The sequence below is a fragment of the Pyrus communis genome, chromosome 15 (genome assembly GCF_041283825.1).
Source record: "Pyrus communis isolate YQ-2024b chromosome 15, ASM4128382v1, whole genome shotgun sequence".
NCBI classification, from domain to species: domain Eukaryota; kingdom Viridiplantae; phylum Streptophyta; class Magnoliopsida; order Rosales; family Rosaceae; genus Pyrus; species Pyrus communis.
In genome coordinates, this window is record NC_142579.1 from 23,097,174 (window position 1) to 23,169,262 (window position 72,089).

Below are 72,089 nucleotides of genomic sequence, written 5' to 3' on the forward strand. Positions count from 1 at the left end.
GATTAAAAATATTAAAATAATAGAAAACAATTTTTATTTTAATATAATTAAAAACGCGAAAGAATCAATCATCCAGAAGGGAATCAAGGGACACAACGCGAAACGATTGATCAGAGGAACACGAAGTGGAAGAGCTCGCAGAAGCTTTTCGACTTGAAGGACGCGGAAGTGAACTGCATGGCGGTGAGGAGCTGACCGAGATTCCAGGTCTATGAGGTGGATTTTGGATGGGAAAAACCAGAGGGGATGAGAAACGGGTCGAACAATCAGCTCGACGGGATGGTTTATTTGTAGCAGGGGAAGAGCGGCGGGAGGAGCATTGATGTGGAGAATAGATTGCAGGCTCCAACAATGGTGAAGCTGGAGCAGGATAAGGGTTTTTCGTAGTGGTAACTATGGGATTAAAATTAATTAATTGGTTTATGTGTTGTTTTTTTATTTATTTATTTATTTTTTTTAATTTTCTGGTCAAAGTTCTTATGTGGGTTTTGTTACCGCACTCTGTTCAGCTTCTTGTTTTTTCGTTTTTAATTATATTAAAATAAAAATTGTTTTTTATTATCTAAGCATTTTTAAAATCTAAGGAAAACTAATGAAAATAACTTAAAAACTTTGAGTTTTAACGATAAGGACAAAATAAAAGGTAAAATGAATAGTACCAAGATTGACCTTTTAGTTTAAAATTGTGGTTTTTCGTTAAAGTGAACAGTACCGGAAGTTTTTCGTTAAAGTTCCCTTTAATCTATATGGTGCCGCATCAGCATATAACAGATTTTTTGATAGAATAGTAATGGAATGACGACATTGATTTGCGGCACCCATTTTTAGGAACTATATTGGTTGATTTTTAATTTCAAGGACTATCTTGATGGGGGTGTGTGAATTTCAAGGATCATTTATGATAAAAACCTTTCGAAAAATGAAGTACAAGTTTGTTATGCAACCTAAAGTTAAAAATGCAAAATGTAATTTATCCTATGTTTGATCATGATTTACCCTAAGCCCATATCACATCAGGCCTAACGTAATGAGTAAAGCCCAAGTGAGAATAGTAGACTTGGATTTTGAGTCTTCAATTAGCAATCACATCTGTTGAATTCGGACTGACTTAATGATCCAATTAATTACTGGGCCAGGTTAAAGACCCAAAAGAATGGTAAGACCCAAAAGTTGAAGTATTGTCTCACTCATGCACCTGTTTTGGCATTCCCGGACGATAATGGTGATTTCGAGGTCTATAGTGATGCTTCCTTAAATGGTCTGGGATGTGTGTTGATGCAACATGGTAGGGTGATTGCTTATGTTTCACGACAATTAAAGCCTCATGAATTGAATTACCCTACGCATGATTTGGAATTAGCAGCCATTATCTTTGCGTTGAAGCTGTGGAGACATTATCTTTATAGAGAGAAATGCAAGATCTTTACGGATCATAAGAGTCTTCAATATCTTTTCATGCAGAGGGATCTTAATCTTCGTTAGCGGAGGTGGTTGGAACTGCTTAGTGATTATGATTGCACGATTAATTACCACCCTGGTCGTGCGAATGTGGTAGTCGATGCACTTAGCAGGAAATCTCAGGGCCGTATTAATGCGTTGTATGCTAGTCGTATTCCTCTTATGGCAGACTTAAGATCATCTGGAGTGGGGTTAGAGGCAGAAGATCAAGAGGTGGCCTTATTTGCTAATTTTCAAGTTAGGCCAATTTTAATTGATCGTGTGCTTGAAGCCCAGATGGCTGATGAAGAAACTCAAGAAATAATTCAAGCTAGGAATCAGGGGAAAAGGAAGGACCTCAGAGTTCGTGAATCGGATGACATGTTTATGTAGGAGAGTAGGATGTTTGTGCCTAATAATTTGGATTTAAATAAAGCAATTCTTAATGAAGAACATATCTCAGCTTATGCTATGCATCCAGGAGCTACTAAAATGTATCATACCATTCGACCATTTTATTATTGACCGGGTATGAAGAGGGAGATAGCTCAGTATGTGTGTAAGTGTGCCGTTTGCCAACAAGTTAAAGCTGAGAGGAAGAAGCCGTTTGGGTTGTTGTAGCCGCTTTCCGTTCCAGAGTGGAAATGGGAAAATATTACTATAGATTTTGTGTACAAGCTCCCGCGTACACATAATGGTTTTGACGGCATTTGGGTGATTGTTGATCGTCTTACTAAGTCAGCGCATTTTATTCCAGTGAGGGAAAAGCATTATTTGGGTCGATTAGCTGAGTTGTTCATCTCGAAGATTGTGAAGTACCATGGTGTTCTAGTGAGTATTGTCTCGGATCATGACCCAAGATTTACTTCTAAATTTTGGGTGGTTTTTCAGGAAGCTTTGGGTACGAGATTACTTTATAGTACGGCATATCATCCTTAGACAGACGAACAGTCAGAGAGAACTATTCAGACGTTGGAGGACATGTTGAGATCTTCGGTGTTGCAGTTTGGTGATGCTTAGCATAAGCGGTTGGATTTAATGGAATTTGCCTACAACAACAGCTTTCATTCGAGTATCAGCATGGCACCATTTAAGGCACTTTATGGTAAATCTTGTCGTACACCCTTATGTTGGTTAAAGGTCGGAGAAAGAGTTTTGGTGGGTCCAGAAATTGTTGAGGAGACTACTCAAAATGTTCAGGTAATCAAGTCTAACCTGAAGGCGACCTAGGATTGACAAAAGAGCTTAGCAGACTGGCATGCTACGGACAGAGTGTATGAGGTTAACGATTGGGTGTTTCTGAAGCTGTCACCGTGGAGAGGTGTTGTGCGGTTTGGAAAGAAAGGTAAACTGAGTCCTAGGTATATCGGACCGTAAATGATCACCGAACGAGTCAGTGAAGTGGCTTACAGGCTTGAGTTGCCTTCTGAGCTAGCTAAAGTGCATAATGTTTTTCATGTATCCATGCTTTGTCATTATCTTGCGGATCCGTCACATGTGATACTTCTTCAACCCTTAGAAATTAATCCGGATTTGACTTATGATGAGGAACCAATTACGATTCTGGATAGGAAGGAAAATGTTCTAAGGAACAAGACTGTGAATTTAGTGAAAGTTTTGTGGAGGAATCATTCAGCAAAGGAGGCTACTTAGGAGACTAAAGATCGGATGAGAGATTTGTATCCTTGGTTGTTCTTTGATCGCTAGTGGTTGGTGTGAGTGGTTGTTATGAATTTCGGGACAAAATTTTTTAAGGTGGGTAGGTTGTGATAACCCGTCCTGGATTATTCGTACCGTAGGGGTAAAATGACGATTTTACCCCTGGTGTGTTTGTTTCGTTGTGTAGTTGTTTTGGGGTTTTGGTTGGCTGCTTTTGGACTACACACATACACCCACACTCATTCTCATCCTCTGCCTTGTCCTGTATCTCATCCTCTGCCTTGACAAGAACCAAATCATTTGAAAACGTTATGGATCGAGGAAGAAAACCATACCTTTGTGTTCGTGAGGTTCATACGAGTTCAACCATACCCATTTTAGGTAAGGAAACCCTTGTTTTCACATCAAACTCGTGATCCCCGATTTGATCATTGTTCATGCACACATAAAATCTTGTGTTTTTGGGAATATCAGGGTTGTAAGAAGTTTGGTAAGGTCTTTAGGAAGCTCGGGGTGGTTCGTTTGAAGGTTTTGGACGTCGGGATCGTGAGTTGCAGGTTTGGCCGAATTTGGTGAAGTTTTTCGGGCTAGATTCTGTTGGTTTTAGTGCTTGAAAGTGGTAAGGTTTTGTTCCTCTAGTTGTAAGCTTCATTTTGGTACCAATTTCATGAAATTTAGGTGAAAAACGAGTGAGAAACGAAGGTTTGAAGTTTTTCCAGTTTTCAGGCGACGGCGACAGCGCCGAAGGTTGGCCAGAGAAGACGACAGAATATTCCGTCAGTTTGGACGGAATATTCCTAACGGCGTTAGGTTAACTTTAACGGAATCTGTTAGTTTTAACAGAATATTCCTGATGACGTTAACTGACGTCGTCAGTGTGCCAGGCACATGCCTGCGTGTGGGCGGCGCGTGTGGCCTTGCCTTGGCAGGTGCGTGGGGGCGCGTGTGACGTCAGAAAATTATTTTAAAAATATGGAGATGTTCGTGATGTTGAATAGATCACGTTGGTGTATTCATGCACCCCATTTCAGCATTGTATAAGAAGTTATTACCTAGTTTTGGTTATGTGCGTTAAATTAACGTTTTTATAGTTGTTTCGCATATAGGTGAGACTTATCTCGAGGATGAACGCAGTCACTCGAGGCAAGGGGGTTACGACCCTTCTACATACCAGTGAGTGGGCTTTTGGTTTTCCGTATATACCTATATACTTGTGAATTTCCCAGAAAATGAAATGAAACGTTTATATGTTTTAAATGCCATGCATTGCGTTTGCCTTTTTAATGATGCATTAGTAGTTACATATATGTATGTTTGGTGCTGCGAACGCACAGGTAAGTGCTAGGTAATTTATGTTTTATGTTTGTGATTAGTAGTGATATGAGATGCATAAAGAGCTCATAACATGCACCCCCGGTGTTAGTGCTCCCGCCCAGAGTAGGGCACAATCCTTAACGTGATGTTCACCTCCCACACCACACGCTCATCTTGGATCCAAGTTAGGTGCACAGTCCTGTCATAAAGACCACTATAGGTGGTTCCGACTCGTAAGTGACCCGCGATTATTCGCCCAGTCATTATGTGATCGTAGCACTTGAGCGTACTTATTTACACCTAGTCCTGTCGTACAGACCACTTACATATATGTATGTTTGGTGCTGCGAACGCACAGGTAAGTGCTAGGTAATTTATGTTTTATGTTTGTGATTAGTAGTGATATGAGATGCATAAAGAGCTCATAACATGCACCCCCGGTGTTAGTGCTCCCGCCCAGAGTAGGGCACAGTCCTTAACGTGATGTTCACCTCCCACACCACACGCTCATCTTGGATCCAAGTTAGGTGCACAGTCCTGTCATAAAGACCACTATAGGTGGTTCCGACTCGTAAGTGACCCGCGATTATTCGCCCAGTCATTATGTGATCGTAGCACTTGAGCGTACTTATTTACACCTAGTCCTGTCGTACAGACCACTTTAGGTGGTTCCGACTCTTATGTAGGTATAGTTAGTGAGTTGGAGATTTGAGCTCTAGATTCAGCCGTGCAGGTCACATTAGGTGATTCCGGCTGATAGATTACATTGCATTGATTGACATTACCTGGTTTTCTTACATTTTATGTAGAGGCATTCGACATGGCATATTTTCTGAGCATGTTTTCTATATGTGTATATTATATTTTTCTGGGAAATTATACAGGTGTTACGGTGAGGGGTTAGAACTTTTGATAATGAAATGATTTTGAAAAGCTTTGTTTTTGCCCACTCACACTTTCTGTTTTGCGCCCTTCCAAGTTCTAGTTTGGATTGCTACTTTGGTGGCTCACGAGGAATTCACGGCATATCTGACAGATTATCACCAGTGTAGGACCACCTCTGGGTGTGTTTCGTTAGTGTTTGTTCCTCTGGACTACACTAGGTCTCTTGTGCTCTGAATATTATTTTTCACATTTACGCTTGCACATGTATGTTATCTACTCAGTGTATAACTTAGTTTTTATTTATTCGTACTTTTATTATTATTCTTAGTTTCCGCATTATGCACATGGTTACGTCACTCTCACTTGACGGCCAACATGCCCTGATCTCGGTCAGGGTGTGTCAGATTTCATACAAGTTTAATTTTTTGTAAGTGTCAATATGCACTTATTTACAAGATATACACGAAATTTACCTAAATCCGCCTAGGTGCTTGCCTAGACCCCGCCAACCGACTAGCGCCTAACGTTTTTTAGAACCTTGGTTTATAGAAATTTAAAGAATTTTAGAAGAGAATTGGACTTAGGTTTTGGAGATAATGAGTGGCTATATATAGGGGTGTGGTCGGCCCTATTAGGAGAATAGGGACCGACCACATTTGGTTGATTTGTGGGATTGATTGCAAGATATTATGTGAAATAATATCTTGCAATTAATTTGGGCAATTAATTTAGGCAATTAATCAATTAAGTAGATAATTAGTCAATTAATTTTGATAATTAATCCCAATTTGAAAAGAATAATTCGAAGTTACCTTGTGGATGAAGATTTGATGAGGAGTGATGAGAAGGTTTAAAAGAATGCCATTTTCATCACATTTGACCTCGATTGAGCCGTTGTTGTACGTTGCATGCGAGTAGGAGTCACGATGTGCCTTAGCGGTAATTTTGTCTTTTTCAGCCCTAAAATCTACGTGTCGCCTTCATAATTTCTTGATTATTTTTTGCTCCACACCTCTCGTCGGCTAATTGCTTTAACAATTTATGCACTTATGTGGGATGAAGATTTAAATTTTGTAACTGCTTCATATGAACTATATCCACACTTGGGTGCTTATTTCAATATTTAGTCATGAAAAAATTATTTTCATGATCCTTTATTAGGTAGACATTTTAAAATTGCGAAGGATTGGTTGGCATGTTCTTTGCGCACGCTTTAGTTAAGTTTTTTTTGTTTTTTTTTTCTTTTGTCTTTATCATTAAATAAAGTTATAAGGTTAGTTTTTATTAAAATTCAAAGTTTTGATGCATTTTTTATTAGTTTTCATTTATTATAATTTGTCACTATTTCTTCTCATTTAGGTAATTTATAAGAAAATCATTTGAGAAAGTTAAGCCAAATTAATGAATTAAAATGTGTAAATAATAAATTTTAAATTAAACGAAGAGTTATTTGGTAAAATACTCATTAAACATTACAGCAAAAATATAATATAAATTTAAATTAAAATACACATTAAAGGACTACGCTCAATATGTAATTTGAACACTAAACTCTAATTAAATTTTAATTTTTCTCAAGAATTGAACTTTAAAAACCAATTATACCGCCCCGTAAATTAGTGATGTTTGGGTATGAAGTCAAAATTTGGGCACCGAACTTAACTCTAAGTTCCTCTTCCCTTAATATAAAGATACCGATGTTAAAAAAAGAAAAGAAAAAAAAAGTCCCAAGTCTCCAACACGTTTCGTGGAGCAAATAGTCAATTTTCTCCAGCTTTCCGGCCTTGACTTGTGTAGCAGCGTGGTCGGTTCATGAACATAATGGACAATCAGTCCCACACGTGCCCATTGCATGTGTCCAAATAGTAGTTTACACGTTTTATTTTAAGAACTATTATTAGTACATTAAAATTTTCACTTTACACTCCTTATAAATATATATATATTTTTTATAATTATAGAAAGTTTAGAATGCCAAATGAAATTTTAAAAGTGCTAATAACAATTCCCTTTATTTTATTTTGTTTTTATTCGTTTTGTTTTGGTTCCATAGGTGTTACGGTGGAATTACTGCGTTAATTAAATTACTAATACTATGGCTATGTCTTTGATTCATTACGCTGGTAAAAACAACAAAATATAGGCAAGCATTAGCCTACAACTAGAAGCAACACCTTCTTTCTGGTCAATCGGGCTTAGAAGCAGCATATTTCTCACCATTTGCTAATTCTATTCCCAATTTTCTTAAGTGCAGAACCAAATCAATGAGTCTGACACTAATTCCGATAATTTTGAAAGTAGTAGATTGCTATGATGGTTGGAGCTTTCATCTTCAACTTGCTCCAATGTGATTCAAATCCTCCCATTTATTATTAATTATTGTGAAATATCACTTGTACTGAAAGCAAAAAAAAAAAGAATCGAACAGTACTATAAAAATTAAATAAATACTTGACACGTGTTTGCAAAAAAAGTCTGATCATAAAAATATGATGGGCAACTGGCTACAAACATATTTTGACATTTTATTGCAAAAATGATCGATATTTATTTTTTATGTTATCATTATATTTTCATTGTATTATTGTTATGTCATCATTATGTCGTTGTAATTATATAATTAATAGATTGTCATTACTGAAAAATATCACTTATGCAAACTAAATGTCAAAATATGATTGTAGCTATTTTCCCAAATATAATTTGTCAAAATATGACTGTTGCTTCCTGAAATTGGTGCACATTTTTTACGTTTTATCAACAAAGCTTGTCGCATAGGGTGGTGCTCATCTCATCACGTCGGCAGCCTCCCTAAACCATTTGTATACGTCACTTTTTTTTTTTTTTTTACTTGAATGGTTACGATTAAGTCATATCAATATTTTATATATATATTTTTTTGTAGAAACAATAAGACAAAAAACAAAGCGGAGAGGAGAGAAGATGTTGGTGATCCGAGGGGAAATCAATCATAACTTTTCCACATGAACCTACTTTTTAATATTATGCATAAATTAGCAAGTAATCATTTACCACAGTGATGGAAAGATGATGAGTCCTTATATGAAGGCGTGGAATCAAATCCCGTCGGTGGTTAATCTAACATCTAATTTAACAAAATCTATCATTTGAATAAAAAAAAAAATATAAGGAAAACTAATGAAAATGACTTGAAAACTTTTAGTTTTAAAGATAAAGACAAAATAAAGGATAAAGTGAATAGTATCAGGTTTGACTTTTTAGTGTAGAAATATTGTTTTTCGTTAAAGTGAATAGTACCATGAGTTTTTCGTTAAAAACTCCAATTATATATATTATGCATAAATTAAATATCAATGGGCATATTTTCCCTTAAGGTTTCTGAGTTTTTTATTTTATCGAAACGAAAATTTCAATCATATAAAGGTCACAAAGACCGTTCAAATGTTTTTTTTTTTTTTTCTTTTTTTATACATACAAACGATTATCTTTTTTAAATTAATTTAAATTACGAAAAAGATTATTCAACCTCGAGTTTTAGAAGCAGCGAATCTTTTATGTCCAATATTACTGCTTTATTTATTATTATTATTAAGGGAAATATGAAGATTCAAAATTATTAAAATAACTTAAGTGAGAGTATTTCAAACACGGAACGCATAGGTGGTAAGCAACACTCTATCCATTATGATACAATCACATACAATCCAATATTATTGCTCACATCTACTTATATATTTATGAGTTTAAATTCTGTAAAATAAATCATTTATTTAATGGGAAATGTTATTGGCATTTTAAAATTTTCATTCTACACTCCTTATAAATGTATTTTTCTTGGGAAATGTTATTGGCACTTCAAAAATCACATTCTACACTCCTCACAAGTGTATTTTTCTTTCCAAATATAGAAAGTTTGGAGTGTAGAATGAGATTTTTAGAATGCTAATAACAATTCTTTTTTTCTTTCCAAATATAAAAAATTTAAAATGTAAAATAAAATTTTTAGAGTATCATTAACAATTCCTTATTTAATTTGCATAGACCATTTCTTTTGTGATTGTTTTGGAGTTTTGTAGTAGCCTGCAAGCCTGTACAAATGGCAGTGATTGATCAAGGGTACGCAGTCCAATGCACATGAAGTCATGAACCAAGTTACCAAACCATCTCCTTCGTCTTCTTTGGAAGCATCAAAATCAACATTTTGTCTTTCAAATTACGTAACACGCTAAGTGGTTCGAAAAATTAAAAATTAGTAGTATTTCTTTTTATTTATGATTAAAAGTTCTTTGGTGCGTTTCTTGTCAAATGAGAATTTGAATGACATTATTACTAGCTCATTGTGAGACTTAGTACATCCCCCACTCTCTTAGTGTAGATAATATTGTTTGTTAAAAACAAACAAAAACAAAAAAAAAAAAAAAAAAAAAAAAAAAAAAAAACCCCCATAGATTTTGATGGACTTGAGTGCTTTTTTAGTAGTTTTTTGTCATAGCAAATCTAATCTCTCTTGTTGAGATTTTGGTGGATTTCATTTTTCTCATTTCTTAATATACTCTACCAGTTACCATAATGCAATGATGAAATTTTGGTGGATTTCATTTTTCTCAATTCTTAATATACTCTACCGTTGAGATTTTGGTGGATTTCATTATCACCACTTCCGCCACCATGTTGCCACCCCATCACCACCATCCAGTGGAGGATCTAGGATTATATTATCAAGCGGTCCCAATATGAAAGCTCCAAAAAAATTAGACGAAAATAATAGTGAAAAATTAAATGATAAACTACAAACTTTTCACTCGTAATCTTATTACAAACAACATTGCAAGTTGCAAAGACTAAATTTGTCCACAATATCAAGTATGAATTTAATATTCTATATGATTAATTTAGACTAAAATAAAAAACTTACTTAAATTGAGAAAGTAGGGGATTAAGGGGTGGTGGAGACTGAGGTATCGTTTAGTACGCCTTGTCCCACTCTGTTCCGTCCCACGTTTGGTGCGCCTAAAACGGGTGGAACGAGTTGTTCCACTGGATGAGCTTTGGGTGAATTTTCGTTCCACCTCACCCCCCTGGAACACAAAATTATAACCTCTTCGTCTCCTTCTTCTTCCTCTTTGTTTCCATCCAAGGGCATCTTTGCTCCCGCTCCGTTCCGTTCCGTCCTGTTCCGTCCCGTCCCGTCCCATTCCCATTCTGTTCCGTCCCGTCCCGTTTGCATACCAAATGATACTTGAGTGAACTAGGTGGTGGTCGTGGAGAGGAGACAGGTAGAGCCATGAAGCAGCTAGTAGTGGCCTGGGAATCGGTTGGGTGGGGCTAGTGGGAAATTGTGTTGTAAAAATAGGGACTAGTTGTGGGGTCTGTTATACATTGAACTTCAAAGATCCCTTCTATTTTTTAAGTTTTCATTCATAGATTATACATGCAAAAATTAATTCAATCCAAAACCATTTACTCATTTGATTGTCATGATAAAATTTGAATGTTTCTTAGAACATAATGTTCGTCAAAATTTTTAACTCAATTATATTCCTCAAATATTTCTGATTTAACTACTATTTTCTAAAGATGATTTATAAAATACAACTCGAGAAATAGATGGTTATAATCGTTGAAGTTCAATGTGAAGAGGCCCTACAACTAATCCTCATTTTTACCAAAAAATAAGAATTCCTTCGGATAAAGGCCTTTGCAACTAAAAGTCTATGAAAATTTACAAAATTTATAATAGTCGGTAAAAATAACTAAATTCGGGAAAGTTTATCACTTTAAAAGCTCAACAAAAATCCATATAAATTTTAGTACACTACACTCCTTTAAATATAGAGAATTTGAACTAAACGACACCTTGAGTGACTAATAATAAATTAGTATTAAATTATTAATAAAATGCGAGATTTTTTTATTAATAATGAAGAAAATTATCACTGAACTTCAGAAACGGCTGCAAAATTTAGCTTGTTTAATAATAAAAATAGAGCTGAATTTATGACTAAGCACATTCTGAGGTTTAGTACGTCTCTTATTCTTTTAGTGTAGATAATATCATTTGTTAAAAAAATGATAAACTAGAGCTGAACTTTTGGCTTCATTTGAATGAGGATCCTCTCCGGATCCTCTTTGTGAGGATCTCGAGAATCCTTAAATCACATCTGTTCATCGTACATTGTGCGGTCAGTTTTCGTTAGATACTGTTTATATTTAGTTTTAAATAAAAAGATTTACAATAATTTTTAATCACACGTTATACAATGAATGAATGTGATTGAAGAATCCTCAGAATCCTCAGAATCCTCAGAATCCTCACAAAGAGAATCCAAAAAGAATCCTTATTCACTTCATTTATCCAAAGCCAAGTCAGCAAACCATTCTCGGATGACACAGTTGAAGAAAAATGTGGACGTTTTCCTTGACGGTTACCAAGAGACATAGTCAACTGTATCATGCTGCCACACACCAACTCCTTATCATGAGTACTCCTTTCTCCTTCTCCTTAACATAGATAATATAGTTTGTTTATAAAAATTTTAAAAAAAAACTGTATCATGCTGCCACGCACAAACTCTGTCCCTTTCCCCCTCTTTCTTAAATTATTTATGTTTCGAATTTCTATTGGTCCCACACTCACTCTCTCACACATCGCTCGATCATCCACATCAATCTCCAATCCAACGGCTCTGGCGCCACCTTTGACCAAATTTAAATTTTGATAAGACTAAAGAGGACTCAAGGGAAAGGTCAAAATTTATCCGACATCAAGCATAAAAGAAAGGAATTTTAACGAAAAGCTTTCGTATTGTTTATTTTAATGAAAAATCATGATTTTACATTAAAAAATCAATCCTGATATTATTCATTTTACCCTTTATTTTGTTCTTATCATTAAAATTCAAAGTTTTCAAGCATCTTTCATTAATTTTCCTTAAAAAAAAACTCTATTAGTTTAATTATTTAATACATAAAAGGAAGAAAACAACGTGATTGACTAAACAACCTTTGGTTTAGCACGACATTGATTTGTGCTTAAAAGTTTAACTCACATCAATAACAATATTTATAAACATTTAAGAAATGTTAAGGAAATTTTTTTTTATGGACTTTCTATAATATTAGCACGAAAATTATGTAAAAAAAAAGATGTCAAAAATTTTATAAAATGTTTTACTTTTAAAAGAATATCTTTAACATTTCTCGAAACATTTATAATGCATTCGGTTTATAGTTGTGATTATCTCATAACTTCATCAAAAAACATATAAAAATATATTTGTGATGAGTGAATATTCGGGCACCTTTTAAAAAAAGAAATAATATTCGGGCAACCCTGACAAAAGCAAAGGTGCTGTTAATTTGCAATTTGTGTGGTCTGGTTGGATCTTATTCTCACCTACATTGTGATTAGGATCGTTTCTGAGATTTTGGAAAATTTATAAAAGGGTCTTTTTTTTAAAATAATTTTTATTTTAAAAAAAGTAGGACAATATATTGGTATTAAAAAATAATAACTTAAATCAAAACAACCTTTAGGACTCACTGATTGTAAGTTTACAAATGCCATTAAATAAGTATAAAAAGTTACGGACATAACCTTCAATAAATAATAAAAAACAGTTCAATCTTAAGCAACCAAATAAAGAAAAAAAAAACCTTCAAAAACTCTAACATTAAAGTTTCACTTAAATATATAGCATTATTATATAATAAAATTGAAAAAAAATCGTTTTTTAATGTGTTGTTATTGGCACTCCTACTATCTTATTGTGTACTCCAAATTTTTGTATTTAGAAAAAAAAAAATTTATACTTATAAAAAGTACACTATAAGATTTTAAAGTGCTAATAAAAGTATATTTTTTAATATATAACATTATTACATATAAATATAAGATACCAAAATTTTTTGAGGGCCCTTCAAATTTGGCGGCTGTGTGCAATTGCACATTTTGCTCCCCCTCAAAGCCGCCTCTGATCGTGACGGCAAGTGCAAGTGGGTCACTAGATAATTAGATGCCATAATTTTGACCATAGACGCATTTCATCAATCAAACACTTCAAGCATTCTAATCGATCACCAAATTGTTGTCCCCAAAATACTGTTTTCTTCTTGTCTTCTTACTAATTTTGCGACACTTATTTTAGTACTAAACCAAAATTAATATTATTAGAGTGCGTTTGTTACATCGGACTATTTTAGACTAAATTAGTTTCAAAGACTAAGCTGGATTGATTTAGTAAAGCATTTGATGTAGTGTCAGATTTAGAAGCAATATAGGGACAAAAAGAAAAAAAGAACCTTCGTCAACAAAAATTTCTACAAAATTTTCGGATACAAAGAAATTGAACCCAACATAAAAATTTTCTGTAGAATCCAACTACATCTAGCAAGCAAATTTTACCTTTTCAAAAAAAACTTGATTCCAAAGCCTCAAATTTTACATTCCAAAGCCTCAAATTTTACACTCATCTCTCTCATACCTCTTAACCTATCAAATTTCCCCTCAAACCCAACCTTTTCTCATTTTCCCCAATTTTGCTATTCAACCCCACCTTTAAAATTCTCAGGGGAGCATGAAGGCAAACGTCGTCGTTTTCTAGAAATGAAGGAGAAAACATTGAAATTTCCACAGAGCTCGAAGACTTGTCGTGTCACGCCCTGATCTTGACGTACGTCCAACATCCAAGATTGACACGTGACGTCACCAAGTACCCGTATATCTAACATACCCTGCCTCCGGGATATGGACAAAGCACAACTCAAGATTCTAATTGCGTAGTAATTTTTTGTATACTTTATGGCTGCATTTAACCTCTTTGTTAGACTGCCTACGTACCCTCCGACGGGATCAAGTCATTCGTAGTTCACCATTTGTTAAACTCTGAACTTTTCGTAAAACACTTCCTAGTAGAAAACATAGAGTACCACATTACACATCAACCATAAGCCAAACAAGAGTTGTCATCTTGCCATTCACACACACATATGCTTTCCAACACTATTCCACAATCACATCAATTAATAACTCATACAATACACCAATATGCAAGGCTAGAACGACACAGTTCAGTCAAAGCCTACATCTCTGAAGCTATCTCAATTTAGACCGAATCCAAGGAATCAACGAAGTCAAGGATGTGATTTCGAACCACTCAACGAAATCCAGACGAAGATACGATTTTGGACCACTCAACAGAATCGCAGAGTAGAAGGGATTCTAGACTTCTTAAAGGAATCCGAGTGGATACGATTCCGGACCACTTAACGGAATCGCGGAGTATAATGGATATTGGACCACATAACGAAATCCAAGGTAGGATACGATTCCAGGCCACTCAACAAAATCGCGAAGCACGAGGGATTCCAGGCCACTCAACAGAATCTAGACGGAGCAGGGAACTGGACCACTCAAAGAAATCCTAGTAGAACCCAATTTCGGACCACTCAACGGAATCGAGCGGAAGTCCAAGAAACATATCAACAACTTAAAGAAACAAGACATGAATCAAAGTACTCAATTTAGAATGGCTTAACGAAATGAGAAATGAAACATGAAACGAAATATGAAACAAGTTTCGAAGCAACAAACCCTATGACAATGGGTTAACGGTCCACTACTATCCTTCACATTTCATCAAACAATTCAACAATCACTTCAAATCACATTTCACAAACATCTTTATTACACAAGTCAAATCACATTTAATAAACATAGATCGATGGCTAAATATACAAAATCACATTTCAATAGAAATCACATTTATAAAATCAAATGATATCCACAAGGATACTAAATACGAAATCAAGGTAATACACAAATCACATATATTATAGACACTCACTAGCCAATGTAGGCTCACTAGACTTCACTTAGTCTCTAGTAGTACTAATTTTAGTATTTAAGAACGATTCGAAACATGTTGACCAAAAGTCAACTCTCAGTCAACAATAGGTTCATAACCCTACGTAATTCGATCTAGAATATCCCATAGATTTTCGATCCGTAATTTCCCAAGAGTCTCATTTATCTTCTAGAACAATATCCTAAAATTTAAGAACGATCAAACGGTCGGATCTTTGCCAATTACTAGAATTAGGTGGTGGTCAACGATTAGTTTTACAAACTTAAAAATTCAATTCATCAAGATCTGTACGTTGGATTCTCGATTCGTCAGTTTCTAATGTCCTCAAATATTACGTGCTATAACACATTAAAGTTTGGCGACGATCCAACGTTCGGATCGTCGACGGTTATAATGATCAAGAGGCGGACCATAATGAAACTAGGTTCAAACAATCAAATCACATCAAACGGATATCAAATATGAAATCAGGACATCTAATTTATCTTAAAAAGGTATCGTCGGCCCATTGGCCACGAGCTACCGCAGGTGGCGGTTTCCAGCGAACGGAAACCTAGTTTTCCAACAAACTCCAAAAATTACCAATTTTCACATAATTGTAGAGTAATTCAAGGGGAATAATTTTAATACCTGGGCCAAAGTCCAATTCGGCTGGGAAGTGGCTTGAAAACACCTCGATCCGCCGGAAACCCTAGAAATGGGCATTTTCGATTCGATGCCAAAACGAACTCTGACGCCCCAAGCAATGCTTGGGCTTTGTTCCAGAGGTTGAGGGCAGTCTATTGGTGGTGTTGATCGATGGAATTGGCTTCAGGAATGGCACATCGCCGCCATGGGATCCTCGGCACCACTGACGTTGTTCTTCACAAAACTAGAGCCCAAACTCATCGGGTTTGAGTGTAAATGCAGGAAAGAGGGTCGTGGAGTTGGTTCTAGGTGGTGGTTCGACGAATTTTGCCGAAAAAATCGATGATTTCACGTTGAAAATTTCCGCAGGGATTGGGTTGGGTCACACGAGTATAATGGGTCGAGAAATGACCCAGGTTGGCTACCCTTCCTCTTCTCTCATTTCCCTCATTTTCCCCCCTCATTGGCCCGTCTCTCCCTCTTTTCTCTCCTCATCTCTCCATCCTAGCCACACACATGGCACCAAATCAGTGTTCCAACAAATCTGGAGCCTTCCAGATAATGGTCAAATGATCATGTTGCCCCTATCTTTGCTTGTTTATATCTCATTCATTATAACTCTGTTTGGCGAACAGTTTTCGCCAACACACTCATGAGGTCGAGCTCTATCCAAATATGTAAATAAAAGTGACAAAACACATAGGAATTAAATACGTCCTCGAAAAGTCCATTTAGTTCATTAAGGGCATTTTCATCCTTTTACTTATAAAAGAAAAACTATACGCTGTAATTATAAACATGTCGAAATTAAGAATATGATATACATAATTTTAAATAGTGAAATCCGGGGATAGGATTTCACATGTCGCTTATTTGGGTTCTTCAAATTCAATGAGATTTTTCAACTGGAAACTTGAAATGGAAGTAGGCGTTCGCCATGGCTAATAGAAATACCTATAAACCTTTATTGCAAACCTTTCAATCCACTTCTCGGGAATAGCGTCCAGCGACAATAGCGTTGCCAACTTCTCGATCTGTTTCTCGGCTGTGAGCTATAGTTGTCCCTTTGGTTCGTGCCATGGAAGAGCAAGCACAACTGACGGTCTTGCCAAGGTGACGGCACCAGAGAAGAAGAAGGTGTTGGCCTCATTTTCCTTTCTACTCCCCCTTAATACCAAGAGAAAGCTTGGGATTAGTTAACAATCTTTAGCGAAGCTTGGAGGGACTAAGAGTTTAGGCAAGTCCCATTTATTTTAGTCCAAGAACATACTAAATGTAGGATTACAGTCCTACTTAAGCCAATTCAAGCCAACTCAAGCCAATCCCTCCTAAGAAGTTGTAACAAACATACCCTTAAGTTCTATTAAAAAATAATAGAAAAAAAACATTATTAGTTCCCCCTTTACACTTTGATCTCATCCTTCATATCTTCTGATCAAGCACCACTGCTTCCTACTTTGTATCACGGTTTCCCTAACAACCTGGAACAAGCAATCACCAATATAACACTTGCGTTAACTGCAAACCTATGAGACCCCCACCTTGTGTCATTCACATCTCACAGCCGTCAGTGAGAGCCAGGACTGTAAACATATGGTTTGTCCACCAGTTGTAAGCGCATGCCACCAGGACTGCCCACCCTGCTGATCTCTTTCAATCTCAACCTGGGGGTTTGCATCACTAGCAAATTTCAAATTATTGTTGATATTTCCTTAAACTTTGGAAAGATTAGAAAATTTGGATTTAGATCTGAAGTATAATTGCTTAAAAGAGCAGAATTTGAGTCTCTAAGGGTTTGTTTAGTGTCGTATTAAATTTTTTTGATAATTTCTCAAAACATTTCTTAAGAACATATTTTAAAAACAATTGTCTTTTAGATCCAAAAACTTGTTTAGTATGAGCTTCAAAATCATTTTCAAATTTTATAATTAAAAAAAATAAATAATATCTTACAACAACCCCCTTCGATTACTACACAATTCATTTAGATAGACAGAGATATTTAAAGAGAAGGTCGGAGGAGATGGAGATTAGAGAGGAAGAGGAGAAAGAATGAGAGAGAAAGAACAGAGAAAGGAGAGAGAAATATGAGAAAGATTCAAAGGGACGAGGGGAGGAAAGAGAGAGATGAGAGAGAAATAGTAAACATAGGAAAAAGAAATAGGAGTGGAGGAGAAGGGAAGGAGAAAAAGAGAGAGATAGAAATGAGAGATAGCAGAGATGAGAGTTGACCTGACAATTTCTTACACAATCCGTTAACACGACACAAAAATGATACAAAATAACGGGTTTCGGGTCAACACGATAACTAATCGACACAAAAATAACGGGTTTTGGGTCAACACGATAACTAATCGGGTCGTTATCGGGTAACACAATAAGAACCCGTTAATAATGGATCCTTAACAAGTTTACACGAAAGTGACACGCGGATAACCTGTTTCAACACGTTAAGAAAAAGTTATTTTGTTGATTTTAACTTTTTAAACTACTAAAAAAACTTACTATAATGTACAATAGCCATAGTGTATATGTATATATTGTATACTAAATATGTATTATTGTATGTATAAAGTAATTTAAAAATACCAAAAACATTAAAAAAAAAACTATAATAATTAATTTACAAGTGCAAAAATGTGAAAACATGCAAAGCCTCATGATTGCATCCTCTACGCTATGACTATGGGTACATTGTCGTATGAATTTTTAAAACCATACAAACCCTCATGAATAATATTTTTAAGGGAGTTCAAATAAATAAAATTCATAATCATTAATGTACAAGTCTAAAAGAATGTGAAAGCATATATAAATGTGCGAGGTTTTTCAACTTTGAACGCAACTTCCTTTATTTTGTATATCCTTGAGCATTTGGTATTTTATAGTAATGTACTAATGTTTTTCCATTAGGCTCTTATTTTGGAGTATGTAATACTTGAAAGACAAATGTTTTTATTTATTTATTTATGTTTTGAAGTAAATATTTGTGTGACAATGTGATATGCATATACTAATTTAGTATTATGTTTTTTTTTTTGGGTCAAATTATGTTTTTCATTTTCAATATTTATTGATTTAAAATATATTTTCTTTAACCGGTACGGGTCGGGTCATATTACCTGATAATATTAACGGGTCAATTTTGAGTTGGGTCATATTATCCGTTTACTTTAACCGGTGTTACACGACACGATCCGTTAAGATATCGGGTATGACATGAAAATGACACAAACACAGAAAACACTACACGAATGCTAGATCTAGATGAGAGAGAGACTCGTAGGAGGAGGGGAGGTGAGAGAAAGAAAGATGAGAGAGAACGAGGAGAAATAGGAGAGGAATTTGGAGGGGAGTACATACTAAGAGTAAAATGTAGTGGGTTTGGAATTTAAAAAGTCACTTTTTGTATTATTTAGAAGTAGACTAATTTTCAAGTTAGTTTTGAGTTCAATTTTTCAAAACATGCCTAACAAACAAGTATTCAATTTGTAAAACTTAAAAAGTGTTTTTGAATCTAAAAAATTGGATTCAAGTAGAATACAAAACAAGCCTTAAGCCTTCTAATGATATCATCATATTGCAAAGGAGCTGATAATAGTGAAAGAGTAATGCTAGAGAGACTAAATTTGTAGAGAAAGTTTTAGAAACTAAGAGACATGAAAATTAATGATTGGTTTATTACTTAAACATTAATAAACATGATTATTCTTATTGGTGACACATCATTTAGTTTGCAAATTTATTCTCTCTAGCATTGTTGTTGCACTAGAATAAGCTCGGAAGACATCGACTGGAATGGGTAGAAAGGCTAGTAAAATGATGGGATTGTTATATTTTGTATTTCAGTTATGTTCTAATGGACTTAACAATGTCGCAAAATTAACAAGAAGATATAATGTAATGGACTTAACAATGTCGCAAAATTAATAAGAAGATATAATTCTACATTCGTCATCTAGTTTTATTATCATTTGTATCATCTTTTTAATAAATATAAGTCGTACTAACACATATATATCTCATTTTTATTAGAAGGATAATATAAATTATAGTTTAAATAAATAATAAAAATAGTAATTTTGATATATTTTAGGGATAGCAAATCCGCCACCATCCCATATCGGATATTAAAAAACAATTATATTTTTCCATTCCTGTAATTGTACTGTGATACGTGGAGTAACCGTTTTTCTCCTCTTTATCAACACCCCTTCCCCCCTCTCTTTTACGCTTTTCCTTTTTCCTCTCCCCTCTCTGCTTTCTCTGTTCTGCTCGCTTTTCCTTTTCCTTGTTATGCTCAAGAGGGTCAGATATGGCCGTTGATTTCATGGGTTACAGAAACACCAGCAGCAACAGCAGCTTCTCCGCCAAGTTGGAAGAAAACGCCGTGCAGGAAGCGGCTTCCGGCCTCGAGAGCGTCGAGAAGCTTATTCGGTTGCTGTCGCAGGCGCAGCAGAACCAGCACCAAGAGAAATATCCGTCGACGGTTATGGACATGGATTGCAGAGCCGTCGCCGACGTCGCCGTTTCCAAGTTCAAGAAGGTCATTTCTCTTCTGGGTCGGACCCGGACCGGCCACGCCCGGTTCCGGCGTGCCCCTTTGACTTTGACTTCCGGGTCGTCTTTCCAACCCCAATACCAGAGCCATAGCCAAGAAATCGTCGTCAAGCAAGCTCCTTTAGAGTCCACCGAAGTTTACCATGCGACGCCGATCCAGCAGATCCCGCCTCCTCATCACCATCACCACAGTATGGTGCTCGAGAGCACTATGGACTCCTCTAACACTATAAATTTCTCGTATTCAGCTGCGACGTCGTTTATGTCGTCGTTGACCGGCGACTCCGACAGCAAGCAACCAATGTCGTCTTCGGCTTTTCAAATTACCAATTTGTCCCAGGTTTCCTCAGCCGGAAAGCCGCCGCTTTCCTCCACCTCGCTGAAGCGGAAGTGCGGTGTTGGATCCTCCGGCCGCTGCCATTGCTCTAAGAAGAGGTGGGTCCCTTTCTCTTTCCAGTCTTTCTCTTAATCAAAGTTTAGCTGCTGATTAACTTAATTAATCCCTCTCTTAATCTGTTTACTAAATTGAAATTCTGGATTGTGGGTTTCGTTACAGAAAGCTGAGACAGAAGAGGGTTGTAAGAGTTCCAGCTATAAGCTTGAAGATGGCGGATATCCCACCCGACGATTACTCCTGGAGAAAGTACGGACAGAAACCCATCAAGGGATCTCCACATCCAAGGTAGAACTCCGATCCAAAGCTTCGATCGCTCGAGCTAAATCACTTCAGCTGGACTTTTTTGCCTCCCCAAACTCTGAACTATTGGGAGTTTATGCTCTGTTCTTCAGTTCTTGTTCTGATTTGTGTAAATTTTCAGGGGATACTACAAATGCAGCAGCGTAAGAGGATGCCCGGCTCGAAAACACGTAGAGAGAGCTCTGGACGATCCGGCAATGCTAGTGGTTACCTACGAAGGTGACCACAATCACTCTCTCTCAGTTGCAGAGACCTCCAATCTCATTCTAGAATCTTCTTAGATCATCAAAGTTGAATCTTTTGGGTTTTTTTTCCTTCTTTTTGCTTTGGGAGGGGAATTAATGGTAGTACAGTGATGGTAGTTTTACAGTTCCAACTCGGACTGACTCGGTCGGACTCAGTTCCATCTCGAAGGAGGTGATGAGTTGAGTCAAATTAGTTCATTGTCCTGTACAATATGGGGATTCCCTTTCTCTTCAAACAATGTGAATTAAATCTTATTTAAAACAAAAATAGAAACAATGATGGTGGATTTGGTATTATACATGTAGATTCGAAAACACATTGTCCTGCCTAACTAATTTAATCCGTATTAATAGTGATTAGTGTAATAGAGTGATTAGTGTAATTGATTAGAAAAAGAAGAGAGTGGGTGTTGGGGACTGTTCTTTCCAACTTGATGTTTTTGTATTTGGATTGATTGCTTTTACTTTGGTTCTCGTCTTGGATGGATCATGATGCCTACTTTTTCCCTCCATCACCCCAAGTTTAGGTTTTTTCATTTTCTTTTGAATAAAATAGTGTAGGGAAAGGAGAAAATTCAAAGAAATGAAAGGGACCGGGTCAAAGAATTGTAAAGAAGTGGACCAACATGTCGTATTTGTGACGGTTGACCAAAGGCAACTTGTGGGGTTGCCAGTTGGCTGGTTGGGAACGGCTAATTGGGTATTTTCATTCCAGCGAGGCTAATTGGGTATTGGTAGAGGTGGGATTATTTAGAGAGAGTGTTTTCTGTTTGGTTCCTGAGAAAATGGTTGGATGAATTTGCAGGGAATTAAGGAGAAAATTGTTGGCCTACAAAAGGGGCTGCAAAGTCCTTCAAAGACAAAAATGGTGCTTTTTTATTTTTTGAACAAACGACATAATCTATTAGAAGGAGAAGGGGGACGAAATTAGTCTTACAACAGGCGAGCAATAATGTGATATAAATTCATCTTTGGTGAGAATCAAACCTAAAATCTTTCACTTACAAATAAAGAAGAATATTATTAGACCGTGGTATTAAGTGACAAAGATGATGATGAAGTTGAAGCTTTTGATGTGGGTCGGAAAATTAGAATCCAGATCCTTCGGATCCTTTTTATAAGGATTTCAGAGATTCGTGGATCATATTAGTTAATCGTACATTATGTGGTTAGAAATTATTTTAATATTTTTATTTAAAATTAAATACAAACAATACCTAATAAAAATTTATCATACGATGTACAATGAATGAACACGATTTACGGATTCCAATGATGCTTACCAAAAAATCCGGAGAGGATCTGTTGGGGAAAATTAAAGCTCAAGTCAAAGTTTGTGGGTGGGCAATTATTGTTATTTATTAATATATTTTTTGCAATGTCTTTGCCTCAAAGGTCGGGGTAGTAGTAGTGGGAAAAGTAATGTTCAAGTCAACATTTGTGGGTGGGCAATTCATCATTTTGACCACTTATGGGCCCCAATTGGTGTGGGTTTGCACTAGTTTGTTCTTTGTTTGCATTTGTGATTGCCTAAAAAATAAAACCTCTACGTAAGTATCTATGGTCCCCAAGGTGCTCCATCGTTGTCAATTCCTCATCATTTACATGTGGCTAGCTCAAATACACAAGCTCAATCCCATAAATTTCAGGCACAAATCAGTCGACGTTATGACAAAATTCTTGAAATGTGATTGTAATATTGTCACATGATTGTAATTGTTTTTTCAAATTGCTCTGTAAAAAAAATATACTACATTAGTAGTTGATAATTAAATTATAGAGTCTTGATTCATTCTAATGACCTTGTATAGGACGAGAGTAAGACTATAATAATAGTTAGATGGTCAAGTTTTTTAAGTAGTTTAGCTCGCCTAAATCTTCATTACTCTCTAGTTTTGTTTGGCTTCCACTTTCTTCTTTGCTTTTGTACTACACTAGTTCATTTCTTCAATATCAAATATCGATGTTCTTACAAATAAAATAAAATAAAACACGTTAAATATACACAAATGAATTATAAATGTAGCATAATGTTCCTAATAAGATAATTTTTAGAGAAAGACAATGACTTTTTGTTCCACTTATAAATAAGGTCTTGCACTCATAAATGATCTCTTTGATGGATAGATTTCTTCTTTAACACATTGCTTTTCAAGTTTAAACCTTTCTTATTTTTAGTGTAGCTTAAAATTGCTTGAAATGAAAAACATAACAAAAAAGTCTTGCACAAGGGCCATTTATCCTCTTGAAGAATCAAAGATTACATTTTGACTAGTTTAATGACCACCCATCTTATAAAAAGAATTAAAAAGACCCACTCTTCTAAGACTTAATGTTGAAAATATTCTTAATTGCGGGAAAACTACGGCACCTTCAAATTTAGGAGTGCATTCGGTTCATTTTAGTTTGGTTCTCTAGTAGCAAAAATATGTCATATTCAGTCCTACCGAATTTATACTTATAAAATAATCAACATTTTTGATCAAAAACAAAAGCTGTTTCACGCCCTTATGAGGTTGGGAAGTGGTTTGGCCAATGGATCTCCGATACTTAAGTTAGTTTATCTAAAAAGAGTAAGTGTTCAGAGTATGCGTAGCAAAAAGCTTACCACAATTTGGAGATGGATGTATTTATAGGAGCAAGTGGCCGACCATAGTATTAGGGTTTTGCTCGACACATGGCCAAGGTATGTCATCCAGAGGATGCGCGAGGAAATAATATTCCCAAGATATTAATTATGAGATAATATCTTGGGATAATGGTGAGAGTATCTTCGATTGATTGTGAGGATTCCTTACTTGATGGAATTGATTTTCATTTGAGATTTTATTATAGATAGGATTTAGAATTTAAGCCTATCTTTAATACCTTTGACTTTTCCATGCCACAAGCAGGGGAGTTTTGAGCATTCGTATTCCCTTGCTTGAACTTCCGGGGCTGTTGAGCATTGCGTGAGAATATTTGTGTGACCTGTCCATTTAATGAGGGCAATCTTGTCTTACTTGAGAAAAAGTTCACGTGTCATCTTCTGGATTTTTGGGACTATTTTTGGCACCACAAAGGCCCAACACTTGCTAGGCTACACGCAGAAAAGGGCAGTAAGTGTAGAAATCCCAAGCTACTTGGGTAAGCAGAGAGTTGCTTCCTAATTTGATGTAGTTCTTCCACTTAAAGGAAACCAATTGCCACCAAAACCTATTTAAGCCTGCCTTAAGTAGAGGGTTAAATAAATTTGGAGACCAATTTTTCCCAACAAGAAAGAGAGAAAACCAATGGAAATTTATTCCCCCTCCCCTAGCCTTCTTCTTTGCCTACCCTTGCAAAGAGTTGTTCATCGTTGTTTTTCTTTCTCTCTGTGCCACACAAAGGTAAGAAAAGATTAATTTTCTTTCTGCTTAATTTTTTCTGGAGCTTTGAGATTTGAAATATTGGCTCGGCGTGAGCCAAGGATAGCCATTATTATGTGGTGTTTCGTCGGTGGTCTACGTGCGCTACTTCCTTATGGATCTTCTTTCGTTGGGAAGCCTTTGATTTCCCCCGGTGATGACTTATGGGTCTGTGCTGCCCTTCTTATGTCCTGCTCGTTCGTATCATGGCTGCGGTACACGCCGTTCGTTCTTGGCTAACGAGTTAGCTGCTCATGGTTACGCTTGGCGTAAATTGCCAATTGATATTGAGTTTGAGCGTTTCTACTTCCTTTTAGATTTGATTTTGTTGGGCGATGGCACCTTGGTTGTCTCTAGTGGTAGTTCGCAGGTTTATGCTGCTTTTTTGGCTGGCTACGTTACACGTCGTTTGTCTCTAGCTAATGAGCGGGTTGATCGTGGTTGGATAGGCGTTTAGTGCCATTTGAACTTGAGCTTGAGAATTCTCGAGTTTCTTTATGTTTCTATGTTGCCTGCTCCGATATAAGGTGGAAGGAACTCCATGCAAGCCATGTCGAGAATGAACACTGTGCTGGAGTCGGGCCTCGAGTGTTCGTCAAAGTGTGGACCCCCACCATGGACGTGCACTCACCTGTTAGCCTTCTGGGAATGGATAGTTTTCCAGTGCTCTAAGGTGCGGAGAAAATATTTTCGCGGGGGTTTATAAGGGAGTTCGCTGCCAGAATGCCTGGTTTATATGGTTAAGCAATTTTTTGTCGGAAAAAATATTGTCATAAGTTATGTCCTGCTTCGGGACACCTCGTCAAGAGTGCGTTGCTTGTTGATGTGCACGAGGAGTTGACTTGTCAAGGTAAACTGTTGCGCGAGGGTGCTAGTCAAGTCCGTAATTTTTTGGGATATTTATGGATCGCCACTAGAAGTTAAGCAGCTCGTCTGAAGTGCATCTCCATGAGTGGTGGAAGTGTAGTGAACATCAGGCGCGAAATTTGAGCCTAAAGAAGTCAAATTTGCAAAAAAAAAGGTCAAAAACACTAAAAATGGGTGTAGAACACCAAAAAGTGGCTAGAAATGGTCGCCGATATTTTTTTCGGTTGGGCGGTGGTTCAGCTGAACCGATCTGGAGTTGGTTTAGACCGGTTTGGGTCCTAAGAGACATGAATCTGGGTCACAGGGTGGGCCTAACCCGCCTTGCTACAAGCTGGAGCACCTGGCTTTCTAGGCTTGTGTGTGGGGAGTAGTGTTTTAAAAATCGGCCTAGGCGCTAGGCGGTGAAGGCTCGCCGCAATTTAGTGCAAATCATTTCAAAAAATCAGTCTGGAGTTAGGGGATCGCCTAGGAGGTCCTAGCGGTTTGGTTTTTTATTTTTATTTTTTTAATATTAATTGTGTGCCTTTTTTTTTTTCTTTTTTTTTTTTTTAAATTTAAATTTAATTTAATTTTTTTTTAAGTTTCATGGTGGTATACTTATGGAAATGGTGTACCTAATTTGCAAAGGATGGATTTATTACAAGTTCATCCGATTGTGAAATGAATCAGAGCACTTTTGAGGGGATACATACAAATAAAAGAAATATACTAGATACAACAAGGTTAAATAATTTAGTTTATGTCCATCATTCTTGCTCCGTGATCCATCGTGTGGGAGAAAACCTCAGTACATAAAGAACGCCATTTGTCGTTGTTTTAGAATTTTCCGTCATATCATTTTTCTTCACCAGGACTATTCAAAGGACATATAAAAGATTCTAAGAATAGAAACGTGTTGGAATATTTATGTATTTAACGGAAAAATTCAAAACATGAATGTGAGAGCCTTCTTCGAGTGTTTGAATTAAGTTCTCGATGAAAGCACCAATTAGTGATAGCGAAAATCCACCATCTTCAGTCTTGATGAATTTGTACCTAAAAAACAATCAACACCTTTGATCAAAGTCCAAAGTCTCATGTGCCCACAAGGTTTTTTTTGTTGTTGGGGGGGGGGGGGGGGTGGTGGGGTGGGGATTGGCCACTGGATCTCCAATGCCTAAGTTAGTTTCTCTAAAAAAGTTAATGTTTAGGGCTTGTATGCGAAGCAAAAAGCTTACCAAAGTTTTGAGGAAATGGAGGTATTTATAGGAGGAGATGGCCGGCCATGGTATTAGAGTTTTGCCCTACACATGGTAGCATCCTATTAGTCAAGGTATGTCATCCGTAGGATGCCTGAGAAAATAATATTCCCAAGATATTATTTAGGAGATAATATATTGGGATAATGATGGGAGTGTCCCTAATTGATTGTGAAGAGGATTCCTTATTTGATGGAGTTGATCTTCAATTTCTTCAATTGAGATTGTATTAAATATAGGATTTAGTAATTAATCTTAATTTTAATACTTTTAACATTTCCTCGCCACGAGCAGGGAGCTTTGAGCAATTGTGTCTGCTGCGTGAACTTCCAAGGTTGTTGAGCTGTGCGTGGGAAAATTTGTGTATCATACCCATTTAATAAGGGCAATCTTGTTTTTCTATAGAAAAAGTTAACGTGTTGCCTTTTGAATTTTTAGAATCATTGTAGGCTCCACAGGTTTGTTTTTTCAATTTATAAAGGAGAAACATAATTATTTTGACTTGATTTTTTTGGTTTAGTTTGGTTTGGTTTCAATTTGTTTTCAAAGTTCTTTTTATAATAGCCCGAAAATTGGAGAGAAAATGAAGAAAAAAAATTTAGGTAATAAGACTCTGAATATATTTGAGTCTGAAGTTGGGTTATCTAGTCTTAGATTGACCTTAGGCTAATAATTGACTTGGAATTCGATTAGAAAATGAATGCCAAACATAATTAAAAAAAAAAAAAATTATATTGCACTCATTTCGGTTCAATTGGGTTATTTAACTACCAAAATTGAAACCAAACCAATAATTTTAGTTCGATTTTCGATCAATATTTTTTTTTTCTTTTGATTTTCAGTTATTCAAGCCACTCTAAGGGTTTAGGTTTTAGGGAGAAGGTGGCCGGCAAAAGTCAAAATGTAATTTATGTAGGGTGAAATTGGAAAAATCCATTTCCGTCATCTAATGAGAGCAATTCCGCCCCTAAAAAAATGCGCCAGCACCTAGCCTATTTAATTCACTCAGTAAACAGTGATGATCCCACTGGATAGTAATAGTCCAAATGCATCCACCCCTAAAAAAAATAGCCTAGTCCATTTTATTAAAATATGATTAAATAAAATGCATCTCTAATTGGACCTTTAAAATAATGACCTTTTTCCCATCATTTGACTAGATCTCTCTCTCTCTCTCTCTCTCTCTCTCTCTCTCTCTCTCTATTTTCTCTCCCCCTCTCTCTCTTTTCTAGCTCACTTCTGTGAGCTCTCCTTCTCCTTCCTCTTCAAAACCTTCAACAAATCAAACACAAAATATTATGTTTGTAATCCCTGGAGCTTAAGGAACCCAACCATGGCCTTGCATGCGGCATCGGTGCATGGTGCGAGGTCCTACCATTGAAGCCGAGAGCTTGAGCTCTCAATCTCTAACCCAGGTGATGTTTCTATCACTGTATTGTGTTCTTGAGCTTTAAATCCTGTTGTGTTGCAATTTTTGTGGTTAATTCGAGGACTTAATTCCCTGCATGTGATTCCGACAAAGGAAAATGGACAAACTCCGACGAGTTCAAAGTCCAATTCTCAGTGAAATCTCTTGCATTTCACTTGGGTAAGTTCTTAATCCTATTCTTATGGTTTCTAACTTATAAATCGTGTTGGAAACCTTTGCGTTGATGCAAACATGTTGTCGGTGCATTTTTTTTTAGATTTTTCGATGAACTCAGCCTCCACAACAACTCCCTCTTTGGCACAAAAAAAAAAAAAAAAAAAGTGACCAACGTCAGCTTGTGTCATGTAGGCCGTCCCATGGGTCTTTCGATTCTAGGCCGGTCTCTTGCCTGGCTTGGGCTGGGTGCCAACCTATCCGCTGGGCTGGAGTGCAAAGCCTAGGTGCCGGGCCATTTTTTTGACTGGGTGCCGGCCTATCAGTTCCCCAGTGGAATTGCTCTGAGAAAAGTTGAGGATTTTACCTCTCGAGCGAACGCGTGAATGATATGCCTAATCTGACAACCACTACGTGAGGTAGGTGAAGCCTTGTATGACAGGCCAACGGAGAAAGCCGCTTCAGTTGAACTCGTGCATCAGACATGCCAACCATGGAAATAAGACCTCCTAAGCTCGTGCCAAGCAGTCTATTAGTGTGTACTAATGGAGCATGCACTCCATAAAATCGCTCAGCCACAAACCTAACCCACGACACCATTAGCGATCTAGAGGACTCTTAATTGCGTCATTCATCACAGCTTTCATTCAAACAATTAATTGATTTGATGAATGAGATAACAATTCATACCATAATAGATGAACACATGACGTGTGTACCTACGAGCTAAACTCACTCTCCGCTTCACCACTATAAGAGGGACTTCACCTTCAAACATAACCATGGCAGGTAATTGTTCTTTACTTAGCGAAGAAACTTTAGCACTTAAATTCTCATTGCTCTCCTATGTCTACCTACGCACCTTTTATATTTGGACTCGCAACCTACTTACGTAACAAGAACTTTACATATCTTTTTATTCATTGGTTTAACTGGCACAATTGAAATTTTATGATGTGTTGAATTTCTTCCCACATACTCTAAATAACGTGACAATGTTCGATCATTCTATATTTGAGTCTACTTTTAACCTTATTTATTACTACCAAGTAAGGTAATAACACGTTTAGTGAATAAATTGATGACTTTAACACTATTCTTTTAAAAAGGGATATTCTTGTCAATAAAAAAACCTTTCATTTTAGTGTGTCTATAGATACACCTACTAATAAATGTTATAGTTACTAGCACTACAGTTTACTCCAGCTGTCAATGAAATGTCTTAAATTCGATTTTTACTGTATGACTTAATACAAACAAACCATGAACCACTCCATTATCTTTGCATTAAAAAAAAAAAATAATAATAAAATAGCATCCTGAATGTATATTGTTGAGCAAAAAACTTTTAATTCAAAGAAAATAAATAAATAAAAAGCAAGTGACTTATAGCTTAGTTGATTAAGAACATTTGCATATGCACTCAAGAATCTGGATTCGAATGTCGCCCTCCATAGTGTAGATGAATTTTTAGGGTAGATTTGTTAAAAAAAAAAAAAGTACAAAAAACTTTTGAAGGCCCAATTTGGTCACGTCAATGGGCTTTTACGGGTTTAACTCGCTAGAACGCCATGTCGTAAAACCCTAGCTTTAGACCTTAACGCGAAGCTGTTCGCAACTTCTCTAGTCCACTGAGTAAGCAACCGTCCCGCAACCGTCCCGCAACCGTCCCACAACCTCCTATCCAAAAGGCGGCGATGGGTTGCTTCTCCGTCTCCATTCCCGTCGTCCGCCTATGAGATTCAAAATCTCCAATCTAACCCTTCTCCCTCCCAAAACCCTATATCCCCTAACCCCTAAATCTCACATGGCCTCTCTTCTCACCGCCGCAGAATCCCAAATCCGAACCCGAACTCTCCATTCGGCCCCACCGCAAGACCTCGACGAGTCCCTCTGCTCCGACCACCACCAACAACAAGAAGAGCAACAACAGCAGACCTTCGCCGTTACAACGCCGTTGCGCTGCTTGACTGGCGAGTCGCGCATCGAGCGGGCATGGGCTCACTGGTCGAAACTGGGGCGGCCCAAACTGATTGTGGCGCCAATGGTGGACAACTCGGAGCTCCCGTTTCGTATGCTCTGCCGTAAGTACGGGGCCGACGCCGCCTACACGCCGATGCTCCACTCTCGCATTTTCACCGAGAGTGAGAAGTACCGGGAGCAAGAATTTACCACTTGCAAGGTAAATTTACTTTAATTTGGTGATTAATGTAGTAATTTTTTACTAATTGGTGGATTAAATTTTGAGAGTATTGCAGGAGGACCGTCCATTATTTGTTCAATTTTGTGCCAATGATCCCGAAGTTTTGTTGGAGGCTGCAAAGAAAGTGGAGCCTCATTGTGATTATGTCGACATTAATTTGGGGTAATTGCTTATCTAATCCCAGATAATTATTCTTTTGTTTATGAATGAAATTAGTGTTAACAATTCCGGAATGTTCAATTGTCGAAGTGAATTTTTGTTTACTTGTTGGTATTAGAAACATACAACACACGAACAACTAATTTGAATTCCCAAATACCCTTTTGAGTTCGTATGACATTTAGGGATTGGAATCCTCAGATCGTTAGTTAATGTGTGGATTCGTGTTCAGGTGTCCTCAGCGTATTGCGAGGAGGGGGAATTACGGAGCTTTTCTAATGGATAACCTTCCTCTTATAAAATCTCTGGTAGAGAACTTGGTTCAAAACCTGAATGTGCCTGTGTCGTGCAAAGTCCGAATCTTTCCAAATTTAGAGGATACAATCAAGTATGCTAGGATGCTTGAGGATGCGGGTTGCTCACTTTTGGCTGTCCACGGCCGGACCAGAGATGAGAAAGACCAGAAGAAAGTCCGGGCCAACTGGGATGCCATCAGGGCTGTCAAGAATGCTCTCAGAATCCCCATCCTTGCCAATGGTAACATCAGGCACATGGATGATGTTCGTGACTGTTTGGAAGCGACTCGTGCTGATGGGGTGCTTTCCGCGGAGTCTCTTCTTGAGAATCCAGCTCTCTTTGCTGGGTTTCGAACTGCTGAATGGGCAGCTGAGAATGAAGAAACTAAGAAAGATGGGACACTGGACCAGGCAGATCTTTTGGTGGAGTATTTGAAGCTTTGTGAACAATACCCTGTGCCTTGGCGGATGATTCGTGCTCATGTGCACAAGATGTTGGGTGAATGGTTCCGAATTCATCCACACATAAGAGAAGATTTCAATGCACAAAATAGACTCACTTTTGAATTTCTTTACAGTATAGTAGACCGGCTGAGAGAGCTGGGGGCAGGTATTCCACTTCATCTAAAAGAAACTACTGCTGCAACTGTTTCTGCAAATGGGTCGGATACTTGAACTTTGGGATACTGGTTGAATGAGGGTCTGTTCCAGATATAGGAAAATCTCGGCCGGCCAAGTCGAAATTAGAAATCGGATATTTCGTTTTTTCGTTAGGTTTTCGTCGTTATTTTCTTTGAGATTATAAGGTTACCAATGTTGTAATGTTAGATTATAAGGTGCACCTCCCTATTATACTGCATTCTTTTGTTATTGCTGATTAGCGCACCTCAGTCTACGCCCCCTAAAAAAAGGGGGAAAACATCAATTGTATTAACATCCCATTCAGTGACTTATGTTTTCAGTTTGCTTCGTGTTTCAATACCCGAATGAGGAGTTGTTCATGTTCATTTGAATCCTATTAAATCTCTTGAATTTTTTGTCCGAGTTCAGTCTCTTCGAATCACAAATACCCAATCTTTAGGGTTCGCCATTTTCATTCGATGTATCGTACACTAGATTTCGACTAATGTACGAAGTTCGTTAGTACTTAACCAAATGTTCGCCATAAACAGCTCTTTCGAATTTCTTAGCTCCGCCTGTCTTCTCTCTACAAAAGTCCAAGGCTCCACTGCTGTGTCAAAATTTGTCTGTTAGACAACATGAAGCATGAAGAGAGGGGATTAGCACCTAAACACGAATAACAGAGAAAACAGAAACTGAAAGAAGGAGGGGAGAACGCATTACAAGACGAAAGGAACCGGCTAATCTCATACCTCACAGAGATATGCTACACAGACCCGGTATCGTCTAAACCATTTGAGTAAATCTGCACTCATCCCAGAGAGAGAAGTGACTTGATACTTAATCCAGGAGTTGGTACAGATATTAGGAACACCTAATTACACACATTAATTTTACCTTTAGCATATCTCCGATATTGCAGACAATTGTTCCGAGAACTGGAGGAGCGGATATCCACTCACCGGACGGGTTTCTCACCTTCAACAAGTCATTCAACTCAACTTCTATGGAAACTAGAGCGGCAGGATACAAACAGCATATAAAACTAGTACCTGAAGTGCAGTTATATTGTCATCCTGATTAACCAATGTCAACAAACCTGTAATGCAACAATTTAGAAGACCGGGATTTATTGATTTTCCTAGGCCACGACTTGCTGAAGGTGAAGAAGATTTACCATCATCAGTGTCAGCTCCACGGGAATTGTTTGGCCGCCAGAAATGAACAAAACGAGAGCAACGGGGAAAACAAGAGGAAAGGACATCAGTAACATATAAATTAGACATAAAGGGAAGCCCAAGCATCTTAAGCAGCATTACAGATCACCATCCGGCATCATTTGTGGGAATGTCTGAGCCATTTGTAGAGCATGCACCTCGGTAACCAATAAGACGCATCACCCAAAATGCATCTCCAGCTCTATCACCTTCAAATTCATATGGTGATCCACTCAGTACTAAGTCATTGGAAGGAACCGAGAAACAGAAGCCTGTAACCAGGAGAATATGAAAAGATAAAGCGTCGAAAAAAGGGAAAAAGTTTGTTATCCATGGAAAACATTCCTGTGCAGAGGCCGATATATTCCTCCATTAGTACCTTAAATTCGGGGGATTATCTGGCCTGCACAAAGGATCATAAGGCGAAATGAACCACTTCAGTAACACTATGCAAGAATCAGTCGTGAAGTCTATACTAAGCTCGAAAGAGAACAAACATGGAGTATCTAGACCGAACAATAGATACATAGTCACAATTCAATGTCCAAAACATTATCAACTATTTGTATACTGTTGAATGAGTCGAGCAGCATTACAAAATCCAAACATAAACGAATTTTGTTCAATGGTGATCGGGACAACGGGGTGTTCCATGCCTCCACTCGCTACGCAGAATTTTTCTCCTTAAATTTGATCAGTAGTCCTTAATCTTAAGTAGGCTGAGCTAGACTTGTGCAAAAGCTCTGCTACTCTAACTCAACAAAGGTGACCTAACTATTTCATATTCGATTTTATATCAGCTCTGTTTTCATATTACATTGACAACCTTTTTGTAATCGAGATAAGTACGCAAAATATATACTTGATCGAATGCTTATATTCAGTAGGGAAGGCCTTAATTTGTACGTACCATTGGTTAGGTCCTTCTATTGGTTTTTCAAGATCTCCATACATCCTGGTTTCACTTCTTTATAGCACTATTACATGTGAAACAAAATGGTAATCAGTCAAGGACAAAAAGAAAAGTACACAAGTGCATATTATTCGCATTACTTTTACTATGGCTAAAAGCAGTTTTTAAATAGCTAATTAGTTCTGCAACGTTTAACAGAAAAACTTAAAAGCATTTATAAAATCAAGACGTACATCAATAGCTTCTAGAAGGCCAAGTGGGCAAAGAAGCTCAAACAAAGCACATGACGGTCTAATTAAGCTTCATTTGTCGATGCAAGTTGTCTTTATTACAACCATCATGTACCTCACCAAATTTGCCTCTAAAATACTCAGTAAAAGAAATAAGTAGCCAACACTAGCAACCATATTCATCATCCTAGGACCAACAAGGGAAAACTTTTGATGCCAACAAAGCAAGAAGGCAAAACACGATCAGAATCATAGAAGGAGGGGGTGCGGAGAACCAACCCAGCTGCAAAGCGGTTTTACAAATCTTCATCTGAGTGACAACAAATGTTTGAGAATTCACCATGTTTTCAAGTCAAGAATTGTTTTTTATTTTCTTTACAAATGAAAGTATTAGTGAGTTAAATTATTAAATATTAAAAAGAAAAAAAATAGATGAAAATCGAACTTCGCGAATATATACATTATTATTATCTGTTACTATAAAGTGTCATCCGTGAATCGTTTTTAATTGTTAGATTAATTAGAAAATCAGATAGTTGGAGGTTTGGGATGATGTGTTGTGGACCTTGTGGTTTGTCTCGTTTTTCTCTGGGCTTTGCTTGTTATTGTTTTTTGCCATATTTGGCATGTTTTGCTCTGTTCTTATTTTTTTTCCCTTCGAATAGAAACGTGGGACACATCAATGCTGTCATCTTTTTATATTATAATTTATAACATATGATATATCATTTTGTTTATATATCAATTCTGCCATCTCTTTATATTATAATAAATAATCATGATATCGCCATTAAATATACATATATTTTCCACCACATTTACATGTCACAATTTCACATTAGTGCAGCGGTGCCCTCCATTTCCAGAGTGAAAGTTGCACTTTTGAAGTCATCAAATGAACCACTATATTATAACATCTAATGTACATGGACGTAAAAATGTTGGTTATGGCACATTTATTTACTTAATATATTTATTATCTAACCATATATGCAACCGAAAAATAGAAATGTTATATTTGACCATACATGACGACAGTCAAGTGCATGTACTGTAAATAAGTCCCAAAATTATAATGATAGTTCACAAACAATTACTCCAATATCGTGCACCATAAACGCTTTTGTTATTGTAGGGCCAAATGTTTTATTTATTTTTAACAAACGATATTATTTACACTAAACGAATGGGGAATAGACTAAATCTCACAATAGGCTAGCAACAATATGGTTCAAATTTGTCTTTGGCGAGAATCTAACCTAAAATTTCTCACTTACAAGTGAAGATGAATACTGCTAGACCATAACTGTATGGCCAAATTAGATTAATAGTTTCTGTGGTGATAAGGTAATCAAAAGATAGCTCCATGGTGAAAAATTATGATTTAAATTCTCGTGGTAAAGTCTGTTAAGATTCAAGCCCAAAATTCAACTTTCTGTTAACATTTCCACCCATTCTCTGTCTGTTTTCTAGATAGCTAATTGAAGCATTGGAGGAAATTACCGGACTGCTCCTCAACTCTCTTGCGAAATTCCATTGATTGGGCAAGCAAATCACCATCACTTCCTCCAAATTTATTATCAATGTTAATGGGATGGCTACTGCTGCATTAAAGAAATCTAGTGGTTCCATCAGATAGACAAAAAAGCTTTGAATGGAATCGAAGAATGGACCAAAGTATTCATAGACTTGGATGAATGAGTTTTTTTCCCTTTTGGTTATGCTTTAAATCACAAAGTTGAATCTAAATTCGGTTTAATGTTCACTTGATCATCTCCTTTTCAGCTGGTTTAACTGAAGCTTGAGGTAATTTTGTCCTTGAAGCAGAAGTTTGTGAACTGAAAGATCGTGAAACCTGCCCCGAGGCAACTGCTCGATCGACCAGTATCAGGAAGCCTAGTCTCATTTGATGCCAATCTTTTAGAAGCAGTCCGGCTACCCTTACTATTTGATAGACATGCTTCACTATGGCTCTATGCAATACTTTCAAAGATGTTTGATTGCAATATTGAACTCGTTATCTGTATCTGAGTATCAACCTGGACAAACATCCCCACGCCAATTAGCGGCCACATCCCCTTTAGTTATGAAAGCCGAATGGGTTAACAGATAGTTGACAAAAATGTTAATATTGGGTTTGAATTCTAATAGATTTCATTATGAGGGTTTAATTCCAATTTTTTTTCACCACAAGAGCTATGTATTGATTACTCTCTCACCACGGGAACATTAATCCAATTTAGCCTTATTGTATTAGGCTTGAGCAGTTGGAGAGATTTTTCAATGTAACCGGCACACGAGGTGGTACATCACGTGTCACTATACAAATTATGGGATATATGTGTTAAAAAGTTAATAACTTAAAAAATAAAAATTTCCACCACTTACATAAAAACACATGATGTACCACTTGTGTTCCCGTCATAATAAAAATTTCTCAAGTTGTTGAGCTGGTTTTGCCGACAAGGTACTTGAATTTGGTTCAGTTAACACGTCAAACAATTGAAAATCTCAAGTAGTTGAAGCAATCATTATTTGTTTGTTTGATCCAAGGTCTAAAATATCGCTGATATCGGAAATATTAGTAGTCAAAAACACGGAAATTTTGATGGAAATATCGGGATATTATCGATATCGATAAAAATTGAATAAAAACCACGGAAATTGTAAGAAAAAGTTGGAAATTTTTATTGAAACTTTGCAAGATGTTTATTTAGTCTATTATCTATTAGTTTATCACAAAAAATTGGAAGGAAATGCACTGTATGATGGATTTAACTGATTTAAGTTGATTATATAGCGAGTTGGCAAACATTGTGAGTGTAGAAAATATGTAGTAATTAATGAAAGAAGTTTAAACACACCATAATCATTTATATAGAATGAATTAGTACAATATTTTACACTTTATACATTGCATGGTAAGATACATGAGTGACTTGGTACCACATAGAGTTCCCATGAGGTTCAAAATTTTCACTATCTTCATCATCTCTATGTGTAAAGTAAGTGTATTGTGAAGAGTAGTCATCAAATGATAAATCCCCAAAATAGTTTTGCATGTAATTGTTAACATGCCATCCATATGGATCCGAGATTGGTTGACGTTGTCCATAAGCAAAATCATTTGAAGATTGAGTCTCGGATTCTTTCCATGAGTCGCTCGATTCCATCCCAACAGGAATGGGATATGAAGGGTAGGGAAATGGTTGGTTATGAGTATAACCATAGTTACTACTTCTCACTCCAACAGAGTCTGAAGTTATAGATAACGAGTCATCTTCTTGACTTGACAAAGTCCCCTTGCCTCTTTCTCTACGAGTATAATTCTTCCCTATGGCACCAATTCCTGGTCATGCCCGCCTATTGCCATGGTCCTCATCAAGTGTTGCAAGCGTGAAGTTTGCCTCACCAGTGAAAGGGCTCATAAATCCAAGAGGTGGTCCAACATAGTTTCCATATCCACCACTACCTCCAGCTCCACTATATCCTTCATCATTCCCACCTCCAGTGGTAGGTGGGTCTCCTGATCTTGTACTAGAGCTATCATTAGTATCAACATGATCTTGTGGTTATGTAACATTGGAAGAAGATGGAATTCCAGTGTTTCTTGGTCTTGGGCGCAAAAGTTCTTTGAAAGAGTCAGCATTGCTAGATCCCACCTCCTCCTCTAATACTCTTTCTACATTTATCCTTTCATTACGTGCTTCTTCAGCAACTCTTAGAGCTGGGTTGCCTTCATCATCATCTAAATGAAGAGGTCTAATCCATTGATAAAGTTGGTTACCCTCTGTATCATCATCTTCAACAACAATATCAAACACATCTAGTGGGTCACCACGGTCGACATGATCTATTTCTACTTCCTTATCTCGAATTTGAAGCTTCATGTTGTAGTAGCAATAAACTAATTTTTCCAACCTACTATGAGCCAACCTATTTCTTTGCTTTGTGTGTATGAGTGCAAATGTACTCCAATTTCTTTCACAAGCAGATGAGGAAGCTGTTTGTGATAATACTTTGATTGCTAACTTTCTCACAGTTGGTGCATCAGTCCCACACATGATCCACCATTCAGCTATAATGAAAAACAATGTTGATAAGCCTAATAACTCCAACAAATTCTATTATAAACTGATAGTGAAATATGTTTACACTCACTAGGAGACATTTTTGTTCGAGCAGCAACTGATGTTGGTTATCCAAAAGTTCTTCTTGCATCTTTAAACCATGTTAGCTGAATTCAATAAATCGTGTTAGCTTAATCCAACAATGTAATTATTATAATTTAAGTAATTGTGTACCTCATTTCCAAATTGGCCAACTGTTGGTAATGCAAGGTCTAATTTAGAGTATACATTATGTACAACACATATAAGGGTACCATCATCTCCAACACCGGGTCTGTATTGGTATCGAGGATTCAAATAATATGTCATTCAAAGAAACACATACTCTAATAAGAGAAATAATACTTATGCAACTAAAGAAATGAATTGCAAATTATGACATAATTTATACCTGCTGCATGCAAATTGTGGTATAATGTTTTATACCATCGATCATCAATTATCTTTATGACCCACCTTGCACCATGTTTTCTTTCCAAGTCCTCATTCACTACACACATCAACTCATATATTGCCCTCATAGTAGGATACACTTCTATGTCAACGATCCGTAAAACTTTGTAAAGAGGTTCAAACAGTTGGCACACATGTTCTGATTAAGTCCAAAAAGCATGATCAAGCACTATACTTTCCACTATACGACTTGCATTTGAGCGGCTGAAATTGTGGTTGGCCCAATCGTCACTAGTGAATAGTTGCTTCAACCCTGCTTTCTTCTTAAGTAGGCTGTCTAATGCAATTTAGTTGGTGGCGAATCGAGTAATAGCTGGACGAATAATTTCTCCTTTGCAAAATTCAACCATCTTTGCCAATAACCAACCGTGATTGTAAATATAATTTGTGATTGTTCTAGCTCTTTTTACGACATTAGCAATATTCTCTTTCTTCCCCATTGCCTCAAACATGAGATCAATACAATGTGTTGCACGTGATGTCCAAAACACATTATGATGCTTCATTAACTTTTTTTTCCAGCTTTGACAAATGCAGAACCGTTGTCGGTCACGACTTGGACAACATTATGCTCTCCCACTTCCATGATTACATCCCTCAATAATTTGTAAATATACTTGTAGTTCTTTATATGGTCTGAAGCATCAACGGACTTCAAAAAAATTGTCTTTTCCTTGGAGTATACCATGAAGTTTATGATAGACAATCTGGTCAGGCCAGTCCATCCGTCACACATGATTGTGCAACCATTAGTTTCCCACTTTGACCTCAACTTGTTAACATACTCGCCAATGTCTTTATACTCCATTTCCAAATATTTGTTTCTTACCTCATAGGGAGTGGGGGGTTGTACTCCAACACCAGCCTGTTGACATCCCAATACCATATTTTTGAAATGATGTGATGATGCCTTCTCAGCAGGGACATTTTCATAGATAAAGAACTTGTTAATTAGGCGCCACATTCCCTCATTCATATTACCTCCAGTGAAATAACTCCAAACACTCTTTTGACGTGTTTTGGATGACTTATATAAACTTGGGGCTATTGGTGGTTTTGGTTGTGATTCTCTAACACTTGCTCCCCGTCTCATTTGTGCACCACCACTCGTCCTGGAACCTTGTGCTCTATTAGGAATTTTATGAAGGTGTTCTCTTTCCCATGCTGACTGTTTGGAGGCACGTAATGCTTGTTTGAAATTGTGTCGTTCTTCAAGTCCTATGTCATCATCACATTCGTCCTCATCGTCATCATCATCATAATCATTGTCAACCGCTTGGTCAATGACTTCTCCTCGTAGCCCAGCTCGAATATTTTCCATTCCATGTGTTTTCTTTTCCTTCTGGTGTTTTTTATTTTTTAATAATGTGGTGATGAATGCCTTCACTTATGGGGGGATATTATCGCATTGTTGGACATTATTTCCTGGATCTAATCCGCTAAGATGGTACTTAAGTCGTGTCACTCCGCCACTCTTCATTACCCGACCACAATATTTGCAAATTGTGCCATGTTTGTTTCCGTCTATTGGGTCTCCATGTTCCCAAGCTGGATCACGTTTAGTAACTCCACTAGACATCTTAAACGTACCTATATTTATTTTTCATGGAAATTAGGCAATTATATTTTGGCCAAAAAATATAGTAGTGATGATGGTTATATAAGAGAACCTAAATAATAAAGTTATTCTACAGAAGAATTAAATACGAAGTAAAGAAAATGATTGCAAGATTTTAAGTAATTATAAAAATAATATGGAATAATAAAACCTAATATTAATGAATAATAATCCAATTTGATAATAAAATAATCTTAATATTAAACATATTAATGAATAATAATCCAATTTGATAATATAAAACCTAATATTAATGAATAATAATCCAATTTGATAATAAAACCTAATATTAATAAAATAATAAAAAAATAAATAACATTAAACATATTAAAATTATCCTGGGGAATAATTATACAACATTACTTAATTACTTCAAAAAATTAACATGCAAATATTATTTGGTTCTTAGATCACATGTACGGGTCCACACAAATTTTTTTGTAGTTGTATAAATTACAATAATATAAATATAAGTTTGTAAACTTACCTTAAATATGGAACCCTTTGTGTTGAAGCTCTGAAAGGGCTCTGGAAAGGCTCTGAAAGGGCTAAGGGAAGAAGAAGAAACGAAAAGGTGTAATAGAGGTGTGATGATCTGATACTCCGAATGTGAAAGAGTTGGAAGTGGCATACGGTTTTGAGTATGAAACCAACTACCACTACTTTTTGTCTTGTCAAAAGTTGTCAAAAATTGTCAAAAGTTTCAAAAGTTGGCCCGTTTGGGGGATTTATATTATATATATATATATTATATTATATTATATTATATTATGTAACTTATCATAACACACACACCACCACACACACATGCTGACACACACACACCGACACACACACACACAGAATTATTATGTTTATATTATCGATATTATCCTGATATTACCGATATTATCATGATATTATCAATATTATCCCGATATATTGACGAAAATAAGGTGGATACGTGTGAAAATATCCCCCTCTAAAAAAAAACGATATTATCGACGAAATATCGCCGATAATATCGATATTGAAGACCATGGTTTGATCCTACTTCTTTGACCATCTGTGTATGGGGAGACAATCAAGACAAATGTTAATCCAACACAAACCCAAAAATTTAGGAGGTAAATATGAAAAGAGAGATTAACGTAAATTACACCTCCTGATTTCTCTATCGTACACTTCTTCAGCAAAATAATTTTCGCACTCTGCTTTTGATCGACTCAATTTATTATTGAAGTGCTTAATAACAAATTAAGATGTTGAATAATAGCTTCCATGAAAACTGGAATTTATATTTTCATTTCAGTGGGAAAGGAAATTACAATTTTGCTTGCATTGTCAAAAAGAAAATTATTTTTACACCCCCCCCCCCCCACCCATGAAAAAACAAAACGACCAAAGAAAAAAAATTCTTAAAAAAAAAAAAAACCAAAATCACCATAAATATTCACTTGCTGAATCTTGCATGTTGATAATGATGAGGATGACGATGATGATGATTATTACCACCAAATTCAATCACCAACAATCGCTAATTAAGCCGATGCTGAAGAAGAAGAAGCAGAAGAATTCTTTGCTGCTGACGAAACCGACGTCGTTTGGTTGCGACAGAACTGGAAGCTACTCTCGTCCATTCTCTCCACCACGTAATGTCCCATCGTCTCCGTCGCCTCCACCAAATTCTCCCGACACAAAAATTCGTTCCCAGCAACCATCACCTCCGTCCCACCAAAGTCATGTACAAACACGTGCGTCTTCCCGTTCCCGCCCTTCTTGCTCCTCGCCAGCACCCCCGACGTGAATATGGACATCACTCTCCCTGGCGCGTCCGGCCACCCGCTGCTGGGCCCATCCACCAAGATCACGTCCCATTCGACCTCGTACACGTGGTTCGGCAGGTCGTTGATCCCCAGCTTGCATTCGGAGAAAAGCAGGTTCTGCACCGGCCGGCACTCGTTGCGTATTTGCTCTTTTGCCACGGCGATCAGCTCCTCCGTTTCCTTCAGCTTCGTCGTGTACTGCACGTCGTAGGCATCGATTTCAGGGTGCTTTTCCTCCATGTAGGCGGCGTAGTACCTGTTCTCGTCGATGTAGACGGTGCGACCATTGTTGTTTAGGGCTTTCCAGAGTAGGGTTTCATGGGTGAGTCCGAAAATGAGGAAGTTACATGGGGTGGAGCATTTTCGGAGCGCGTCAGAGATGGGTTTGATGTCTACGTACGACATTTTGAACGTGTCGTTGGATTTTGATGCGTAGTGGACGAGGGTGTTGATGACCGTGGTGGGCAGCTGTGGAGCGGCGTTGTTAGTGGCAGTTATTGTTGGGGCGGGGATTGTGGTTGTTGTAGTGGTGCTGGTGGATGAGTACGCGTATAAGCCGCTTGTGTAGACGATTGTGAGGAGGAAGGCGAGTGTGAATAGTGACATGAAGGCCAGAAGCCATAGGCGGTTAGAGCTTCCTTGCTTTTGGATGTAAGGGTGGAGAAGGATCAGCTTTGTATTGATATTGTTCTTCATTTTTTGGGAATCTTTCTTTGATTTCTTCACTGATCACAGAAAGAGAAAGAGAGGTTGATTATCAAGTGGAATTTGTGCTGCAATTGATCATCTGAGGCTCTTTCTCTAACTCTCCCTCGCTCTTCTAAACCAAGTAATTTCTGAGGAGAATATTGGAGAGGGAATGATTTTTAAAGAATGTGTAGAAAAAGCAAGCAGAAAATTGAAGCAATGTGGGATGAAGGAATTGAGGGTGACCTTACAATCACCCTCTTAGCATTCCAGAAATCAAATTACAAAAAAATTAGAATAAAAATGATTTGTTTATTGTTGTTTTAGAGATGTTTAACTCTTGTTTAGTTGGTGGTTTATTTGCATGTAATATTTTGAATTATTTTATGTGTTTTTGTCATGTTTGTATGTATTTTAGTGTGCTGTAAACTGATATTATATTCTGTGGGAGGTGGGAGGTGGGAGGAGAAAGGAAAACAATGGGGAGTTGGTGGGTATAGGTTTTTTTATTGACCCCGTAACTAATTACAAGCTTGAAGTCGCTTTTCCTTGTACAATTTAGCTTCACTTCTCAAGTAACCTCTTTAAATATGCAACCTTTCTCAAATAATTAGCTGCCTTTGAAGATGACAACATACCTGATTCAGCCTGTTCCATTCTTAATGATCAATAAATCAAACATGTTTTATAATTAGAAATGTTTTCTAATTATGTTCTACCAAATACATGAGTGAGACTTGGGAACTCATTATGAATATGACAATATAAATCTTTTTTAGTATTGTTTTTACTTGTTTTGTTTTGCATTGATACTGATTGTTGAAAAGTCTCATATTGGTCATCTAAAAAAAAAATCACAACTTATATCAAATGATTCCATTTCTAATTACGTCGAGTCTGTTTGCATAAAAGCCCCATAACTATTGCCTGCATGAGTGATTAAGTGAGGACAATATCAATGCTATTAATGATAGGTTGCAACTCGTCTCTCTGAAACTACAACACCAATCACCAAATTGGTTGTTATGAATAATACTTTCATCCTTCGTGGAAAGACTTTCTTCTTTCCTCACTAACGTCATAATTTAAACTATTCATTCTCTATATCACCATCTAAAGAGTATCTTTAGAGCAACTCCGCCCCTATCCACTTTGCGCCAGCACCCAGCCCATTTATCCACTTAATTGAACAGTAATAGACCTAATGAACAGTAATAGGCCAAAGCATCTCCACCCCAAAAAAAATGTGCTGGCACCCAGTCTAAAAAATGCGCTGGCACAAACGATCTCCACCCCTACAAAATGCGCTGGCACCCAGTCCATTTAAAATATTAAATATTTTTTTTATAAAATAATAAAAAAAAAATAGTTTTAATTTCAGATAGGATTTTTAACCAATCTCGTCACGCCACGTGTCATTATCCGAACGTACTATTTTTTGAATAGATTTCCGCTAAGATTTTCAACCAATCCCGACAACCCACGTGTCACTTCCTGTTTACAATAATTTAGGCAAGATTTCGATAAGATTTTTAACCAATCTCGTCACGCCACGTGTCATTATCCGAACGTACTATTTTTTTAATAGATTTCCACTAAGATTTTCAACCAATCCCGTAGTGCCACGTGGCATTGTCCAGAACCTCATCTTCTTCTTTTTTGTCCATATAAACCCTACATCCCTACATCCATCCTCACACTAAACTCAATCCTTTTTTTTTAGCTCAGAATTCTTCTTTATCGTTTTCAAATCTTGAGTTCTTACAATGTCTTCTTCAAGGAGAGCGTATAAACAGTTGTAAGAGCAGCAGAAAAGGTTGTTGGCACAACAGGAAGAATTGGTCAATCTTGACCAAGGTGGAGGTGGAGATGAGGCATTCGCAATGGAGGAGGATGAGGATGATCACCATAGAAGGTGGAGGGCCTCACATTCCCGCCGTATCATGGAAGCTATGGGTCAGATAGCCAAACCCAGACGTGCGGCAAACATCGATAGAAGAAGGGAAAGACGAGGTAAAGATCTCTTGGAAGATTATTTTATTCCCAACAGCGTTTTCCCTGATCATGTTTTTAGACGTCGTTATAGAATGCAACGAAGTTTGTTCGCTAAAATCATGAGTGATGTTTGCAACCATGATTCATATTTTGTGCAAAAAGAGGATGCTTTTCATGTTCTAGGTTTTCTTCCTGAGCAAAAAATTACGGCTGCCTTGCGAATGCTTGCATATGGAGCATCTGCAGATCAAGTGGATGAGATCGCAAGGATGGGAAAAACAACGGTTCTGGAGTCCCTGATGTGGTTTTGCTCTGCAATTGAAGCCCTCTACACCAATGAGTACCTTCGGCAACCCACGACAAGGGACTTGCGAAGGCTTCTGAGGAAGGGTGAGATGCGAGGCTTCCCTGGCATGATTGGAAGCATCGACTGCATGCACTGGACATGGAAAAACTGTCCAAGTGCGTGGCAAGGAGCTTATGGCGACAGAAAAGGAGCCAAAAGCATCATTCTGGAAGCGGTGGCTTCTTTTGATACATGGATTTGGCATGCTTTTTTTGGTGTTCCAGGAGCTCAGAATGACCTAAATGTCCTTGCCCAATCTCCAGTGTTTGACGAACTGCTACAAGGAAATGGTAATAAATACGAGGGACCATACTACCTTGCAGATGGTATTTACCCAAGGTGGTCAATATTTGTCAAAACAGTGCCACACCCGCAGAGTGAAAAAGAGAAACACTTCGCAAAGTGTCAAGAAGGGTGTAGGAAGGATGTCGAGCGTTGTTTTGGTATCCTGCAAGCTCGTTAGGCCATTGTCAGGGCTGCAGCTAGAATGTTTGATGTCGAGGCTCTTCGAACCATCATGATGACGTGTATTATTCTCCACAACATGATTGTCGAAGACGAGTACGATTATGATGCCGTCGATGAATACGAGCCGGATCCGATGAACAACTCAAGAACACAAATCTATTATGCTCATGACCGGACCGAAGATCCCGTACAACACGAGCCGTTGGAACGGGATGGACGTTACAATGAATTGATCGTTCAACGATACACTTCATTGCAAGAGCCATACTGGCACATAACCCGCCAGAATGACTTGATTGACCATCAGTGGAGATTGCACGAAGGCGAAGATAATTAAAATAAGGCTTGTGGTTGAAGAATAAAGTGTATTGTTTTTTAAGTAATCTTATTTAGTGTGTTTGTTTTTTTTTTAAGTTTAAATGGTGAGGTTATATAATTTTATTTGGTGTTTTTTTTTAAATGTTTATTTGGTGAGTTTATGTAATCTTATTCAAATATTTAACTAAAGTACAAAAATTACATAAGAAATTAAATAAAGTTCTAAAAATAAATAAGAAATTACATAAGAAATTAAATAAAGTTCTAAAAGTAAATAAGAAATTAAATAAAGTTTTAAAAATAAATAAGAAATTACATAAGAAATTAAATAAAGTTATAAAAGTAAATAAGAAATTACATAAGAAATTAAATAAAGTTCTAAAAATAAATAAGAAATTACATAAGAAATTAAATAAAGTTATAAAAGTAAATAAGAAATTACATAAGAAATTAAATAAAGTTCTAAAATTAAATATGAAATTACATAAGAAATTAAATAAAGTTCTAAAAATAAATAAGAAATTAAATAAAGTTCAAAAAGTAAATAAGAAATTAAATAAAGTCTGTGGAGTTAGGATATGTGGTGCTAGGATCTTGGTTGCTAGGATTTCTGTAGCTGGAACCCCCTTGACTTGTTTCGGCATCTCTTGCACGCCTCATTCGCACGACATCTCTGTTTTCTGATGTCCAAAAATATTTTGAATTCGGAGACAGTCCTACTAGAGACTTGTTCATAGTGTCACGATCTGTTTGAGCCATCCTTTCTTCTCTAAGCATCTCATTCTCTCGATGAAGTGCTTCTCTAATCATCTCGTTATCTCGATTAACTATTTCTCTTTGTCTCTCAGCCGCCGCATCACGAGCCTCAGTAGCTGCAATAATTGCTGCCATAGCAGTAGCTTTTTCCTCATCTCTAGCCTTTTCCCATGCCATGTTCAGTTCACCTTGATGAGTAAGTTCCTCCATATATTTAGTGTAGTCATTTTTGGAAGAACTACCTTTTTTCTTTGATGCCTTTTTACCTTGAGGCCTGAGGGACTGACGAGTCGGTTGGGTCTCTGGCACTTGTTCAGGCGTCCCTTCCGTGTCTTCAAATGTGTTGGCTTCTTGTTCGGCTGTGTCTTCTTCTGGCGAACTGTATAGACCCATACCGTGCATGACAACTTCTGGACCGGTTGCCACAATTTTGTATCTAGGGCAATCTTTGACAATTTGCCAACATTCCCATTTGTTGAATGATTTGTTATGGTTCTTTGCATTGTAGAATGCTTGCTTGTAGTGTCTATAAAAATGTGGGATAAGATAGTATTAAAAAATATGGGTGTAACACAAATAAATAAATTAAAATATTGATGGACATGGAATGCATATAAATTACATAAGAAATTACATAGAAATTACATAAAATATTGATGGGCGTGGAATGCATATTACATAAAAATTACATAAGAAATTAAATAAATTAAAATATTGATGTGGGTGGAATGCATATAAATAAATAAAAATATTGTTACCTCATCCGTTAAACTTGTCCCACTACGCATATTACCAGAAGCATGAGAGAGGGCGTTTTTCCAACAAGTAAAGGATGCGTTGAGTTTTTTCCAACGACCTTGAAGACCTTGACTAGATCTGGCATCTTTTCCATGTACATCGCAAAACGATTTCGTAATTTTACTCCACATTTCTCGCTTATCCATCTCATTACCCGTAATCGGGTCATGAGTAGTGCGAACCCAACATTCACACAACGTAACATCTTCACTGAGCTTCCACGAAGTCATTTTTTTCTCTCAAAGTGTACAAAATATTCAAATGTAGAAAGTGCAGAAAGTGTAGAAAATATTGAAATGTGGTGTAAGGTGGAAGAAGAGGGTTAGGTATTTATAGAAAAAAAAAAATTAATTTTTTAAAATTTTTCTGTATTTTTTTAAAAAAATTTGACAATTTTTAATAAATTTTAATGTTGTAATTAATCTGGACCGTTGGATTTGAAAAATAATCAAATCCAACAGCCAACACGATGCCACGTGACCAACGGTCAAATTTCTGACCGTTGGGCCTTTTTTTTTTTTTTTTTTAATTTTTGGTGAAAAAAACGTGGACCGTTGATCTGTGATCGGACGGTCCAATTTAAAAGTGAAATTTAAATTTTTTTTACTGTTGGAAATCCAACGGCTTTGAGGAGGGCCACGTAGCCCTCAGCCGGTCGAACGCAACTTGCCCTGCACACGGGCCCCACCGCCTGCAATTGTTGTCAGCTACTCGCGGGATGGAGAGCGTTTTGTGCACGCGCCAGGGAAATGGACCGGCCTCTGGGTCTGTCCATTTTGGGCTGGGCTCCTGCCTGGCTTGGGCTGGGTGCCAGCCTGTTTTGCGGGCTGGAGCTGATTCACTTGGTCCCAGTCTATTTTTTTCACTTGGTGCCGGTCCAAATGTGTAGGGCTGGAACTGCTCTTAGAAAACAATCATTCGATTACAATTTAGTCATCTATATGTGTCGAACAAATTAACAATTATAAATAAAAGAGAATGAATAATTCCAATTATCCTTATTCAAACTCATTATGAATAAAACATGTTTTATTAAAATATGTGATATTATATTCTAATTATGTTCTACCAAATAAATGGGTGAGACTGGGGAACTCATTATGAAATGTAATATAATCTTCTTTTAAAATAATGATTTCACTTGCTTTGTTTTGCATTTGATAGTTGATACCAATTGCCAAAGGTGTTTTTATGTTATTTAAGTACTGTACTACCTAGTTGTGGCAGGAGTCTTCTCTATCAATGTATACATTGGCAATGATTGTTAGACAGAATTATATTGAAATTGTTAGACTGAATTTTGTTGTAGTATATATTGATTCCTGGTATTCTTAGACAAAACCATTTAAACAAAAAATCAACATAATTAAGTTCATAATACACATATTATGTGCTTAGCTTGTACCATCAGCAATAAAATGTTTCCTTCAAGCCTTGAAGAGGGTGACTATGACACAAAACAGTACGAACATTACAGAGAAAGTAACAATAAATCAAAAGATAACTTTAGGAATACCCTTAATTTGTGTGTGCGTGTGTGTGTGTGTATATATATATATATATATATATATATATATATATATATATATCTAAAACCAACTCCAATTTCTATATAGAATACGATTATTGCAAGAACCAAGAGGATTATATATTTGCCTATCGTAAACAACACCCAGAAACTGGTCCATTCATCTGCCCTTTTAGAATTGCAATCTTCCACCCTGTAAGGAACTTCAGCTTAATGTTTTTTTCCTGTAATTTGATAAAGGATAATGAAATCTTAATAGTAGGATTAGGTTATCTTGAAGTTTTTAAGCTTTCTCAGGATGAAGCTTTCTTGATGTGTTTAAGATGGTTGATCCTAATTAGGCTGCATTGTTAGAAAAGATTAGCTGACATCAAGGCATGCATATATTAAAGGAAATAGAGGCCATATTTTAAATTGTGTTCAAGGTATATAAGATAAAGTAGTCATAAAGGAAAGTTACCCCTTCTCATTCTAAACCATTTTTGTGGGGATTAGAAGCAATAAGTTTCCTTCATGACTATTTCACCTTATAACTTCAACTTGAAAATAATTTGGAAGTTGTAATTTTTTTTCCCTTTAATATGCCTTGAACCTAGCGAGTTATCTTATTCATGTTAGAAGAGTTTGCAAGTTAGCAAAATGAGATTTTATTAGGGCATTTACGTATAACAGTTTTGCAATAGGATAAGAATTAAAATTTCTTCCCTTTTATATAGGGTTTATGGTTCATTACTTTTCCTTTTTGTTACACAATAGTAATCTACACTACGGGAGAAAATGCTTAAATTTGGGATGCAGTAGATTCAAGAGAAAGATCGGCCTAACGGTTGGGTTTTCTGGCTTCAATTTGAGCGAAATAGAGAGTCCCACATCAACTAGTGAAAGGAGCATCTAGTAGTTTATAAGGAATGGTACCACATGTAGAAACTATCAGAGAGACGGGCCAAAGACCTACTTCCAATAACATCAATATTGTCCTCAATATTTTAACATTCCCCCTCATGAGATCCACAAATCGACAACCACTTGGAGCCAAGGGGACTCACCCTACACACGGGGCCAAGGGACCCACCATCATCGCTTGGGGCCAATGAGACCCACCCATCAAGTGGCAGTACGGGCCCACTCCCTGACTTTGATACCATGTGGAAATTATCGGAGAGACGAGCAAAATGCCCACTTCCAACGCGCAGATATTGTTACCATGTTAATTACCTGCACCTGCACAATCCGTCAAGTGTGAGATTTTATCACAAAAAGCCTCAATATTAGTTGGAGTAGGTTATGATATTTAAGCTCTTTTCTCATAGATACGGTCGATGTATGATATTTTAACACTACACACACACACACATTACTGAGACTTTTTTTATAAAACCCCCATACACGTTGCTCTAGGGTGGCTAAAGTGGGGAGAATGTTGGCAATATTGACTCCATGTGTGTGGAACCCGTTGGTGTGTTTCCGCACAACAATTGGTTTCAAAGCCCAAACAACGCTTAGGATTGGTAACTCTCATGATCGATGAAGTTGAAGAGCTCATTCGGAATTTGGTGCATATGGTCAAGACATAGCTCTATCTGAATTTGGATCGTGACAGTATGCTTGGTGACTCTCACGATTGTTGAAGTTGAAGAGCTCATTTGGAATTTGGTGCATGTGGTCAAGGTGGAGCTCTAGTTGAATTTGGATTGTGACAATCCAATTTGGAGATGGCTTGAATAATGCCAGGCAGAGTTTGTTGGGTTTCTTAGCTTAGATTTGAGCCAAATTGAGAGTCCCACATCGGCTAGTGAAAGGAGCATCTAGTCCTTTATAAGGAATGGTACCACACACATATTACCAAGGCTTTTTGGTAAAACCTCATAATTGTTGCTTCCGAGTGGCTAAAATGGGGAGAGTATTGGCAATACCGACTCCGTGTATGTGGGACCCGTTGGTGGCAAACCACCACTTGTCTTATTGTTTGTCCAAAATTGGCTCTTTATAAATGCAACTTATGTAACTCAATAAGAAAATTGTAGTTTTGGGAAGATATCCTTTTGCTTATGTACCCGTTTGGACAATTTGGAGTCTTCCTCTTTTTTTTGTCAATAGAAGAATTCGAGTTTGAAATTAACTTGTAATTCTTCTTTTCGTTCTTGGATTTGTTAACAATCCAAATCAATCAAGATGTTTTTTGACTCCATCTCTTAGAGCATCTTCAAAAAAGATACCAAATTTTAAACATCAAAATGATATTTGATGGCTTATGTGAAAATTTGACATTTTGCCCCCCCGCCCCCCCCCCCCCCCCCAAAAACAAAAAAAAACAACAAAAATATGTTAAGTAATAAATGTCATTTAATAAAAAAAATTTATCTTTTTGTGGAGTCTAATGATTAAGACAACCAATTAAATATTTAAAAAACATAACAACATTTATTATATATTATATTAATCTACTAAAATATCATTTAATAAATTTGACACCTGCTGTCAAATTTGACAGCAAAAGGTTTTTCCTTCAAATGACTCAACGCCACCTAAGAAATTGAAGACTTAGTTGGAGAGAGTTTGCTACCATATTTTACTGTTGTATGTCTACATGGCAGTTTTGACATCTCATTTGGAGATGTCAAATTTTGAACATAAAATTTAAATTTTGACAACTTTTGTGGCACTTTGACATATTTTAAAGTTTTGTTTTCCAACCGATATGTCAAATTAAATTATTATTTTATTATTTTATAAAATAAATTATTAAACTAATTAAAATTTAATAAAGGACATTTAAAGTTTAATCAGTAATCTGTTCACCTTCCTTAATTGAAAAGAAGAAAAAAGTAGAATAATTGCATCGGTCAACTCAACATTAATTATAATAAATGATTAAACTAATTAAAATTTGAATAATTGCATCGGTCAACTCAACATTTGAAGCTGCTGTCAAATTTGACAGCAACCTCTTTTGCTGCCAATCCATATCATCGCCACATGGAATTTGACACTTCAGTTGGAGAATATTAGTGTGGTCTTTTTTTACTGTTATAGCTAATGTGTACATTTTGACATCTTTTGGAGATGCTCTTACACTATGTTTGGATGAAGGAAATAAACTTGGAATTTGGATAAAAATCAGAATTTATAAATTTACATGCACCAATTCTCTTGTTTGGATTTATAAACATAGAAATTTAGAATTTCCATGTGAAATAAAAAACTTGGAATTTGGGGCCTCAAATTCCCAAGTTTAAATTCTATGTAAATAGGTGTCATTTCTCAATTTCTATGATTGAGAGTTTAAAATTAACAAATTTCATTCTCAATTTCATTGTTCTTTTAGATTAACCAAACAAGAAAATTCACAAATTCTAAAAAATAAAATCCCGTCATTTTAAAATTCCTTAGTAATCTTAAATTTCTTCATCCAAACATAGTATTAGTGTGTTTAATTATATGGACAACTTTAAATTAGCATTTAATTAATTAACTTGATGACTACCTATCTAATATATATATATATATATATATATATATATATATATATATATATATAAATGAGACCCACGGCGCGGAGCTAATGAATTCCTGGTGGGCTCATGCAGGGCTCTTCTCTGTTTTCTGTTTCAAATTCTTTGCGTTGCATATGTTATGTTCGTGCAATGTTCTAGATTATTTCATTCAAGTGAACAAAAAAGTCAAAGTTAATTTATAAGCCTAGCTAATTATTATTATTATTATTATTATTTTATGTGGTGTCCTCTCTTAATCGAAATCCTACATCTGCCACTACTTGCATGGGTGTCTATCTTTGACAAGGAGAGCTTTTGTTCATGACTCGTGTAATCGATGATCTCGTTAAGTTAAAAGAAGAGAAGAAAGTAAAAAAAAAAATCATTAGCTTTTGCTGCATTTGAAATGCGGCGATGGAAAAAGAGAGCGCAACAAACCCATCCTTTTTGACAAGGATATATATATATATATATAGGACACATTATAAGCCCATGCGATACATATGAGGGAGATGAATGCATCTTTTATCTTTCCAAAAAAAAAAAAAAAAAGAAAACGGGAAGATGCTAATTATGTTTTAGTTAGATTGATCGCGAGAGAGAGAGAGAGAGAGAGAGAGAGCCCTTGAGGATTTTGACTTGGAAGTTTGAACTATGAATCACGGAACTTGAAATTGTGGTGGCTTTTATTTGCCCCGACACAAAGAGGCTACTTTTGATTGCGTAATTGGTATTCAATATGCTCAAATGTGGAAGCCGGCCTGGGCGTGTTATTTCGCTCTTCTAACGGCTCTATGGTGACCGGCAAGTCTGCTGTTTGTTTATATAAGTCGGCCCTTGAATCCGAGGCGAGGGCGGCTATTCTTGCCGTTCATGCTGCCATTGATAATGATATCCAAGATGTGGTTTTCGAATCTGATTCACGAGAGCTCATAAATGGTATAAATGGCGACTTTAGAAGAGGAAGATGGCTTTTTATACCCTTTGTTTTTTTTATCCAAATTAGGAACCTCAGACATCGGTTCCATTCCATTGGTTGGAGATGGGTTCCCGTCAAGCAAATTCTGCAGCAGATTGGGTTGCATCTCATTGTACAAGAAGGATGTGTATGAAAGTTTGGGTCATTCGACCCCATTCTCTCTAGTTCACATTCTTTCAAAAGACGGGCTTCCTTGTCCTCCCCAATTTCCCCGCAATCAGCCGAGGTTGGGTTGTGTTTCAAATTAGACTTTAGCTTTGCTTATCACGCTCTGTCCCCTGCCCTATCTTGGCCATGTCGGGGGTCATATTATATTTGGTCATCCCCGTTACTATTTAGCTATGCTGGTTTTTATGTTTTCTTTCTAGTTGTTGTTAGACTCAATACGTTCATGTAATATTAAAACACCATTGTAATAACCATGTGAAGACATCCTTCAATGCACAGCAAGCACTGGAACAGTAGCGAGCACACCAAGGGACCTAGAACTCGAGGAAAGCCTTATGCACACTCACCACAACTGTATTACTCGAACCTATGGAGAGTTCTCTAAGTACATGTTTTGGTGGTGTATGCAGGGATATTCCCTTGGTATTTATACTAATACAACCCTATTACACATTCCCATAATCATGCATTAGAATTCCTTATTGTACAAGGATACAATCTACCAAATCTCAGTCCTAATAGGATAGTATCAAGAGCCCTTATTCTCCAATTATAACTAGATTACATACTTTACTTGGAGTCCAAGTTATAGCTTATAACTAAACCCTAATCGTATAATCGTACTTACATTCCACATCAATCCTTATTAACTATATTGACCTATTAACCATTGGATTAGAGTCTAACATCCAACATTCTCCCACCAGGTCAAATAGTTAATTCAAGAAAGAACTTTAATGAATATGTAAGCATGATTCTTTATTGGCCAATGGATTCGGTTAAGCTATAAAGCTTCTTGCATGCTTCTATCAAGCAAAGGGTACTTACTCAAAACTATCGGAGACTATGAACTATCGGAGGCTACTTACTCAACAAGCATCATATGAGTGTCAATGTAATCAACCTTGATTTCTCCAAACTTCACCTTCTTCCTTGTCAATGCATATTTGGTGTTCAAGTACTTAGTTCCAAGAAACCTCTTATTATTCTTAGAATCAAAGACAACAGCTTTATTATCACACCAAATTTGAACAGGCTTTGCTATGGAATCCATAATCTCGAGACTGTTAATAAAATTTCTCAGCCATATAACTTGTGAAGTAGCTTCATAACAAGCTACAAACTCAGCTTGCATGGTAGAAGTGGCAATAGTATATTGTTTCACACTCTTCCATGACATTGGCCCATTTGCCAACGTGAATATATAACCTGAAGTTGACTTAACTGATCAAGGCAGCCTGCAAAATCTGAGTCACTATAGCCTACTAGTTCGAGTCTTGAATCTTTTTTATGTACTAGCTGATACTTTTTAGTTCTTTGCAGGTATTTTAAAACTTTCTTGGCAGCTATCCAATGTGCATCATAGCCATTTGAGTCTTCCATATTGAACCTTTTAAGTACTTTTTCAATATATGCTTTCTGTGATAAACCAAGTAGCCATTTTCTTCAATCCCTTGTGATCTGAATCCTAAGAACAAAAATGTCTCTCCCATATCTTTCATTTCAAAGTGTTTTGACAGAAATCTCTTGGTGTCACTCAGCAAATGCAATATTGCATGCTAATAATATGTCATCTATGTAAAGAATGAGAAAAATAAAACAATTTCTATTCCTTTTCATGCAAACACATTCATCACTAGGGCTTTCTTCGAAACCATATGATGAAACAACCTCATCAAACTTCAGATACCACTGTCTCGACGCCTATTTCAATCCATAAATGGACTTGTTAAGTTTATAGACCAAACTCTCTCTCTTCTTGAATGAAACCCTCTGGTTGCTTCATATAGATATCTTCTTCAAGATTTCCATTCAAGAATGCAGTCTTAAGGTCCATTTGATGCAGAAATAAATCGAAGTGAGCCACTAGTGCCATGATCACTCTAAAAGAGTCTTTTGTAGAGACTGGGGTGCTGAGTATAACCTTTTGCTATAAGTCTAGCTTTGTATCTTTCAATATCACCCTTTGAGTCTATCTTGGTCTTGTAAACCCACTTGCAGCCTATTGGTTTACATCCTTGTGCAAGCTCAACTAACTCCTAAGCTTTATTTTTATCCAAGGAATCCAATTCTGATTGCATAACTCCTTGCCAATGTGTATTATTTAGACTATCAATTGATGTCTTGAAGTTTAATGGATCTTCTTCTTGACTATTAAACTCAGCTTTTCGCAGATACACAAGGAAGTTATATGAGATTACAGGTTTTCTTGCACAAGTGGATCTTCTGGTTTCCATTTGCACAGATTCAATGTGCTTTTCTTGAATAACTAGTGTGTTGTTTAACTACACAAGTTCTTCTGCAACCATTTCTTCTTGTTGAGCAGCCTGTATTGGTTCTTCAATTTGTTCATTTACATTAGGCACTGGAATTGGCGCAACAACTTCATCTATCATAGCATCACCTAGGTTTTCATTTTACAGTGTTGTGGTCTTTTCATTCCAGTTAAGATTCTTTCCCCATTGATCACCATTAACTTCTTCAATGAACTTGGCTCTCCTAGTTTCAATGAACCTCGAGGTGTGATTGGGGCAATAAAACCTGTAACCCTTAGTTCTTTCTGGATACCCTACAAAGAAGCATGTGATTGCTCTAGGGTCTGGTTTCTTCTCCATTGGATTGTATGCTCTTACTTCTATTATGTAGCCCCAAATTCTCAGGTGATTTAGCACTAGTTTTCTGTTAGTCCACAATTCGAAGGGTGTCTTGGGAGCTGACTTGCTAGGGACCCTATGCAACAAGTAATTTGCAGTTTTGATTGCTTCTCCCCAAAGAAAAGTAGGTAGCTTCGAATTACTCATCATGTTTTTTTACCAATTATAACCAAATTATATACTTTACTTGGAGTCCAAGTTATAGCTCATAACTAAACCTTAATCATACTTACATTCCACATCAATCCTTATTAACTATATTGACCTATTAGCCGTTGGATGAGAGTTTAACATCCAACAGTTGTATGTTGTACCCTTTGGTTCTTGGGCCGTGTCCCTAAGGAAATGTCCTTTGTCCAAAGAAAAAAAAATATGCTCAAATGCGTGATCATTTGTTAATAAATAAAATGTTCAAAGTTTGTTAAAATATAGAGTGTTGTTAGAGATGAAATTTAAACTGAGTAAAATAGTTTTTTTTTTTTTTTTTAACACTGTTCACTTGCTAGTTTAACAAAAATTAGAGTTTCTTTTGGATATACTCTAAGTCCAGCATCTTTATAATGGAAGGTGCTACATATATCAAACTTGTACATCAAATGATGTGGCACATTCTACACCAAATGAATTTTTACTCCATTTATTAATCAAACCCTAACTTGAATTAAAATAAAATTTTGATTAGTGCCACATCATTTGATGTACAAATTTGATATACTTAACATTATTTTTTAAAAGGAAAACAATAGCTTTATTGCATAAAGCTCAACGAGAATACATATCTTGGTGAAGAACATCCCTAATAACATCTAGAAGTTCCTCAAACCAAACTATGAAATCACCATTAAATAAACTTAACTTGGCGAAGTGATGAGCTACACCATTACAATTATGAGAGACATATGAGATTGTACACCCACGAAATTGGACACTAACTCTTTAATATTAGTCTCGATAAAACCGAGAGTTGACCAGTCAATTGCATTTCCATTATAAGCAGCCACGACGTCAAGTCAATCTATTTCCACCTGTACCTTCACACAAACCCTTTTTGCAAGTCGAAGCCTTACTCTGACAGCGATGAGCTCCACCTGCTTCAAAGATGTGCTACCTTGGAACCTCCATGCACCAGCCGCCCTAAAGCACCCTTCATCGCTGCAAATCACCCCTAGCACCCGTAACTAAATCCTTCACTCTGGCAGCACCATCCACATTCAATCTGAACCATCTATCACTTGGAGCCACCCACCGTTGTTACTTGGGTAGTTTAACATGATTAGGTTGAAGGTTGGCCGTTTGAAATTCTTGGAATCAACAGAAAGTTCGTTGAACAACACTAGAGGATTAGTCATGCAACCTGCCTAAACAAAATGGTTTCTTTTGGTCTACAATGCCCACAAAAGCATCAACACTGCATCAAAATTCACCATTTTATCCTCCAACAAGCTAGTCAAACAATCCTTGATGGGTTTGTCAAAATTCAAATCAACACACAACCCCAAAAGAACAGTGAACCACATTGCATGGGAGAAGCTACAATCCCGCAAACTATGATTAATTGTTTTCCTAGGAGCATCGCAATGTGGACATGAAGTTTTAATTCTCACCTTTTTTTATTCAGGTTAGTTCTCGTCGGAAAATTGTCATAAGAAATCCTCTAACCACAAACCTTGACCTTTGGTGGCATACGAGCCCTTCAAATAGCCTACCACAACCCGTGATAAGCACCACCCTTACTCGTAGATGACGAAGTCGTTATCGCTGTTGGTGCACAGCTCATTCTCGTTACCTTATAGGCGCTTTTAACTAAAAACAAACCCTTGTTATCATAATGCCACATCAAACAATCAGAAGGCATTTGAAAACATAATTCCCATCACCAACAGCTCAATCCTCCAGCACCGAGTTTCCTGCACTATCATGTTCTTAACCGTAAGAACCCCGAGTAAAGAAGAAGATGGTGTAAGGATCTTGAAGGTCCGTGGTCTAGGAATCCAATGATTTCTCCATATAGAAACATAATTCCCATCACCAATAGCCCATCGTAAACCATTCTCCAAAACAAAATGAGCCTTTAAAACACTATTCCAAGCGTATAATGCGACAGGTCAATCATCGGCATCCCTAAACGAGCAATTCGAAAAATATTTTGCCTTCAACACACGAGCAACTAAAGACCCTGGTTGTTGCAGAATGTGCCACCCTTGCTTCACGAAGAGGGCTAGGTTGAACATGTAGAGATCATGAAACCCTAACCCACCCTCGTTCTTCAGTTTACACATTTTCTCCCAAGATATCCAATGAATTTTCTGAGCTTCGATATCACTAGTCCACCAAAACCTTGCCATTAGTTGTTGGAGTTCCTCACAGAAAGACTTTGGGAGTAAAAAACTTTGCATGGCATAAGCCAGTAAGGCTTGGGTCACAACCTTAATGAGTAACTCCCGCCCTGCACTACTCAAAAGCTTGCCCTTCAACCCATTTAGTCTCTTAGTAACCCTCTTTTTAATGAAGTAGAAGGTCTGCTTTTTATCCACAAATAAAAGATGGTGCAAGTTCGGTACTTAATACACACAGGATAAGTTCCTACACTTAAACATGGATATGTCAGAATCGCGGCTAATCCTCATACGCCACAGAGTAATTCAGCTATCTAAAGCCTGGAAGGGCGAAAAACAGAAGGGTAAGTGGGCAAAAACAGAAGTTTATAAAATCCATTTATTTTCTGAACATACTAACCCCTCGTCGTAAAACATGTATAGTTTCCAAAAAATCATATTATGTATAGGTATGAAATCAAATGAAAATCAACAGTAAATCCAGAAGTATGCCACATCATAATATCTCAACAGTAATATAAGTAAAATCAGGTGTTCAATCAATCTTTACTAGCACACAAGTTGGAGTCGCCTAATGCGACCTGTACGACTGAATTGATGCTCATAAATCTATGCTAGCACATGAGTCGAAGTTACCTAATGTAACTTGTATGATAGGACTGGGTGTAATCATAATATATGCTCTAGTGCTACAATCACATGAAGACTGGCGCTATTCGTGGTCACCTATGAGTCAGAGTTACCTAATGCAACCTGTATGACAGGATTGGCACCTACTTGGATCCAAGGCGAGTGTGCGGTACGGAGGTGAACATACTTGTGAAGAACACTGACACTGGGGGTGCAGCAATGATGAGCAGACTACATAAATATAAGCATGCCATAACGATTAAATAATTCTAGTCAACATAATAAACTTACATGCGCATCCCGTAGGATTATTTTAGCATATCACAACAGTACAACATTTCTTATAACGTTATTTAATCATGGCATGATATGCATAAATCAATTCAAAAGCATTTGTGGAAACTATAAAGTTTACACACACACACACACACACACACACATATACATGAAAACAAATGCCCACTCACTAATACGTCGATGGATCGTAGCCCTCTAGCCTCGCTTGTCCTCATACGTCATCTGGGTAAGTTTCCCCTATATGTGAAACAACTAATAATAATTAATTAATAAGGACATATACGAAAATGCTAGGAAAAACCCCCACAGTTTGCTCAAACGGAGGATTTTAATATACCAAAACATTCTAATCGATGTCACAGACCCGTACACGTCAACCACTCGTTGGCTGAAGGCCGGACGCGCCCTCACACGCTGCCTAGCCCACGGCCACACACCTAGCAGAGACTGACAGAAGACAGGAATATTCCTTTAAACAGTTAACTGAACTTAAAGGCGTTCCTTAACGCCGTTAGAATATTCTGTCAACTTTGACAGAATATTCTTCGTCTTCTCTCGTAAAACGTCGCCATCTAGTTTCGTCGGAAACTGGAAAACTTCGCCGGTTTCTGGGGGAAAATTCAAATCTTAATATCTTGCTCATTTCTCAACCATTTTTGATGAAATTTACATGGAAATGAAGCTCTTGAAGAGTAGAACAAGATTGTACCTTTCAAAAGTCCAAAAAGTGGATGGAAGTGGATTGAAATTAGCTTGAAAGGTTCGGCATATTTTTCGACTCCTTGAAAACGTATGTTTTCCCATTAGTTCCACTTCAAAACTAGCCTAATGGCATCGGGGAGTTGATTAGGTGCTTTTACAACCTTCAAAACGTCATAACTCGACCGGGATAACGTCGGAGCAAACTCGTCTGACTCGGAGCTTCCGAGTTGGCAAGTCAAAACTCATCCATTTGAGAATCGGTTGGTACAACTGGGTTTGTGAGGATGAAAGGATTATGATGGTGGTGTTTTTAAGCTTGATCAGTGAGTGTTTAATGAAGGTCCTTGTAATTGCAAAGAAGAAAGAGTGATGGGTGAGAAGAGAGAAAATGAGAAGATGAGAGAGAGAGAATGTGAGTTTTGATTGGTTGAGAAGAGGAGAAAGGAATTTCTGATTGGTAAAAAAGAAAGGGTGTTTGATTGGCTGAAAGAAAGTGGGAAATGAATTGATTGGTGATAGAGATAGGGCATGGACATGTTTTAAAAAGAGGATAAAAGATAAGGTTTGAGCAATTTGGAAAATCAGACGTAATCTAACGTATATTATAAAAAACAGTAGTCTCCAGTACTAAATAATTAACGTGCCCGTGTACAAATCTACTCATTGTTAACACACTTTAATTTAACGTAACGTTTTCGTTACAAGTCCGTTTTGGGTAAAACTCGCGCTCACGTGTATGTAACAACAAGTACTATTTAATTACGATAATGAGAAAAATAATTTAAAGTTGAATAACCACGTCCATGTCACTTTGCCAACAAGGGCATAAATGTTAATATACATGCCCGGCGAGAAAATTACATAGAAAATTAGGGACAGGTTGTCACAATCTACCACCTTAAGAAAATTCACCCCCGAAATTTCAAACACTACTAAAGATCATAGCCAAAGAACAGACGTGGATAGAGGTCTCACATACACTCCTCTGTCTCCCAAGTAGCTTCCTCAACAAAGTGGTTCCTCCGTAAGACTTTCACTATATGAACAGTCTTGTTCCTGAGAACTTTGTCTTTCCAGTCAAGAATCGTCACTGGAACCTCATCATAAGTAAAATCCAGATTAATCTCTAACGGCTAAGGAGGAATCACATGTGACGGATCAGAGACGTATCTCCGTAACATGGACACATGGAACACATTATGCACCCTCGACAACTATGGAGGTAGATCAAGTCGGTAAGCAACTTCACCAACTCACTCAATGATCTGGTATGGCCTGATGTAATGAGGGCTTAGCTTCCCTTTCTTCCCGAATCATACAACACATTTCCACAATAACAACTTTAAGAATACCCAATCTCCAACCTTATTTACCTATAAAATAAAAAATGTTATTGGATATAAAATAATTTTACCTATATTTTATATAATTATTGCACACATATATAGTAGTAGCAAAATGTGCCTAATATATGTAATAATGAATGAAAATAATTCACCTACAAATAAAGGAAATTTGATTAAAAAATAATATATCTACTACTTTTTGTTTATGAATTTCAGTTTCTTTTTTTTATCACAAAAATAATGTACCTACAATATAATTTACCTATCGTTTAATCTTATAAAAAATAATATATCTACTGTTTTATTATTATTATTAATTATTATTTTTTGTCAAATATCTATTGTTTTATTTTAATGGAGATAATTTGTCTTGGTTTAATTTTTACAAAATAATTTAGGCACTATTTAACTTTACCAAAATAATGGAACAACTATTTTAATTTACCTACAAAATAAATGCTATTTGATTCAAAATTAATTTACTTATATTTTTCATATACATATAAATAAATTATTTTTAACACGCATATATAATAACAAAAAAAAAAAGCCTAAATGAATGTAATAATTGTGACATCCCACATCGCCCAGGGGAGTGATTCTTATATGTATATTCCCATCTCTACCTAGCACGAGGCCTTTTGGGAGTTCACTGGCTTCAGGTTCCATGGGAACTCCGAAGTTAAGTGAGTAGCGTGAGAGCATTCTCAGGATGGGTGACCCATCGGGAAGTTCTCGTGTGAGTTCCCAGAAACAAAACCGTGGGGGCATAGTCGGAGCCCAAAGCGGACAATATCGTGCTACAGTGGAGTCGGGCCCGGGAAGTGGTCCCCCCCCCGGGCCGGGATGTGACAATAATTTACCTACAACATAAAAGAATATTTGTCACATCCCGACCCGGGGCGGATCGTGACATATTTGGTATCAGAGCCTAACCCTGGTCGCGAATGTGCCGACGAGGACGTCGGGCCCCTAAGGGGGTGGATTGTGACATCCCACATCGCCCAGGGGAGTGATCCTTAAATGTATATTCCCATCCCTACCTAGCACGAGGCCTTTTGGGAGCTCACTGGCTTCGGGTTCCGTAGGAACTCCGAAGTTAAGCGAGAAGGGGGCTAGAGCAATCCCATGATGGGTGACCCACTGGGAAGTTGCTCGTGAGTTCCCAAAAACAAAACCGTGAGGGAATGGTAAGCCCAAAGCGGACAATATCGTGCTACGGTGGTGGAGCGGGCTCGGGAAGTGGTGCCGCCCGGGCCGGGATGTGACAATATTAATTGGGATTAATTGGTTCTTTGTTGTTTTTATCAAACAATATTATTTGATGCAAAATAACTTATTGTACAAAGGATTTTTTTTTTTCCATACGAAAAATGTGCCCATAATTGTTTATGAACATGGCTAAATTAATATATATATATATATATATATATATATATATATATTTATATGTTCCTAATATTTAACATACAAGAAAGGTAAATTTTCCATATGGAGTTAATTGCTAATCATAATTAAGGTGAGTAATAATATTTATTGACATAATTAGGGTTTTGTGGCATAAGTTGTAAATATGTGATAATAACTAGTTACATATTTGTCTACATGTTACTCTATTTGAAATTTGGGTTTTATTTGGATGCTTAATATTAGGTGGGTTTTTGTTTGGAAAATAGGAGTTTCAAGGGCCTTTTTCTAAATAACCCTAATAAATATCATGATTGATTTATTCTTTAAAATGCAAGTACAGAGCAAGTCCATCGGCTGATAAATTACAAATTATCATGATGACAAGTATCAGTAACAACCGGTTTTAGTACGATATAGCTCATGATGTTCATATCGATCTATTATGTGCCCTTGCATCTAGGATTTGGTAGACCTCAAACAGTAACTGTCCTAGCTTTACCGTATCTTTTGTTTCATTTCTTCTGGAACAATTACAAACATTTTTTTTATTATAGATCTACTACCAGAAATTCAATTCGTAATCTTAGCATTCAATGGCTATTCCTGAATAATCTCATTTTTCAATTATTCAACCATTTCATTTATTTATTATTTATTCACTTAATCTTTTTCTATCTATTTTATATAGGGAAAATTAGAATCCCCTGCACTTTTCTAATACTCTTTAGATTAAACATTGGTTTTATTTTGAAATTTGATTAGGACGCCTAAACAATAGCCATGTCAGCATTTTTATATTTATTTAGATTACATGTAATTATTGTGTTTTTTTTTTAATTTAAAATGTTAATTATTAAATTCCATATATATATATATATATATATATATATATCCGTTTAGGTTGATATATTTCTGTTCTGTACGTGGCCTTTATTTTAGGAAGCTAGTTTCTTCTCCCACGTTTGAGCCGTATGGTTTCTTCTCCCACATTAGAATTCTATGATCCTCATTTTTGAATTTTGAATGGACTTATCCATTTCAATTAGTGGTTATTTTCATTATTTTATATTGATATCATGCGAGATAATTAGACGTATTCTCTATTTTCATAGGCTTGAGGCTGGTACGTTCAAATAATTTATTTCAACGTACCGAATACATGCCAAGAAGATATATACAGTAACGTACCAAATATGTTTTTTTAAATAAATATAAATGTACCAAAATAATATATAAATGTACCAAATACATACAAAAAAAAATATGAACGTACCAAATACGTACCAAGAAGATATATAAGGTAACGTACCAAATATGTACCAAGGAGAAATATATGTACCAAATATGCTTTTTTGTTTAAAATAAATATAAACATATCAAATACATACAAAAAAGAAAACAAACATACCAAATATGTACCAAGAAGATATATTAAGTAACATATCAAATATGTACCAAGAAGAAATCAATGTTTCATGTGTAATTTGAAAGACTTTTTATTAAAATTGAATACTATAATATTTATCTACAAGATCTAAGGAGTTTTGAGATATTATCTAAGAAAATTAAAAGGTATATTAAATATAATGGCAAGTCGCATTTATGTGTATTTTGAAAGACTTTTTATTGGAATTAAATTCTACAATATTTATCGACAAGATTTTAGGAGTTTTGATGTATTATCTAGGAATTAAAAGGTATATTTATATAATGGCAAGTTGGGTAATTTAAATTATAAAAAAGGCTACTTCTAATCCATTTGGCACCTAAATTGTAGGAAGATGTTTAATCAAAACTCTAAAAGGCATAAATGTTTAATCTCAAAATTTTAAAACCTAAGCATTTGTATCAAAACCCCCCTTTTATATATATATAAATAGATTTTTGTCATTATAAAAGACACTCTTTTATAGTAACAATAATAAATTTAGTATGATATAAATAGAACAAAAGAGGAAATAGCAAAGAAACAAAAAGGTTATACAAGGCTATATACAAACCATCCACATTTTTTTTATTTCATTAATTGAATTTTATTTGTTGATTAGGGCGAAGTTCCGTAAAAACCCCTGCCATTTTTGAAATATCTTGAACAATTCCTATAGGTTGAGCACCTTTTTCAAGGAAATATAGAATAGCAGGAACATTTAAATAAATTTGATTCTTTATCAGATCATAAAAACCCACTTTACGAAGATCTTTTCCCTCTCGTTAGGATCGAACATCAATTGCAACAATTTGATAAATGGCTCATTGAGAAAAAACTGGAACGGATCGAGGTGTTTGAGGATTAGGCCATCTCCAACTGAGGGCTGGCCAGAGGGCTCATTTTAGCACTTTGGCCCTCCAAGATTCTCCAAGATATTAATATTTTAATGAACAGTACAGGGCCATATTTACCTCCGTCTCCAACCGAGGGCCAGAGGGCTAGTGGGCTCGTTTTAGCCTTGCCACAAAAAACCATCTCCAACCAAGGGCCAAAGGGCCATAGGGCCAAACATAATTTATTATTTAAAAACTACAACTTAAATTCAAATCCAACGGCTAAGGCTATCTCCAACCGAAGGGTCCAAAGGGCCAAAGGGCTAAAAATAGCCTGAAAACCATCTCCAACCGAGGACTAGGCCAAAAGGCTCTGGAATCTGAGAGGGCCCCACGGAATCGGAGAGGGCTAGAGGGCTGGAGGGCTAGTTGCAAGCAGCCAGCCTGGGGCTGGCCAAACATAATGCTACCATAAAAATCGAAATAACTATAAACATCAACCACCAACCTGGGTTTTCGCATCGAAAACTTTCCACTGCAGACCGTCAAGATCAATACATTTCAGGCTAGCAAGAGCTTTCTGTATGAACATCAAAGCACAAATTCCATTAAACACAAGGTCTCTCTCAGGACATTCCACAAACAGTTGGCGGGCATTCATTGATATACTAACTCACACTCCGATGAAGTTATAAAATCAGCATATTAAGAAGAAAATAACAATTAAACACAACTTAAACACGATTAATCAACGTAATTAGAAGAAAACATTGCCTTCATGTTGCCACTAAACGCGGCAGCTACGGCCCGCCATTTCTCTCTTTCGTTTTCTCCAATTCGGGGTTTTTCAAACGCAAATCACCCACCTAGGAAAGCAGATCAAAGATTTAAGAAAACAATCAGAAAGCTCGAGAAAATCTAATCACTTCAAATTCTCAGAAGAAAAGAAAGAGATGGACCTGTAAAACCTTGCGGAGGTGTAGGGTTTGGGCAAATGAATACGAGGTGTTGGGTTGCTTCGACTGGGTTTTTCTCTATTGATGCGGGAGCCTCTAAAGTAAAGCATAGTTGTTGGAGCTTAATATCAGCCGTTGGATTGATCTGATGGTTTATTATACATCCAGTTTAAAACAAATGGACATATCACTCAAGACTACGGTCTGATGATATTACTCTTCACTTAGAAGTGAGAGGTCTTAGATTCGAATATCGTGGATGGGGAATTCGATCCAAATTAGGTTGCCCATTGTGGCTTAGCCGAATACCCGCTTCCTCCAGTGTAAAAATATATTGCTACCAAATTAGGCCCGAGGCTAGCCTGAGACGTCACTTAGCCGTTGGATTTGAATTTAAGTTGTAGTTTTTAAATAATAAATTATGTTTGGCTCTATGGCCCTTTAGCCCTCGGTTGGAGACGGTTTTTTGTGGTACGGCTAAAACGAGCCATCTGGCCCTTTGACCCTCGGTTGAAGACGGAGGCAAATATGGCCATGTACTGTTCATTAAAATATTAATATCTTGGAGAATCTTGAAGGGCTAGAGGGCTAAAACGAGCCATCGGTTGGAGATGGCCTAAGTGACGTTAGCATGACGTCAGCTAGCCGTTGATATAGAATGATACGTTCTCGTGCCACAAACAGTACCTACAACATGATCTTGTTGCACATCTTTGGGCCAAAAGAAGCATGGAGTAGACGTTTAAGTTTTATGTTGTTAAATGTTTTTAAAAATGTTGTTTAAGTTTCATGTTGTTAAATTTTTTTTTATGTTGTATAATTTGTATGTTGGTTAATGTTATTTAATGTTATTTCATATTGTTTAATGTTGTTTCATGTTACTTAATTTAATTTAATGTTGTATAATGGCTTAGGAAGTTATAGGAAAAAATATAATTTAAAAAAAATATGAAACAAATTTTGTGAAATAGAAGTTATAGGATAAAAATAGAATTTAAAATAAAATAAAGCAACTATGTGAAACAGAAGTTATAAGAAAAATGGAATTTAAAAAAAAAAATGAAACAAATTTTGTAAAATAAAAGTTATAGGAAAAAATAGAATTTAAAAAAATATTAAAAATAGAAGTTATAGGAAAAATTTTGTAAATAATAAATAATAAAAAAACTATAAAAAAAAAAAAAATTCAAACGCAACGGCTAGCTGACGTCATGTCACATTCCGCCCCGGGCCGGGATGTGACAATTCCCGGCCCGGGGTAGAATGTGACACGTCAGCTAGCCGTTGCATTTGAATTTTTTTCTTAAGCATTCCTGTTGGTTATAACCGACAGGAAAACTGAATTTTCTGGCCAACCCTCCAGCCTTTTAGCCCTCTCTGATTCCATGGGACCCTCTCAGATTCCAGAGCCCTCTGGCCTAACCCTCGGTTGGAGACGGTTGTCGGGCTATTTTCGACTCTCTAGCCCTCTGGACCCTTCGGTTGGAGATGATATTAAAGTGAATTGGGATCTGGTCTTCTTGTTTTCCTTGAAGTTCTAGTAATTTGTGAGCACCATCCATTTGTATTTATAGTAATTGTCTGCACAAACCTCAATCACCTTAGAATCTATCACCATTGACATATAGTTCATACAAAATGGGACATCGTGACCTCTCTTTGGCCAGCAACAGTTTTCCAAAGTGAAATCAACTATTACTATTGTTAATGATCAGTCCGTTTGGCCAATTCATTGAATTCACATACACCAAAAATTTCAGAATTCATTGAATTTACTACAACTGGGAGAAGTACAAAAACAAAGACAATGGTAGAAATTATCACCATACGAATTCCACTATGAAAAATCTAGAGACCAAAATCCTTGTTAACATAATTTAATCACATTAAAAGACATACACTCTGGGTTCTAAAAACAAATTTTCCTAAGAAAATTAAACGCAGAAGAAAGGGGAAAAAAATAATTACCCATGAAATACAGGAAAGAGTTCTATATTTATAAGAATTAAATCGCAGATAAATAAAATAAAATTAAAACATGGCAACTGAAAACCCCAACAAAGAAAAAAGGAATCCATCACTGTTCTAAACGGGAAATCAAAATTGAAGAGAATCCAACATAGAAAACCAACAAATTCAAGAACTTCTACACACAAATTCCAGAAATATATTAAACGGAAAAAAAATAATAATAATAAGATAGAGAGGGAGGAGTAATTCATACCAAGGAAGACAAAACAGAGTTATGTATTAATATATTAAATGGAAACGAAACAGAGTGTTGCATTCAACTTTCACAATATACAAAAATAAAAAAATTGGTTCTACAATACAAAAGCCCCAGAGGGAGAAGCGGAAACTGCTCACCTTGAGCACATATGACTTCCAAGGTTGCATATAAAAGCCCCAAAAACGAAAATCAGGTTCCCTGAAACTGAAAAACTGTTAGGGTAAAATTGGCAATCCCTGACATAATGCCTGAGTCTGTAATAGCTTAGACTTGTTATACATTTTCAATTGTAATAGTTTAAGTCTAGGAAGGGTTCTCACACTTTCGATGCAAAGATGTTACCTACACGCGATAAATATTCAGGTACGTTTGCATGCATACATCCAACTACTTTCATCTATATCTCATGTTATTGTTTTTGATATAGGACTCTTAACCATTGTGTGGTTTATCTCTTTAAAATATCTTATTCCTTTATATTCGAGATTTTAAAGCATGCAAAACAGTCTAATTGCATTAGGACTAATCTGATGGTATTGAGACTTTTCAAACCGTGTTATCAAAACGTGTTTGGGTGTTGGTAGAGTTATTGATCAATATGGATTGCATGGTTAGCTAAAACTAGTTTTAGTTATGAAATCTTATCAGTTTAAATTGGTTCCTGTGCATTGAGGATTTATAAGGCAGCTTTGAAATTGTTTCAAAAGATGCCGCATATATGCATGTTTTTCTTGAAAGATACATGGGCAGCAACTTTGTGATTTTAAAAGTATATAACATTATTTGTCAGTGGCTGCCACATTGTGGTTTTTGATGAGCATGTGTTTTTAAAGGGAACCATTTATGCAGAGAAACTTATTTTATTAAAAAGGATTTTTGAAGAAGCATCAATTGGATTTTTCGTGTGCGTGAAAAAATAATTGAAATACTGTTGTTTGCTTATGGTTCCAACAACATGGGTTTTTAAGAGAAGATATTATTTTTCATGCTGTTTTTCTTTGAGGTTTTAAATTGAATATCAATTATGGAAATGAGCCTTGTGATTTTCGTAATTGATTGTTTTCCAAACAAACACTTCATCATATAAACATTCTGCATGATCGAGTTAGCATCGTGCAAAGTTCGAGGGAAAGGTGATTGACGGTTGCGTTAGTACCGTGCCACTTCAACTCGAGGACTGAAGAAAGATCGAGTAGCAAAGCGCGAAGACAAAGCTGCCAACTGGTATGAGTGTCTAGTTGATGAGTTTTGTAAGTCTTTATGTATTCTTTCTTTCTTAGTGCTTCCTGGCTTGGTAGCCCGAGGATTTTCCCAGTGGTGGGTTTTGCCTCGTTAAATCCTACATCATGTGTGCTTTTTATATTCATGTTGAATATTTGTGTAGGATTAATTTTGCATAACTGATTAATTGAAACCATAATTTGCTTTAGCGTTAAGTTGTCATTTATAGATTAAGTTAGTACCCATCCTAGGACTTTCAATTGGCACCAGAGCAGGTCACTAAAAATATCTAGTGAGATCCGTGGGTAGTCTAGGATGAATCGGTCTATGGGTTCAGTTTCTCATCCGCCACATTTTGATGGCGACAACTACGCTGCATGGAAGGCAAAGATGAAATCATTTCTCTGGGCGCTTGACGATAGAGTGTGGCTTGCGGTTGAAGAAGGCTGGGAACCTCCAACAGTTGAAGAAACCAAAGGCGAAGGACAGTCTTCTGTTACTATTTCTATGCTTAAGCCTAGAAAGGTATGGAGTGAAGATGAACGCAACTCTAGCACATTCAATCAAAGAGCATTGAATGCGTTGTTCACTGCCGTTTCACCTGAGCAATTTAACTACATCAGTAAATGCTCAACGGCGAAAGAAGCTTGGGATATTCTTGAAGTTACTCATGAAGGTAACTCCACGGTCAAAGAATCCAAGCTTCAAAATCTCATCACACAATTTGAAAATATCAAAATGCTAGATGATGAGAGTTTTTCTGACTTTTATGCTAAACTTAGTGTAATTGTCAATGGTTGTCACAATCTTGGTGACAGCATTCCAGAACATAGAGTTGTTAAGAAAATTCTAAGGTCTCTTCCTTCTAGGTTTCATGCGAAAAGGACAGCTATAGAAGAATCGAAAGATTTAAACACCTACAAGTTGGAACAATTGATTGGGTCATTACAAACATATGAGTCTGACTTTACCGAAGTCAAGAAAGGAAAAAATGTAGCCTTCAAAGTCAATAATGAAAAAGTGAATGAGGATTCATTTGAAAACCTGACTCAAGATGAATTTGCTCTTCTCACCAAACAAGCTAGAAAATTTTTGAAACTTAGAAGTTCCAGAGGACGTGAAAATCAAAATAATTTTGATTCAAATTCCAAAGTTCCTCGTTCTCGAGATTTTTCTCATGGAAATTCTTCTAAGTTTGTCAAACTTGGTGAAAAGAAAAGTTCAAATGACAGAGACAAGTGTTTTGAATGTCAAGGGTATGGACATCATGCTCATGAATGTGCCAATACTCTTAAAAAGCTGAAGGATGAAAAGAACAAGGCTTTAACTTCCACGTGGAGCGACAGTGATTCAGAGAAAGACACGGAATCTGAAGATGATAAGGAAGTGGTTGCATTTTTTGGAACTTTTGATGGATATGAGACGGATGATTCGGAAGTTGAAGAGCCTGATTCCGTAGAAGTCTTACAAAAGTACACTGCACTGTATGATATCACCATGAAAGTGAAGAAGGAAAATGAAGAACTGAAAAATAAACTCGTGCAGCTTGAAAGTGAGAAGAATGAAGCAGAAATCGAGCATCAATCTCAAATGGAACATGCAGAAAAGCTACGAGAGTCAATGTTGGAGAAGTTACATATGCTAGCATCAGACAACAAAGGTCTTGAAAATGAATTAAGTAACATAAAGAAGAAAGTTGAAGAATTTAGCATTGGCTCAAGCAAAATTGACAAAATGTTGAGCTATGGAAAGATTTCAGGTGATAAAAGCGGTCTAGGTTTTGATATAACTGGAAGTTCGTCCACTTCTGTTACCAAGTTTGTTAAAGCGTTACAAGAACCTAGCATGAAAGTGAGTAGTGATGAACCTTTTGGAAATTCGTGCATCACTACAAAAGAGTCAAATTTCGTAAGAAATTTTGTTGGACCAAAGAAGTTCATTAGGTCAAAAAATTTTATTCCTATTTGTCACTTCTGTGAAAAAATAGGACATATTAGACCTAGGTGTTACAAGCTTCAAAAGGAAAATAAGACTAAAACTTCTTGGATTTCTGAAAAATCAAATCTCAAAGGGAGATTTGTGGCTCACCCAAAGGGAATGAATAGAATTTCAAAAATAATGCCTAACTTCCTTACTCCAAACTTAAAGCAAGTATGGAGAAGAAAAAAGACTCAAATTTGTCTATTGGATAAGGTGTCACCTTCATCTGAGGAAGACAATTTTACATGCTTGGTGGCATTCACTGCTCTCTCATCTTGTCAGTCTGATACTTGGTATCTAGACAGTGGTTGTTCAAGGCACATGACTGGAGACAAAAGATGGTTCACATCTTTCACCGAGGATTGTAAAAATGGAGCAGTCACGTTTGGAGATGGAAAAAGAGCAAGGATCGTTGGAAAAGGAGAAATCAAAACACTAGGAATTCCATGCTTAAAAAATGTCATGTTAGTGGATGGACTTAAAGCTAACCTAATTAGCATTAGTCAAATTTGTGACGATGATGATGCTGAAGTACTTT

At 36.6% G+C, this 72,089-nt stretch overlaps 2 protein-coding genes, 1 long non-coding RNA gene and 3 pseudogenes across 6 annotated transcripts; 2 read left to right on the forward strand and 4 right to left on the reverse strand.

The window, feature by feature from the left end:
- Nucleotides 1-19,988: 19,988 nt before the first annotated feature.
- LOC137707852 (putative WRKY transcription factor 7) lies at nt 19,989-21,569 on the forward strand. Its single transcript, XM_068446782.2, has 3 exons — nt 19,989-20,765; nt 20,887-21,012; nt 21,149-21,569. Exons 1-3 carry the CDS (start codon nt 20,086-20,088, stop codon nt 21,306-21,308), a joined length of 966 nt encoding a protein of 321 aa, XP_068302883.2. The 5' UTR covers nt 19,989-20,085; the 3' UTR covers nt 21,309-21,569.
- Nucleotides 21,570-29,908: 8,339 nt separating this feature from the next.
- LOC137747980 (uncharacterized) lies at nt 29,909-31,982 on the forward strand. The gene is made up of 3 exons (XM_068488103.2): nt 29,909-30,527; nt 30,604-30,710; nt 30,940-31,982. The coding sequence occupies exons 1-3, from the start codon at nt 30,081-30,083 to the stop codon at nt 31,676-31,678; spliced, it is 1,293 nt and encodes a 430-aa protein (XP_068344204.2). The 5' UTR covers nt 29,909-30,080; the 3' UTR covers nt 31,679-31,982.
- A 408-nt stretch (nt 31,983-32,390) lies between these two features.
- On the reverse strand, nt 32,391-35,544 carry LOC137720230 (homoarginine-6-hydroxylase 2-ODD-C23-like; annotated as a pseudogene).
- Nucleotides 35,545-36,833: 1,289 nt separating this feature from the next.
- On the reverse strand, nt 36,834-40,804 carry LOC137720143 (uncharacterized; annotated as a pseudogene). The gene is made up of 2 exons (XR_015956578.1): nt 40,673-40,804; nt 36,834-40,157 (listed from the first exon to the last, which is right to left on the reverse strand). The product of XR_015956578.1 is annotated as an uncharacterized LOC137720143 (transcript).
- Nucleotides 40,805-41,429: 625 nt separating this feature from the next.
- On the reverse strand, nt 41,430-43,082 carry LOC137712686 (protein IRX15-LIKE pseudogene; annotated as a pseudogene). Its single transcript, XR_015956362.1, has one exon. The product of XR_015956362.1 is annotated as a protein IRX15-LIKE pseudogene (transcript).
- Nucleotides 43,083-60,926: 17,844 nt separating this feature from the next.
- On the reverse strand, nt 60,927-66,263 carry LOC148690725 (uncharacterized). 2 transcript variants are annotated; one of them, XR_015956590.1, is made up of 4 exons: nt 66,124-66,263; nt 65,939-66,030; nt 65,673-65,744; nt 60,927-61,519 (listed from the first exon to the last, which is right to left on the reverse strand). It is a non-coding gene; the product is annotated as an uncharacterized LOC148690725 (long non-coding RNA). The 2 variants fall into 2 exon arrangements; XR_015956589.1 differs by having other exon boundaries at nt 65,673-66,030.
- Nucleotides 66,264-72,089: the final 5,826 nt, after the last annotated feature.

Bases quoted from the DNA above. Each gene is read 5' to 3' on its own strand.
- LOC137747980 (XM_068488103.2), top strand. From the start codon at position 30,081: ATGAGATTCAAAATCTCCAATCTAACCCTTCTCCCTCCCAAAACCCTA. The intron at 30,528-30,603 runs GTAAATTTACTT...AGAGTATTGCAG, and splicing joins AAGAATTTACCACTTGCAAG to GAGGACCGTCCATTATTTGT. The intron at 30,711-30,939 runs GTAATTGCTTAT...ATTCGTGTTCAG, and splicing joins TATGTCGACATTAATTTGGG to GTGTCCTCAGCGTATTGCGA.
- LOC137707852 (XM_068446782.2), top strand. From the start codon at position 20,086: ATGGCCGTTGATTTCATGGGTTACAGAAACACCAGCAGCAACAGCAGC. The intron at 20,766-20,886 runs GTGGGTCCCTTT...GTTTCGTTACAG, and splicing joins TGCCATTGCTCTAAGAAGAG to AAAGCTGAGACAGAAGAGGG. The intron at 21,013-21,148 runs GTAGAACTCCGA...GTAAATTTTCAG, and splicing joins AAGGGATCTCCACATCCAAG to GGGATACTACAAATGCAGCA.